The sequence below is a fragment of the Hirundo rustica genome, chromosome 3 (genome assembly GCF_015227805.2).
Source record: "Hirundo rustica isolate bHirRus1 chromosome 3, bHirRus1.pri.v3, whole genome shotgun sequence".
Taxonomy (NCBI): domain Eukaryota; kingdom Metazoa; phylum Chordata; class Aves; order Passeriformes; family Hirundinidae; genus Hirundo; species Hirundo rustica.
Window position 1 is genome coordinate 39,451,089 of NC_053452.1, and position 72,089 is coordinate 39,523,177.

At 41.3% G+C, this 72,089-nt stretch overlaps 1 long non-coding RNA gene across 1 annotated transcript; it reads left to right on the forward strand.

Moving 5' to 3' along the window:
- The first annotated feature begins 3,277 nt into the window (after window positions 1-3,277).
- On the forward strand, window positions 3,278-8,801 carry LOC120751094 (uncharacterized). The gene is made up of 3 exons (XR_005700263.2): window positions 3,278-3,357; window positions 6,933-7,072; window positions 8,484-8,801. It is a non-coding gene; the product is annotated as an uncharacterized LOC120751094 (long non-coding RNA).
- Window positions 8,802-72,089: the final 63,288 nt, after the last annotated feature.

Genomic DNA, 72,089 nt, shown 5'->3' on the forward strand with positions numbered 1-72,089 from the left:
TCCTGTTCTAACTGATGGGACCATCCTTATTCAGAAGAGATTAACCTCCTTTTGTGAAACGTCTAACATAAAGAAGACATTTTCCACAAAATGCTCCCAAACTAAATTTTACTAGTTGTAAGGCCTTGGACACCTGCACCTTGTGTTTGGTGGAGTCAGGCAAAAAATAAAGGACCTGGTTTTGCTGCCAGTGCACTTCCATGGAGGAACCTTCAGGATCTATATTCAGCTCCTACATTGCATTGTATGTAGGTCGCTCGTAATGATGAATATAATCTCAAAAAACAAAACAGCAGCTAAACAGCAATGGAAAAGACATGGCACAGTCGGGTTGGTAGTGGATGGAGGCAGTGGTACACCCCAGCTCTTCCCAGTATGTGCACCAGCAAGCTGCTTGGGATTCACAAAGGAGTTTGAAGCTCTTTGGGTTTCTGTATCTTGCCCCAGGGCAGGGCTTGCTGTGCTGGGTGGGCAGCAGGTGTTGGGAGTTTGCAGGTGCTGAGTAACTGTTATATAACGGAATGGGATGAGGCTGGAGGTGTTTTCCCATCGTGTGCTCCAGTGGCAGGTAGATCATGGTCACACCAGGTCTGGGCTGTAAGGACACCTTGGGGTTAGTGCTCCTGAGAAAATTGGCTCTGCCCTGCTGCTCCTGGCTTCTTCCTAAGCAGTGACAGGAAGGTCTGCTGCAGACTTCTTGAGTAACTCTGATGCCAACCTACAGACTACGTGCGTTCAGAGGGATATATAGGCAAGTGTAGAATTTGCCACAGGTAGTGTGCCCACAGGCTGCGATGCAGGAGGGTTGTCAGAGCTGTGAGTGCTGGCAGATGATTTCAGCTGCTTTCTGCAATGTGGGTGACCACAGCAGGGTGGTGGGCAGCAGAGAGATGAGACAGAAGCGGAAGAGGAGCACTGTTACTTTCTTGTATTCTCCCCATGAAAACACAGCTTGATTCAACTAATGACAGTAATTAGAGATAATACTTTGCTCGGAGTTCCCTATTTGCTTTTTAATTACCTGGGGAGCTTATATACTTTTTTTTTTTTTTTTGCCTACAACAGCCTGTCATATATGTGGTGAGAACTTGTTGAACTTTTCTTCATGTTATCTTTTTTGCCTTTCTGCTCTGCGTGCCCTACCTCCCTCTGTGCTCAAATTCCATGACAAAATTTGGCTTTCTCCATTCATAGATAAGTGGAGCATCAGTGATGGAAACTGCCACCTCTTATATCTGTGAGCTGATAAAGAGGAAGTGTGTTTTGGGCCCATGGCCAAGAGAGGCACCTATGAAGTCACTATTAATAGCTGCTGTTCCAAAGGTATAGGCCAAAGGTGGCACAGACAAGTGACTTGCTGATACCAGCTGCTAGAATTCGAAACCCTTCAGGATCTTGGTGTGGTCTGAGAAGAAAGTTTTTATAGTTCTTGTTTTCCTGGCAGGGAGATGAGCTAGAACAGCCAAAGCAGAATTCAGGTTTAGATTTGGGCATTTATGCCAATTAGTCATCTGCTCAGATTGCCAGTTCCTTACCTGAAAAAGCATTAATACACCCAGAGCTGAAACCAGGATCCAGCCAGGGCCCTGCTTTTCTTTTGCTATCTTTCTCTGACCCCAACTGGGTCACACCCCCTGTGTCCAGTGAGAAGGATGCGTACCTTGGTAGCAGATGTAGGTGGATGTCTGCTCAGTGGTTGTGTCCGTCCTTCCTCTAGGATATCCCTGAATAAGGATAAGCTTATAAATTTCCTGAACTTTAGGTTAGGTCCTTATATTTGTATTTAGGCTAAATTTCTGTCTCTTTCATATGAATTTTTATAATTAGCACCTGAATCTGTTTGTGCTTTTGGTCTTTGCACTACCCATTGGCAATGAATTCTACAATTTAACTTGGTCCTGTGTGAAAATGTACTTCTGCTCTTTTTTATCTTGCAGCCTGATGATTTCTATGACAACTCCCACCTTTTGCATTGCAAAGATTAGTGAGTAATATTCCCTGCTGAGTTTTTAGAAGCACTTCTGATAATCATTCTTGACATTCTGCATGATTTTCTTCAATCACAGATCTCCTTTTGCAAGCTAAGGACTCCTATGCTGTTTAAACTTTTCTTATACACCAGCTATATTGCTGATGGTAATTCCATAGTTAGTGAAAAATCCTGGTACTACCAAGAACTAAAAAATTGCCTGAACAGACAGAAAGAAAAATTTTGTTTTACAATCCCCAGAAGCCTCATTCAAGATAAGAGGGGGTGCAATGTAAAATGCAACTGAATATTCTTCTAAAAATGGCTGCCTTAGCATAGTATGATGTCTTGTGCTTTTTAGAAAACCACAGCTTTCACTACCAATTCAACAGCAGAGAAACCTAAGCAACTGCCCTAAAATTATATCCAAATTAATTATTTCTGAGCATTATTCTTTCCCTGTAAGATCTGAAATGAGAATTAGTATTTTTCAAATGCTTCATATGCTACATGCTCATGAGGACAAATTACACGTGTTGTACCTACAAATACCCATGGCCATGTATTTTTAATTTAACTGAGATACTGATGTCAGTAACCGTAGAGACCACACAGATGCTTTGGGTCTCAGACCCAGATGTTTTGGTCGCTGTGACAACACCTGTGCTGGCTCTGTTGTCAGCACAAGCAGCCCCAACACAACTGCTGTCACTGCACGGTCCTCAGAGGAGAAAGCAAGCCTGGTCTCCTCATGGCAGAGCCCTGGGTAGCAGCCTGAGCATGATGCAGAGGTTTATCTTCATTGCAAAGTTACCTCAGAAGCTGAGGGGAAAGCATCAGTGAAGCTGTTAATATTTTACCTCCTTTGTTCTCTGAAGAGCAGAGGGAAGAAAGACATAGTTTGTTGTTGCTTAGAACAAAGCAAGTGGGGATTTTTCTCTATTCACATGAGAATGTGCAACATAGGAAGGGACAGAGATAAGGACATCCCAGTCAGGCATCTGCACCAAAGTGGGGAGGAAATGGCAATAGGTCAGATGTTTTGGCAACTGGCAATATGGGAAATTTATTTAAACTGTGACAGGGAGTAGGCTGCCCTGTGTAACCAAATCTTTCACAGGGTCACTGGAGAGATTTAATGTTTCATTTCACACCTGTTAATAAGTTAGTCTTTCTTTCAGCGACTTTGAAAGTATACCTTAAGAAAGGCAGGATAGAAGTGGAGAAGTGCTTAAAATATTCTATGTATAAACCACTTCTTTTTATTTGTATGTTTGTAAACAGTTTCTTTCGGTCTTGATGCATTATATTTACATGAACACGGATGCCAGGCAGTGATGTTCATACATACCTTCCAAAGAGGAGCAGTGCTTGATGATTTGAGAGATGTAAGTGCTTTGTTAAAATTCTCCAGGTATAATTGGTGACTTTCCTGTAATCAAATGAGTAGGCAGAGGATACAGGCTTTTGCTTTCAGCTGTTTGGTTGTGGGTTTTTTGTTTGTTTGTTTTTTGTTTTGTTTTTGGTTTTTTGTGTTTGTTTTTTTTTTTTTCCCCCCACAGGAAGGTTGTTATTGTTGCTGAGAAGATGGGACATATAATGCAAATGGCAAAATCGAGATGATGGCTATATTACCAAGAAGCAGAAAACAATCAAATGGAAAAGAGAAGCACTAGGAGACGTCTTGAGGAGGTCATAGTGCATGCCAAAGAATCTGCATGACCAGGAAGATGTGTCATACCTAACCCAATTAACAAGGCTATTTAAATGCAAAAAAAATCTTGGTTCAGTCAGGGTTTGACTGAAAGCATTCGAAGAAAGGTAGCCATCAAAGATTAGCAACAGAGAGCAGGGAAGAATACGTATATATTTTCTCCTTGTCAGTAAAGTATTTTCCAGTCATAAGAGTGTCTTGTGCCGCATGCTGATCTCACAGATGGTTCCGTAAATCAAGGCTAACTCTGAAAGTGTCAGTGGGATTATCTGTGTGTAAATGGTATCTGAATTGGTCCCTAGCTGTGAAAGACAGGGACTGCCTTGGGGCAGAAGCACAGATAGGAGAACTAAAGGGTTTGTTTTCCCTTCCTTCCTCCCCCACCTTTTTTTTAATTTCTTTTTTCCCCTTGGAGTCTGACTCACTTTGTGATTTTGAGCATTTTGCATAATTCTTTTGCCTTGGTTTCCTCCCTGCAAAGTCAGCTGATAGTACCACAGGAGATTTTGAGTGGAAAAGTTTGATTATGGAAATTGCTATGGAAATGCTTTTTTTATTACTGTTAATGGAAGCAATATAATACATTAGAAAATTTTAGCTCAGTCAAGGGACTTTGAGGGCAAAGGGCTCACCAGTAGCTGGTTTTTGAAGTACCAGCTATCATGCTGTATGATGAAGAAAACTTTCAGCTTTGAGGAAAAAAATACCACCCAAGAGTAAAGCAAAGAGTACAATCCTGTGACTGCATGGGTCAGACTTCAAAACGCAGTATAAGTTCCTTGTGACTCACACGTGAATTCAATGTCAGGCAGTAATGACCACAAGCCATTCTTCTTTGATGTCTGTTCAGCTTATATTAAATCTGAGGATGTTCTGCAGTATTTCTGTAGATGAATAGGATTTTAGAGGTCTGTTACCTCAAGGAGAGACTGGGTTTATCCAGCCTCTTGGACTCTTTCCCTACCCTTCATTCCTCTTCTAAAGGACACACCTAACTTTTGGTTAAAGATTGTGAAGGGTGAGACCTGTGCTGGTTGTCTATTCAGTGTCAGGAATATGCATTAAAGCATCAGGGCATGTTACCACAATAATCTTATTTAAATTTGAGGCAATGGATGCTCACGTATCAAAAATCCTACCTGTGTACTACATGGGGGCTGATGCGCTGCCAGAAGGCAGCAAGCTGGCAATCTAGTAGCAGTGATGGGTCAGAGCCAGTGAGTGATGTTATCCTAATGTCTCAGATAAATTATCAAGTGCTAAGTAAAGGAAAAGAGAGCTTCTGAAATGGTCAATTTAGTTTCTGGAAAGAAAAATTCAGAAGCCTGCTCACTGTGAACACATCCTTCAGCTCTCTGATAGAGGAGGCTGGGATGTACCAGCAACAGAAGTTTTCTGGCCTTTACTATGACTCCGGACATGAAAATGGGATTAATTTTGTCTAAATGTGGCCGGGAGTCTGGCCTCCTTCCACCATCAGTGGAGAAAATGGGGGTGATTTATCCAAACTCTCTCTGTCCCTGAGCTGTGGAGGGAACCTAGTCAGACCGGACAGGAACTTATGGACAGATAAAATAAGCAAGATGAATTGCTCTTTTACTACTTCATAAGTTTAACAAATTGCACACTATCCCCACAATTGTGCATAAGGTCTCTGTTTTACACAGAGAGAGGAACACGAGGCTGACGTGAACTGACTTCCCCAAGAGACAGATAGCAACAGCTGAGGTTCAAAGACAGATGCATCTGAGTCCAGCCCCCACCCTTCTTCCTCCACCTCTACCCTACTGCCTGTTAAGCTTATATTGCCTCCCAAGGACAGCAAATAACTGCTCTCTGTGCAGGAAACCATTTCCACTTCATGGGCATAAAAAAGGGTCAAAAAATATGCCTGAGTGGACAAACACAGCCAGCTCCATCAGGCAGGTTTTGAGACTTAGGATTTCTTGTGGGACTTACAAACTTGGCCAATTTCACTTTCCTAAAGTAGGGTGAAATTTTCAGAAAATTGGTTTCGTGAAGAATTATGTAGTGATTTACCTGCCTTGCCTGGCAACAGCATTGCATCCTTGCTGTTGCTCTTTTTGCCAAGCATATGGAAGCTGAGTGCTCCTTGGCTAGTATCCAGACATCCAAAATTGATGTGAATTGCCATGAGGGTTCTAGCTAATGGGAGACATAAAAAATGAGGCCTGTTTTATTTTTGCTTGTTTCTTTTCTTATGAGGGTTTTCTTCACAGAACAAACCTAGATATGACTGCATGCAGCATATTTCTTCTGTGTTGTCCCCCTGGGGATGACTTACACCAAGCTGTGATCAGTTTTGCTGTTCCAGCCCATTGGGCTCATCACTTTAGTCAACTGACTTTTTAAATCACCCTATTTTTCCTGACTTTGGAAAAAGTGGCAGGAACTTAACTGCACTTCTGGGCATGGGATGTAATGCCAAGGTGGTGGGATGAAGGAAGAGGAGAACTCTGCATCTCAGAAGGAGAAGAAGTGGCTGGCCAAACCTGCTGAGGTGGCTTGGATGATTTGCAAGTCAGTCATCAGTACACAGGATACCCTTAAAACTCAGAGCTGGTGTCTGCACAACCCAGTGTAGGATGCTCACTGGTTTCTTAGCCACAGGGACAGATGTTACAGAGAAGCTTAGATATGCACCTGTAGCTAGATTAAATGTTTGAGGGCCTATCTTCTTCAAGCCATTAGAGCCTGGAGTCCCTCTTCACAGACTGCTGTGTTTGAACTCTCTGAACCAAACAGTAGATTAATAGCTCTGTAGAGGGAGAAATTTTTTTTTTCTAAATTGCAGTTCTGTTTCATTTTATGTTGCTTGCTAGATTAAGTTTTAGAGCTCTTTCAGATTTTGTTTGGGTTTGGTGGTTTTTTGGTGGGTGTGGTTTTTTTTTTTTTTTTGGTTTTTTTTTTTTTTTTTTTTCGGTATGCTAAGTGAGACCAGAAATTTTTACTGTTATACAGTTTTGAAAGGTTTTTTTCCCCTTTTTGCCGTAAGCAAAGCTCAGGAAATTGAAGGTGATTCATCTTTAAGCAGCAAGTGATTTAAACCAAATAATGCTTTTTGATTTATGATAATGAAAAAGATTGCAGGTCAGATGAAAACTCACACTGCACCAATTTTTATGATAAGTATCATTACATTCCTGCACTCAGCTAATGCTCCACTACCAGTTTTATGTGTGCATTTTATTTATGTTAAAAGTTTTTATTCTGAGAATTTATTGCCAGGGTGCGATTGACAGCGTTGGAAAAGGCAGTGTGCTATCCAGAGAATGGATATAAAACTTCCTCATGCAGCTTTGCCTGTGTGCTGCAGCTCATCAGGACCACAACAAAAAAGTGAAAGAACTTGAGACCATCTTTCTGTGGTGAGATTAAAAGTATAATCTGGTATTTTGTCTTCTACAGTCACTCATAAGAGCTGCCTGGGGACTGCCATGAAAGAAAGGGAAACTCAGGGTAATATTTTCTCCCCAAAATTTTTTGCAGTCACCAAGAATTTGTGGCTCAGAGATTTCCCATACTGGAGTCTGACATGCATAGGCATGCTCACAGCATTATCACACACACACACACACAAAGAATATGCAGTTATAGTTGTACTGTGGCAAGCTGTTCCACTTTCTTAGTGTTTTTTTTTTTTTTCCGTGTTTTTTTTTTGGTTGTTTTTTTTTTTTTTTTTTTTTTTTTTTTTTTGGGTGTTTTGTTTTTTGTGGTTTTTTTTTTTTTGTTTGGCTTAGTAGCCTGCAGATTTCTTGGGTACTTCCCAGTTTTGGACTGAAAAGGGGGTTCCTGTATCCCTAGGTCTATGTCACTCTCTGGAAAGGCCATTTGGTTTCCAAATCTTAACTTAAGCAACAGAAATTCCTTTTGTGCTAACTTTGTGCCTAGACTTGACTTCGAGGATGGTCATTAAAAACATTAAGTATTAATGAGTACTAATGATGGAGTCAATCCCAATCATATTTTGTTTTTTTAATCAACTGATTTTTGATTTTTAAAGCTAAATAATGTGTTTCACTTCTCTTGTAGATTTATAGCTGCTGGAAGTACTTCTCTGTCATGCTTTTTATTTGTTTGTTTGTTTTTTACTGCAACATAAATTTAGACAGCTTTTTGCTTATTTAAACTTAGCTTTCATGAATCTGCTTGACTCCAGGAGCCAGAGTTTTAAGAAATGGGTCAAGTACAGTAAAACTGAAGACAAAGCCATAAGAGCTTGCAGCATTAGAATATTTGCAATGTTGTAGTTGTTTTGTTTTCAGAAAACTATCCAGGAAACATCTAAACCACGCTGTACTTAGGCTACTCCAGAGAGTCACAGCTCGATTCTGTGTTTAGGAAAGAGAATCAGGGAAAAGTAGGTCTGGAAAGGGCCTGCCAATATAATTTGGCTCATCCCCCCTTTCTGAGATAGGATTTCTGTGTCATCGTTCGTCCAAGCTAGACTTAAATTTTCTTCTGGGACACAGAGATTGCAGCCTTGCACCTATCCTAGTGCTTTACTATCCTTATCACCAGAAAGTTTTCCTAATGTCTAAACTAAGTCTCTCTTTTGGCAGCCTAAGCTTATTATTTCTTATCCCAACCTCCACAGAGATGAAAATGTTTTATTTACTGCTTCTTAGCAGCAGCCTCTAGAAAAACATTATGGTGTCCTTCTAGATCACCTGCTCTCCGTGCTAAACAACCCCCATCCTCCTCTTCCTTCTCACGGGCCATCGTTTCTAGACCTCTGATTGCTCACCTTATCACATTTCAGTTCCCTTGTTTTGGCAGGTGTCTTTATTGAGGCATGAAAGTGGACCCAGCTGTTTCTTTGGGGAGGACATCAAGCCTGGGGCGGTGCTGCAGGGAGGAGACGGACCATTTCTCCCATCCTGCTAACACAGCCACTGCAGAGTCCCATCCTGTGCCTGAGCCGTGCCCGAGGGCTCTTCTCCTGTTTGCCCGTCCCTTTGTACATTACTGCTGCCCTCCCAGCCAGCCCCTCCCATTCTCCCACCTCAGGGCAGCATTTTGCACTCACCCCCCACACTGATGCCTTCGTGTGGATCAAAGCCTCACACCGGGGTACACAGCTGTCTCACACCTCGACTGAGAGACCTCTGGGCTTCGAGGTGACCCCTGGGGTGACACAATGCAGAAGACAGGTGTTGCAGGGACCTGTCTGGACACAATCACTTTATTATTAAAAGTGTTTGAAAAGTACTGGAGGGCTTGACATCTCCCTGTACCTTATATTGCTTGCACCTGGTCAGTGCTGCGGGATAAAATGTATTGCTTCTCTCCCATGAGACATGATTTCAAATAATGTCCAGTAACTTGTTTTTCTTACAACTACCCGTACCTGGGACTTGTGTCTCTTTGGCCATGTCTTCAATTGTGAAGTTTTAGCACACATTTCAGCCAACTTTGTTCCACCTCTGCACAGGAAGGTAGTTGAGAGCACTGTACTTGATGTCTTTGGACTGGTGTTACCACCTTTTAGGGATAATCCTCCAATGTGCCCTGGCATTTTTTCTGGTCCAGCCTGTCTGGAGTGCACTATAATCACAGTTCTTGCATGTTCTGGACATGGGTGCAATATGCCATTAGAGCTGGGGTTCACTGATGAGTACCAACATACTGCACCCTTCACGATAACTCAATATGTTTGTAAATTTTTTGCTTCATGCACAGTGGCCTTAAAAAATGTGTTGAAACAGCATTTTTATTATCTTAGTGATGGTGTTTGTTGGCACTATCATAAACCTATCATTCCTTCTTTCCTGTGCTGGTCAAGTCTGCCCAGCCCACTGATGTCTGCACATTTTGCAGCTTATAAAAACAAGGCACTATAAAGATTTACTCACCTCTCCCTTAAATGAGGTAAGCTGGTTTTGGCCGTCAGTGGTTTTCACCTCTGTCTGACGAGCTTTCATCAGCAAGTGCTCTGTGCTTGCCTCACACTGTGGAGCACACGCTGTACTTGGCACTCTTTGCTACCACTGTAGGATGCAGATCTCCCTGGGCAGTTGATGAGTCACTTTGGTACTACTTCTCTGTGCTCCTGCGGCTCCCAGATGTCAGCAGAGCCTCCCAGTAGAATGATATCTGGAGTTTCTGACAAATCTGAAGGAATTAAGTGGGGACCTGTTATTACTGTCCATTGCCAGGACATCCAACTGACACGATCTTATTCCTACACAAGCACAGAGCCTGCAACCTAATGCCAAGGATTAAAGGAAATCCTGGAAAATTCATGTGCTATTACTGTCTTGGCATTTTCTTCTTGTTACTCCCTACAGCCGTCTCTCCTCATCCTCCCACTCCTTCTTCAAAGAGGGCAGGGCAGACATGAGGAAGATCTGGCCAAGATATTGAAGTGTCTTTTTGAAAGGCACCTGACAAATTTTATTCAGTTAAGCAGAAAAACTTGTCACTCATGGAAGGAACATTAATGAGGTCTGTCTATGCACTGCTCTTTATGATTTATTATCTGTTTGGTTTGTTTATTTTGATTATTGCCAGGAAAAATCATAGATCTGGTGCATGGGTAACAGGGAGGGAGGATAGAGGAGGTATTTGCGTTTAGATAGGGCTGCCTGGAGCATACACATTACCAGTTTCATGATTTTGTGCAGATATTGAGACAGAACTGGCGGAGATAGCAGCTGGATTATCCTGAATTAAAACCATCTCATCAACAGTTGTATTCTGCAAGCCTGTCAATTGCTCAGGCTTGTCAAATTACACCATGTTATTTTTATTAGCTTGATGGCCGGAGAGCTATCTCAGCCATTAGAAAAGATGGTTAAAACTGCATCAAATGATTTGCATGTAACATAACATTGCTGTTAGGTTGCCAGCCACTAAAAACTCTCTGACATTGCCTCCAGTGTATCACTTCCCACTGAGTAGCAACTTTTAATATAAAATTGAAGCCATTAACAATGCTATATGGTAAAGTGCTCAGAAACTGGCCTTACTCATGTTTTGTTTGGCTGCCAATAGCTTTAATCAGAGTTACCTTTGCTGAGTCATTAGTGTGATTAATACCTTTGTGAGGCCACCTAGAACAGACCTTTTCTGAAACTGCTTGTCCTCTTCCCATAGAGCTACCTCTGATCCATAAAGGCAATTTTGGCAAATCCCTTTGGTCTTCCATTGTATCACAGTCTACATCACAGAATTAAATCAAATAAATAAAAACATTGGTACGTTTCCTTAGGGACATCATTAAGTGTTCTGCTGAAAGGAGAAGTGCTTGTCATTTCTGATGCAAAATAAAATTAGTTGACTTGCCCAAACTCACATTTTGAAGCAGTGTCAGAGCTAGGATTAGAATCAATCACCTGAATCCCAATAACAAGATTTATTCACTAAAAATAAAAAAATCTCAGCTTCTCTAAACCCATCACATTAGATTTTCATATTCAGTCTAATTGGGAATATTGACATATCATTTCAAACATTCCACTCCATTTATACCTCCCTCTGCCAATACACCTCAATTACCTACACATTTCTGCCTGTATGGACCATGGGTTAATTGTCAAAACCCTTTTAATTCAGCAGAATTGCAGCTTGTTTGTAGGTATAGCAAGAAGAGGTATATTGTATTACCAGACATGGACCTTTTCTTCAGAGTCAAGAATAAGATTGTTCAGTCAGTCATGTTCCTTTCTGTCCTTGGTGTAGAAGGTAGTAGAAGCCTTTCTCCACAAGCAGGTTATTTGAAGCTTAATGATATTTTAGGGAACGTTATTTCCTAGGGGGTTCAGTTTTTCTGGGAAGTGAGTTTTATATGTTAAACCCATGACAGCCCAGCAGATCTTGTTACAGATAGTCAAGGTATTTGTGTACTGTGAGTAGTTTGATAATTTCTGATGGCAACCTAGGGATTTTATTTTTAACTTTTAAAATTATTTATGGTGAATGGTATCAATGAGCACTGTGGCCTCACATGTCTAGTTGCCCTGACACAAAGTTTGCTCACATCTACGTGCAGCTGTAGGTTACTACAGCCTTTGAAGACCCATTCTTGTATGTGTAACAGCACTGTTTTACAAGCATTGGTCTTAATGGGAGTATTGTGTTAAATATCTTTTTCCACACTTTTGTGTGGGTGGCAGCCAGTGCAACCTTGGGATCACTAAGGCTAAAATCAGTTTACTTGTGTTCTGCTGTTAGTCTAGCAGAATGATGATGATGATGTGTGTTGCATTGCCTCATGGCCTCACAAAATCAAATGGGCAAGCAGCACTGAGTCAGGGCCACAGGAGTGTGAGGACCAGGAGGAAGTGGGAGAGGGAGACAGCCACAGGGGAAGGGATTTCCACACTCATAATAATGGTTAAAGATTCCCCATTCTGTCACTTTGTGGACACACATTAGAGCCATTACATCTTATTTGGTCTCAATATTCAAGCGTTGCAGGCACTGGATACCTTGGGTGGCATCAGTCATGGGTAGGCAGTATAGCCTGAGAGGTCTCTGTGGTACTTCTGCTTTCTAAGCTAACATAACATGGATCAGCATTCTTTAATTTGAATACTTATTAAAGGATTCCTCAATAGTGTCTGATATAAACACGCATGTTACTCTTAATACATACATATGTGTATACAGATGACACGTAAACTGTATGTCTTCAACAGTCCTTCACAATCCAACAGGAAACTGTAGACAGGTTTGTCTCTAATTAAATAGTTTCTGATCTAGGATTACATATTTTTAACTTCTATTTAATGAGATTTCTCTAGCAAAATCTGGGAAATAGCACTTCTTTCTTCCTTTCTTCCTTTCTTTTTTCCTTCCTTCCTTCCTTCCTTCCTTCCTTCCTTCCTTCCTTCCTTCCTTCCTTCCTTCCTTCCTTCCTTCCTTCCTTCCTTCCTTCCTTCCTTCCTTCCTTCCTTCCTTCCTTCCTTCCTTCCTTCCTTCCTTCCTTCCTTCCTTCCTGTTTTAAGAAATGTTTATGCTTCCATATGGATTACATGACTCAGCCTTTATCATTTACAGATTACAAAGTTACAAATAAAGACCTAGATAAGACTAACAACCTGGCGTGGCAGGCAAAAGCACAATTTTCTTTTCTCAAATGAAATTCTAACTAAATTTTAAATATGCAAAAAAGTCATAAATTCACAGTGAAATATTGATTACAAAGAGTTAATTTGTCTAATGAGTCAATTCTGAGAAATTCTGCAATGCCTAAAAAATGAAGATTGCCTGGCTCAATGTGTTCATGTCCTTCCGCACTGTTTGCTCCATTATGCCATGAAAACTGCATTATTCTTGTTAGAGATTGTAGGAGAAGGCCATACAGGTGACCTTGTCCCTGGTAAGTGACAGCTGTGTTAATTACCCAATACAGCCTTGCCCCTGATGAGTCACAGCAATATCCAATAAAGATAAGTGTGATGAAAGGGAGGGGGTTAGCTTCCAAGGGATCACGGAGGATTGTGAAGGAGGAGGAATCTTGAGGATCATGAACGTGAGGATCATAAAGGAGCAGAATCCTGGGGAGAGAGAATCACTGCTGTGAGGTCAGTCTGGGTCTGCAGTTAGAACTTGGTTTTGGAGCTTGCAGTCACAGTCTAGCTGGGTAAAAGCCTGCATTCAGAGTCTGCAAGCCAATACCTGCAGTCACAGTTCAGGGGGAAATAAGCAGCACTCAGAGGCTGCAATGGAAGCCTACAGTAGGAGCTTGCTGCAGCCAGAGTCAGTGAATAGCTGCAGTCAGGATGGCTGAGCTGTAAAGAGGAACAAACAAAGACCCTTCTCATGCTGTGATAAACAAGAAGTCTGTGTCTTGGCTCATTTCTACCCCTTAACAAGGGATGCTAAATGATTATTTTAAGGACTAATTTTTTAAAGCGGAACAATTTTTGACTGCAATTTACCCTAGATCCTTACACATTGTTTGTGTTGTCACTCATCAGTTTTGTATTTTCTGCTCATGGTCGGTAGCATTCACCCAGCTGTGTTTTAATATTATTTATAATTAAAATGTGCTGCTCTTCAGTAGAAGAATATACTTTCACAATAGTTGTCTAAGACATGCTTGTCACTTATATCTTAAACTTTCAGTACCGGAAGTACAGTAATTCTGACCAGGAGGTTACCCTTCAGTGCAGAATGAAAGGAGGAGAAAGGGCGTGCTGTGACTGCAGGGTGAGGTACACTTCTGATAACCTACTTGGCATTTGTGTGTCTGGTTGAACCAAGATACTTGGAGACTTTCAAATTTTTGTTCTCTTGCTTTTGTTAAATGCAGCCTTATCTCAGCATCTGCTCTCAGAATCCGCACCAAACCTTACCAAGTGACTGAACAGTCTTGCTTGTTTGCTTATTTATCTATTTATTTATTTTCCAGTAAGTACAGATTAGGCAGGGAGAAGGAAAACTCAGAGGAAAAACTGGTGGAAATTCCTGTAGTGGAGAAGGTTTTCTGGTGTACAGATCTTTGAATTTCTACATGCTCTGGCTTTGACTCCCCAGAACCATGAAAAGCTCTAACTTAATTTATGGGAAGGGGTACTACGGAAGAGAAAAAAACACCTTCAGGAAAATGTATGTGTATGACCCTCCATGCTGCCAATTAGAGGGCAGATTTCTGCTCTTCATGCAAGTGCAGGTCCCTCTCCTCAGGCTTCCTGAGTGCTGTGGACCATCCACGTGAGATGATAGTTTCAAGAACTGCTGAAGTTTGACGGTGAATTTCATGTTCTTTCTTCTTCAGATGAGCATTTATTTATTCAGTTTTTTTAAAATTACTTTCCATTGATCCAGATATTTCATACTCAGGCTGAAATGTAAAAAGGTCACATATAGTAATTAAAAATATAATCTTTTTACATATGTGGAAACTGAAGGAAAAATGTAAGTCTTAATTAAGTTAGGAAAAAAGTGAAAAGCATAATTTTCTTATTCAACAGCTATTCCTTGAATGTACTTTGCTTTAGGCACATGCACTCAAAGATACTGTATGCATTTCTTTGCTTTTAAAACAATTATTAAATATATTACAAGTTCTTTATCTCTGTGTGCAATCAGCAGAGCTTTTACCTTGTTCATATTTGCAAAGTCTCTTGCTGGTAATGACGTGAGCATGGAGGAATTGTGGTGAGAAATTTAAAAATTGCTGTGATCTAAAGCAAGTGACAGATGTTTCGTAAAATGCATGTACATGGGTCAGGATAGGTCAGTATAAAGATTTTAGTAGAGGGGTGACTATTTAAAAGGACATTCTCAGATATGTAGTGTGCTATGTAATTTTTTAATGTAACTATATACAACCTGTCTGCAGGAAATGGATCGCCTTAGATCAGGCAGGGCCTCAAATGAGCACTCTGGAGTATTTTAAACAAAAATATGCCAAATTTACAACTCTTTACTCTCTCCTAACCCCTGAGGCCATGTTTCATACCTTTGACAACCTCCAAACACACATCTCATTTCTGCAAAAGCCAGTCCCAGACCTTATCTAGCCATCTTCCTCATCTGCCCAGTTTCACATCTAATGCTTGTGCCCACACATTCTGTTTTAAGAGGTTCTGTCCATTTGCTTTGCTCTCAATTTCTGTTGGAAAATCTCACCTCACACATGAAGAAGATATTTGCTGAAATTCAGCCAAGGGGAATTTCTGAAAACATCACTTCTTCCTTGCCTATGACCCAGGGGCAGCCGTCTTTTTTTTTCCTTATCTAGGAGTTGACTGGAAAGAATCTGGTGCTTTTACAGCTGTCAAGTGCATCTGACAATATTTGTCCTTGTATTCATGTGCATGCTGCAGAAGGCTGCAGAAAGCAGATGCTTCATCCTTTTGTTTTCCTGATCTCAGGTTCCCAGGAGGTTAAAGAGAATTAAATAAAATGTTGAAAAATTTAAGCAATGGCGATTTCAATATTGTTAAGGAGTATAATATATCGTTCAAGCCTTTGATGTTTTCTTATGGGCCTGTTTCTCCCTCACGACGATAAGTTCATGGTGAAGTCTAGATAAATACGACATTTAATGCAAGCCTCATCTTGCTGCTACGGAGACTTGCCTTGTTGAGTGTGTCTACTGCACTTCGGTCTGGAGAGCATGATAAGTTCAACATGCTTGTGCCAGATCTTCCTAGCTCCTGTCTTTGTTGTTAATAGCTTAACATGCTTGTAAGTATAATAATTGCCAACTTAACACATTTATCTTCATTAAAGCCCTTCACCAGACCTCAGTTAATGAAGCCCTGTCATTGTGGGTTTGAGAGGGGAAGGCCTTTTACAATGCAGGAAAAGCAGTGAAATTGAGAGAGAGAGGCACTGTAAACTCACATCTTCTGAGGCGTCCAAGTACCTAAGATACGGGTTTTGTGTAAGGGTCTCTCCAGTGCCAAAGCCATTTAGAATATTTTTCTGCTCCTCCCCACAGTTGCACCTGAAGTTTTTCTTTCCCCTCAGCCAAAGTGGTTCTGTGTTTGTTGAGACTTCTGAAAGGCTGATCATAAGCAACATGTTGCAAAGAGGATATCCTGGCCCCATCTCCCTATCCAACCCTTAATGAGGATGGATGCCAATTTCATTAGAAAGGTGGGGAAAAAAGACAAAAACAAACTAGGTCTCAGGTTTTGCTCATGGTGGTAAGGTGGCAGTCCCTTTCAAAAGAAGCATCTGCTCCTTGCTGTGCATACACAGAGGGATAAATTTCTCACCCTAAGGTGAAGAAATGTCATGTAAAGAATGTTATCAGCCCTTTTCTAATTTCTCTGTATTTTGTTTGTTTCCTTTTTTTTTCTTTTTCCAATCTGCATTTTTAATGAGCTCCTTAATCCATGAATTATCAAATAGATGACAGGGAGGAGTAGGGATTAACTCCTGAGATCACAGGGAGAGCAAGAGCTTTGCCAATGAAGAATTCATATTTTGGAATAATTTCCATGGAGATTAATGGGATTTTACTATAGAAAAACTAGATGTATTTTGTGTGCATATCTGTCTATAGTAGGTTGACATGACTACTAAAACAACTGTGTTCTCCAGTTGGTCACTGCTCTAGGCTGAAATGGGGTCTTGCACTTGATTTGCTGTTTAGGAGTGGAAATCCCTGGGTCCACAGAAAAGCAAGGGCAAACTCCCATGGTGCCAACATGTCACCTACCTGCACCATGAGGCCCAGGGTGGTGTCAGCTTTATGCACTGTTTTGCATAATTTTTATTTCTGCCCTCTCTACATAGGTTTTAATAAAGGACACATTAATGAGCCCTAGGTGACATTTATTATCCAGACAGAATATCATGGCCAGTTAGCCTGATGGATTGGAAGGAACATATCTTGGCTCCATGTCATTATTCAGTCCTTAATTAGGAGTTTTTCCTTAGTAAGTGCTGAAAACCATGAAAGGCTTTCAGATTTACCTTGCACTATTTGTAAGGAGCAAATGCTTCTTCTGCACATTCTGGAGGACACAGACTTCCACCAATATCTGTGAAGGGCTTTGCTCTAATTTCTCATTTAGAAGAATTTAGTGCACAAGGGGCTGTGTCTGCATGCAGGAGAAGACCCAGGCAGATGTAGCAGTGCCAGTCCTTTAACTCCTTTAATTTCAAAATGTGTTAAAGGTGTTTTATTTCTCCAAGTATGGAAATCAGGACATGTCTGTAGTTTACACCTAGAATTTACCTCTAGATGGGTTCATCCTCTTTATAGCCTTAGTCCCTTTTGCTGGACCAGCACACCTGTAGCTGCATGGGCAGAGACTTACCAACCTGCTATAAGAACTGAGCTCCCTCCTCAAATGGGGTCTGAACAAGATGTTTGTCCTCCTGGAAAAAGACTGGGGACATCTCTGGCCAAAATAAAACTCTGCTGGCACAGACAATAACTGCATCAGGAAAAACTGCATCAGGAAAATATTCTTTCTACAAGTACTGGAAGCAAAAGGACTATAACTGCAAACTGTTAGCAACCACTCAGTGACTTGTATCAAGTGAAAGAAAATTGTACTTTGATCCTTTGGGAGATGCATTTGGATGTAGCTAGTTATGGAATATTTAAGGGAGCCCTGGGGGGAACTTCTGGTGAGAGAGTTTACTTTGCAGCCACTACCTGTGGTAGCTGCAAACTGTCATGTTTATTTTTCCTCTCCTGGGGAGATAAAAACCGTGCCTGTTTCCAGTGATGATGAGGGCTTGCCCTGTAAAACACCTTTCTCTATATATTACTGCAATGTAATATTTTTGGGGCGGCAAAACCGAGCAAATCAGATTTGTTTACAACAAACAGAACTTTCTCCTTGGAGGCTGCTGTGGTGCAGCTTCCCCAGTTCAAAATGATGCTAATTTGCTCTCACCTAGTTACCAAGGGGAGGCTCTGTGATTTCAGATATGTCACCTGCTGGAAATGACTAAAAGACTGAAAATATATTCAGTTCCTCAGGGAGGGTTTTTTTATCCTTTTAAATGAGTTTTTGTGTGAAGAAGTTTTTGATAGACTATCCCCAGTGTAAGACAAATAGTTTCCCTGAGTTCAGGACTAATTATCCTCAGGGACACAACAGATTGAAGAGCTAGATGAGCCAGAAATAAAATGGTATCTATTGGCTGTGGCGGGAAGTAGGCATTTACACTCCTACCATGCACAGTTGTGTTGAACTTGTACTGCTGGAGAGAAAGTGGACAGCTTTCTCCTACAGAGCCTCCCCAGGTAACAAAGAACACTTTGTTGCGCTGCAGCAACACCCTCTCTATTGTGCACAGGTAGATGTACATCACTGGCAACACTTGCTGCCTGTAGGTATTTCAAACTAAACAGGCTCTTAGCATAGTCAAAAGAGAGAACTTTTTGTGCATGTGGCATTGAACATGCTTTTCTTGTTGACATAACATACGCATTTGAAACACACATTTCTTACAGAAGAATGAGAGAGATGCTTTTGTTCTTCAAAAATCCAGGAATAAAATGAGGTTTTGTCATGTTTGCCCAGCGCTTGAGATATTTTTCTCTTTTCTCTGTCTCTTAGTTTTTCTCAGTTATTTTTCATTGACACTTAGCATTTGATGCACTAGGTTGTGACTGGAAAAAAAAAAAAAGGGTACATGCACATTGAAATTGTTCTTGTAGTTTGGACCAAACCAACCAGAAATCTCATGAGAATTTCAAAGAAAAATTAATTTTTACATCTTTGGGCTAAGGTGTTTGGTTTTTGTTGCCTCCTAAGCCAAAACTCCCCTTAAACCCAAATGCTGGAGGTGAATTTCCTGAGTAAGTACTGCAAGATCTAGCCAAATTTGGCAGAATAAAAAGTTCATTTGCTTCTTAAACTCTGGATGGGTATCTGAACTCTGTGCCACATTCCTAAATTAGATCATTCCCTGTGCAAGGCTCACTCCAGGAGGAACCCAGCCAGGCCATGCTGTGGGCTATGCTGGGGGAGGCTCCCACAGGTAGAGTTCCATTTGTGGGGGCACACAGCGTGTGTGGGGGGCACCAAGACCCTGCAATAGAGAGGGGCAGAGAGAAGGGGGAGGGCAAGAGGCAGAGCACTGGTTGAAGGTGTGAAGTTCACCCTTTTTTGTCAGCGTTGCCATGTGTCACCACGCCCACCAGTGGTGTGGTGTGCAGCCAGGAGGTGAGAAAAGCCCGGAGCATGGCAACCCGGTCCCAGCCAGGACAGACGAGTGCAATCTCCTGGCAGGCTGAGGGCACATCTCACTGCGGCTGCTATTTATAGCTGTGATAGCGCTCACAGCCCCTAGGTGCTTGAAGGGCAAATGCCTCCAGGGCAGAGAGCAGTTTCTCTGTGTGCTCTTTCAGGTGCTACTCAGAAACTTTTTTTACACCCCCACCCCCCCCATGCAAGCTCATTTCTATCAGTCTGCTAAAACTGGAGCTCGGGCCAGAGCACAGCAGTGCTGGAGCAAACACCAGCTCAGTGGTCCTCCACCCCACCTTCTGGGGCAAAGCAAGCACATCAGCTACAGGGGCCTTTAAAAGTCTGCTTGGAAGTGTTGATGAAGTTGCTAAATAGAGAGACATAAAAAGGGAGAAAAGTCTTAGCTTTAGCCCGTGGATTTGTGCTTAGCGTGGTATATTAACTAACTGTGCCTGAGAGCTCAGAGTACCTTTGAGAGCAAGGTGTGCCTGGGGAAGTGTGAAAATAGGGCTTGTCTAGCTGAAGGAGGTCTTTTGATATTATCTGTTCCTCTGTGCCCTCCAGATGCTGCTGCTGTCAGCACTGGGGAGCTGTTTGCCAGCATCCCAAGGATTCCTAAATTTTAAGTTAGCTTTGTGAAACGAAAGCAGCATTCATAAATTATGATTCCCTAAACGGAAAGTTTGTGGCTTGTGCATTCATGACTTGCAGTCACAAAGCTATGAATTTTCTGATTTTTGTCAGATTCTGATAAGATTAAAAACCCCCACAGTTATCTTTGATCCTGCTGTCTGGGTTGTTGAAATAATTTCTTGTTCAGTTGGAATCTAAAACTTTGGAGATTTCATGTCCATTGGGATATAAAGTAATTTATCAATTCCTATTAAATTCAACCACCAATCAGGGAAGGTTTTCTTTTAATTTTAACAAAAAGGATCATGTAGAGCACCCTCATTTTTTACAGTAACAGAAATTTCAGAAAGCAAGCAACTAAAGCTGAGCCCTCTGCCTGTTTTGAAAAAACCCACCCATTTTCTAAGAGAATCAGAACTTTGTATTTGGTCTGCAACTTTTATAAGGAATAGCAATTAAAAGTCAAGATCTATATGTTTTGAGCCTTGCCCACTTTGAGTAACTTTGATCAGCTTTGTGGGAGCTTTTGGTCTTTCAAGTCTCTTATTTTTGAATGTGCATATCTGCATTTATTTTGGGAGTTGCTCTTCTAAATTGCAAACATTTACTAATGGTCTTAAAATAGCTACAGATTACATTTTCTTCTGGCCTGCAGGCAGAAAAGAAGCACTTGTCAATCACTTACAGAAACAAGAAGAGTGACATGAACTGTGTTCGTTTCTTGTAGAGTTAAAGAAAGCACAAAGAAGAAACATTTTGAAGGTTAATTCTCTGAAATTCCTATGTTAGAACATTTGAAGAAGGAGAGACTTTCTATTAGTCAACTGTATTGATTTCTGCCACTAAGGGAAATGGGAGAAAAAATATTTACTGTGCTAAACTGCTGAAGCTTTCAACCAGTTCATATTGAACACTGCCATCTTGGTGCTCCCCCTGTGGAAGGGAAGACTGGAAGAGGCGCTACAGCAGAGCAGTGAGAGGGAGCTGCTCTGTGCCTGTTAGCCTCCTCGAGGGAAACAATCACCTCTTCTCACTGTTAGCAATGGGTCACGAAATAATCTTCATGATTGTGACAAATCAAGAGCTGCTGTAATTAAAAAGGGGGTCATTGCTGCTTTTTGGTCTGGTTCCTCTACATGGCCTTCTCAAGTGCTACGAGTATGTGCAAGCACAGTTGCTAACATGGTAAAAAATTGGCTCTAGCTGATTTGTTTCAGGCTACTTGATATTTAGGCTGAGTTGCATAAGAAATTTTGTTGTTCTGTGTTTGGGAAAACTGGTATAGGTGTCTTAGTTCTTAGGGTGTCTTTTGTGATTTTCTCCTCTTTTGTTTACAAGCATTAAAAGTTAAACATGAACTATTTGCTTCCTTAACAAAAGACAAAGAAAAACAAGCTCAGACTTTAAACTAAACTCTTAAACTTGAAGATTGATAGATGGATATATATCTTTTGTAGTGGGGCTCCACTCAGGAAAGTGGCTGGGTAATGGCAGTGTCTTCTTCCTCAGCATGACATCTATTTGTGTGCATTCAGTCAGATCTTTCACTTTATGGCTCAAATAAGTCTTGACTGCTTTTTACTCATTAGCCCTGCACAGGCTACATAGCTAAGCTACAAATATAGCTAAGAGCTAATGAGCTAGATTTTTCAGTGGTGAGCACTGAAGCCTCAGCAGCTGAGACTTGTGCAGACTATTGATTGCTCGTTACAACAAGGGGGTAGTAGGTACAACACCATATTTCTCAAAAGAAATTAATTCCAAATAAACCCAAACTGGCTGCCTGTGTACTTGACTTTTAAGTTTTAACACAATTCTAGGTCTGAAAAATCAAAATTAAATGGAAGGCTGAATTTGAAAGGCCAGTTTAAGTTTTATGCTTTTAAGACTGTACTTTAAGATACATTTATTTTCATCACTATTAATTTTTTTTGTAACCAGTAGTTCTTTTAATGCAAATTAGATTTCACATTGACACTAAATAGATGATATATTCTAAGACTTCCTAGATTTGATTATTAAAGCTTTTACTGTAGGAGTTCAATGCTGAATCATTAGTGTTTGAAACTGCAGTATGTGTTAAGTTGCTCTAATAGATTTTTCTGCAATGTTCCTGAAATTAGTCCATGAATTTGTAATCTTCTTTCAAATAGATAAAAATGACTGCTGTGACTGTAGGAATCTGAAGCAGAAACTGAAAAGAAGTTATGATAGTTTTATAATTTTTGAAAAATATTAAGAGTACTAATGGGAGAGCATGGGGAGCTGTAATGGGAACTGCACATGCTAAGTCCATTTTTATTAATAAAGTAGTGAAGCAAATGTTAAGGGATGAGAGCTAATGAACAATAACACCTTTATACATATATAAAATAATCTCTGACATACTGAATTGACAGATATTTTTTAACATTACCAAATTTGTTGCCAATGGTAGTGATGGCATGACTGAAATACAGCTCTTTCTCGGTGTTATTAAAGAATTTGACAAAATACCTGCAACCTGAACAATTATTTTGTAGCAACTTGGATAGACGCATTGTCTCACATGTGGAAAGAGTCTAAATAAATTGTGGTGATTTGCAGCAAAATATTGAATCCTGGAGGTGCCCAAGGGATGTGGTGCTGGACAGGGTAATGTAGACTTTTTTAGTGGTGTTTATTAATTTTTGCAAGCAAAGTGTAAACTGCACATTGATTATGTTCCACATGGACTAAATGGTGAGGTGTAGCAGAGGATGGACTAATCATTTTATCACTGAGCTGGTATAATTCAGTAGAGTCCAACTAAAAGTGGGAATAAATTCTCCCCGATAGGAAATTTATTTCCTGGGCTGTGGATCTGTGCTTTATTTCTTTCAGACACTATATATCTGTTCTTATATGTCAAGGCTACTGGCTTGTTTGTTATTCTGGGTGCTGGGAACACTGAATGGTTCTTAAACTGCTTGTAGATGAGAAGTGCAAATAAAACAATTTTATTAAGGATGAAAAGAGGAAGTGGATAAATATTGTGGATCACACAGCGATACAAAAAGGATCAGAAAAGGCTGACAGAGCAGGGACAGGCTGCTGCTGAGCCAGACTTTATTCTTTGGTTGTCATATATTTACAGGCTGTGCTCAGGGCCGTGCTGTGGAGAATGAGGGGGCTTGTAGCCAGCCACTGAAATGTCTTGTGCAAAGGATACAATCTGGTGTTTTGTAAGAAAATTTCACTAGTTATTTTAGTTCTGTTTCCACCCTGGCAAGGACCCTCTGAAACTGAGGAGACCTGCCTCTCTCATGGGGCAGAGGAGGAAGCTGGGGAAGACAGAAAATCCCCTGTACTGTGCAAGCCTCAACTGTTATGGTCTGGAGAATGGGTGTGTGTTTCTCAGCTGGAACCTTCTGGAAAGAAGGCGTTTTTTCTGTTAAATTGAGTTTTGAGGAATTTTAATGCTTACACAAGAACTCAGCAGACTTTGGGTGTGACTGGAGGATTGCAGAGTTGAGAGGTGACTTTGGAGAGAGCTGAGCTGAGCTGGCTTCCATTAGAGTGTTTCAGGTGTCAAAAGTACAGAAGTTGCAGGGTAAAAATCTTTAGCTTCTGCTCAAACTAGCGAAATTAAAATGAGGCAGCTTCCTGTGCTCTGACTGCATGTAGGGCAGGTGCAGGCAGCACAAGCTTCCTTCCCCTAGATCATATTTTCATATAAAGGAAAGAGTTTAGAAGGACAAGTTCAAAAGCGGACTGTACAGGCAAGGCCGGTGCATCTGATGCTGCCAAGAATGGTGCCTGTAATTGTAGCAGTGTTTATTGCATTGCAGTGGAAATGAAAACCCTGTGATATCTTCCATGGACCCTTAAGATGCTTGGAGGCAAGACAAAATTTTGATTTAAACCATTGGCTTAAGTTGCTTAAAGCAAGAAGAGTGCCTTGAAAATAACTTAGGTGCGGTAACACACTTTTTCCTCTTGCCCCTGGTGTCAGCATGAAAACTTTAGGGAGAGTAGGAAACACAGTGGTAGAAATGAGTATACAATAAACTTACAGAGGAAGTTCTTGCCTACCAACTCCTAAAAGACTCCATGGTTATCAGCGGTTTGAGCTAGTGAGATGTCTTACTTATTCCTTTAGAGTTTTCCATACTGATTGGGCCTAAATGTGCTCCTTTTACAAAAATGTCCGTGAAAGTGATTAAGTCTTGCGTGAAAAGTGCTGTAAATTTTTGCAGGCTCTAGGAGACTCTTTAGCAGTCACTTGGCACCAGCACTTCCTTGCCAAGACCCTGTAAATCAGGTACCATCTGGCAGTTTTAAGTTAGTTCCCCTATTTTGTCTATTCTCTGAGCAAGTGCTAGAGACAATTGCATTTGGCTACATGAAGAGTCATCTGCAAAGTCCTCTGTCAATGTGAGGCTGGAAAGTTTGAAAGGTAGAGGGCATTGGGATGGGGATTGAAAGCCTTCCTCCTGCTGCCTTCAGCCTCAGGCCCAAACCCACGGAGAGGCTGCTGCTGGAATAGTAAAAAACGAGGATGGATTCACATTTTGGCAGGTGCAGAGTGATGTTACCCTCGCAAAGCTTGACTGACATACACCTAGCAGCGCAGGGAATGTGCCTGGAGTTTCACTACATACAGGAGCTACATCATTCACATTATGCAGTTCATCCTGTATAATGCATTCTCTGTGGCATCTTCTGGGCTGCTTACTCTGATCTTGGGAGGTAGGTGTGGACCACTTGCTCTTGACTGCCATGTGGGAGGGACACTACCTGCTGAGGAAGGAGATGTTCATGATTGTCTTTCAATATGGAGATTGCAATAATATTTTTCTGGACCACCCAAGTTTGGAGTTACTTTGTTTCCTCTTTTCTCAGATCACAGGACTTTGCCTTTCAGTCCTGAGAGCAGCATTTAATGATGGGCCTTGTCTTTTTGTTGATGGAGAACCCTTTGTTGATGGAGAACCCATCAAACCAAGGTGCCTATGCTATTGGATTCACTTAGGTATGCCTATGTTACACTTGACAAGGAATTAGTGTGCTGCCAGAGCCCATCTGATTCTCTTCTGCTTCTCTGATGCTGCAGCATAAATTATATGGCTGATAATATTTTATGGCTCTTGGACTTAGATATATTCTGCATGTGTCAAATATGATCTGATTATTAGATATTGCCCCATGGTCTGATTTGCTATGTGTTTGTTACACAAACCTCTGGGTGACATTGAATGACTTCTTCAGTGAAGAAAAGTGGATTTTAGGGGGTAAATTGTGTGAAACATTTATTGGGATGCTAATTTGAAAATAATGTATGGAAGAATTTAAATTCCTGACTAAAGTGTATGCACATTTCATTTAGATTTTTTATGTATCTTTTAAAAAATGTGTCTTGTATAGATATCCCCCCACCCCTTGAATACAAGATGTGGGAATTTCAAGCTTTGAAACAGTTCTTTCTGTCAAGGGCACAAGCCCATAAGTTGTGATTTTTTGGATCAGTACACCGCTGAGCTAGTCGGGAAGGTGGCAAAATTTTAAGCTAGCAGGGTTATGCCTGAGGCAAGCTTCAGGCATACTGGCATCATAGATGCCTCTGTGTTTTGCCAGCAGAAAGTGGTACCAGATAGACTGATTAGAGGAACATGGACAAAGGGAAGAGTAGATTATTTCAGATAAAATAAACAAAACCTTCATGAAGAAGCAAGTTTTTTGAGCTTTATTTTTTTTTCCCCGAAAAGATTTTTTAGTGCTCTAATTTGAGAGTTTGCTATTAACAGCTGTGCCATTTTCACCTGAAATCATGTGACTTGGCAAGTTTTAAATAGGACTATTCCTAGTTTACTCCCATGTGAATGATACACTTTGCCTATGATATCAGACATTTCTTGTGGAAACCATAGATTTATATCAGGTTCCTAATTTCCCACAAGAGAAATGAAAGTGCATTTTGTACCCTGTTCTTGATCACACGTTGCAGCACAATACATTTGTGAAACTCATATCCAGATTATGATTTCTAAAGCTTGATGATCTTTTAGACCTCATACTCGTTGATCTGGATCTACCCTAATGTTAAACATCGACACATAATGCTTTGTATATGTAAACATACCCTTTACCTTTCATTTTCTAGTAACCACAGGGAGGTTAACAACGAGATGGAGCCAAGTTCCTCACAGTATTTCATACTGGGTGAATAAGGCATAATAGACATTAGTTGAAATGAGATGTTCAAGCTGGCACACAGACAATGGAGAAGGTTGTCCAAAGAGGCTGTGCAGTCTCCATCCTTGAAGGTTTTTGAGCTGCAGATTGAGAATGCTCTGGTCTCAGTCTTGTGTCTGACCCTACTTTGAGCAGATGGTTGGACCAGAGACTTTCTGGGGTACCTTGCCAGCTGAATCCTTACGATTTTTAATTGCTGGTTTGTCCAGTCTAGTTCCAAAAGATATTTTGGGCAGTGTTAGATGAAGATGAAAGCCCTTTCCCAAACTGAAAATAATTTATAAATATAGAAGGGCAACTAGGATGTTGCCATTGCTTGATGAAGATTGTTGTTTAGGAAGACATGATTATAAATCATAAGGATGGGAGTCAAACTCCCTCCGGCACACTGGATTTATACATATTTTTAATGTAGTTCTTTGGTCAGATTGGCCAGGGACCAGGCTTCATTCCTTTTCATTTCATGGTCTCTCCAGAGCAGCACTGCAGTGATTATTCAGTTGTGAGTAATTTAGTGGGGTTTAAGTGGTAGCAAAAGCAAGCACAAACCAGGTAAGCTGAGGTTTACACTGACAATTCTCTACTGTGTTACAGTCATTGCCCTAGGACTTCTTTCTTTAAAATCTCGCAACTTTTTAAAGAAATTTTGCTTTTGGCTCTTTGCTGATGGTGAAAAAGACATTCAGATCCCATTCTTGAGGTTTTTCCCCCCCTCTCATTTCACTTCTGCCACGTGAGCTATGATTTCCACTTCTCTTAGCAATCCCCACAGAACTCCTCGTCCTCCTTCCTCTGACCCTGTAGGCAATGCAAAATGAACCATTTGTTGCAAAGAGTTTTTGCATTGCCCGGCTGATACATTCAGGGATCCATTCAGGGAGCCCACAGCTTTTCCAGGTTTTCTTGCTTAGTTGAAAATCCCTGTCTTGAAGTCCTGTCCACTCCCAACTTTCACATTAACATTTTTCTCCAAATGTCGAGTTAAATCTAGCACTTACCCCACTGACTTTACTAGATTGACTGCTGGAACCTGAGTATCTCATTGTCTGTCACTTCTGAGTAGTACTTGTACTAAGATAACTGCAGCTTTATGAGCTTTTTATTTTGAGACTGCCATTAAAAAATCAGCACTTTAGTGCCCTCTGATATTTGAGCTTTACTGTGGTATTTGTAGTATCTCCTACAGTGAGAACAAGAAGAATTGCAGTATAGACAAAATTTGAGGTACCGTAAATGTTACATTTAAGTGACCCATTGCAACCCCACAAGAAGGTTATGCTGAATACTTTAGTCTGTAAATATAAAAATTGATCCAAGACTATGTCCCAGGAAAGTGAAAAAGAAGCAACATTTCTTTCTCTCTGAGAAGTTGCTTCTTGTGTGAATGAGTTGTATCTAGGCCTTACAATTTTTAGGTTTTTCCATGATTAGAGACCTTAGGTGGCTTGTTCCTACTGCCTCAGCCTGCTGTTAGGGGAAGACCATGTTTGTGAGGACCTGACCTTGACACATGGAGGGGAATGCACATCTCTAAACTGGCTCCAAGAAAAAGTGAATTGTCTGAGACTGGGTATTTCAGCCCAAAGGTCTGAGCAATGGTAATTTCTGCTTATTTAGTTCTGAGTATAAGTAGGGAAGCTTCAATTGTTAAATCTGCCTACCAGCTGAGAGGGACTAATTTTTAAAATTGCTGACATAGGTGGAAACTTGGAGAAAATTCCCAAGGCTTTTGAAAATTGCAAGGAAGTTTGTAAATGCTCTCCATGTGAGGATTTTTTTATATACCTCTGTTTTGAATGAACATAAAACAGTTGAGTTAATAATGAAAAAAAAGTCCTGTGTAGGAAGAAATTGCTGTCATACAGTTCAACTCCTCCATTTTTTGATCCAAGAATATGGCTGCCGTGGTCAAAAACCCTAGAAGAGTTACAGTATTTTTCTACCTGTACTGAATATGTGAGGAAGAGAGAAGACAGAGAAGAGTCCTCTAGCCCTCCCTTTGCTGCTCATGCCCTTGAGAGTCACAAACACCACTCTACTCTGCCAGGCAGCTCTAAGTGCTTCTGTGGATATCCTTGTTTAGATCTTTGCCTTCTGCCTCAGCCTTGTGTCACATTGATACTGCATGGACATATTGGCCTCCAAGGATCAATGTGCTGCCAGGTACCCACCTCCTCAGCCACAGCCCAAGCCAAGGTCAGCATCCAGGCAGCCGTAACAGCATGTGCTAGCAGCTGGACAAGTTTAGTAGTGCATGGAGAACCCTGTTATCCATGTTTGTTCTTCTCCTGTGGCATAGGATTTTGCCACCTCTGTTTTTACTCAGTGCTAAAATGCTATGAGACGGGGTAGGCACAGAGATGTGAAAAAGCTATTGCAGTGTGTCCCTGCTTCATGGTTTGAGTCATGTTGTTAAGTCCCCTGGTACCAAGAGGTTCTGTGAAAAGCAAATTAAAATAAGTACAATTTGGCTGTAGAGGACATTTTATAACTGTAGTACTGATTTCTACTTAGTTGTATTTGCAGTGTCAGGAGTAGGACTAAATTAAAGAATCTTTCCTGATTTGATCTAGCAACGTGGTTTCTTTTATGGTGCCTTTGAGCCAAGGTAGTGAAAAGTAACTAGAAAATTTTAGTGCTCAAATGAAAAAAAAAAAAAAATTGGAGAGGTTTAATCTTCAGAACAAAGGTACAGATCTGTTTTGGAAACTGAACACTTAGGGGCATCTCAGTAAATGCTGCCATCCTTTCAAGAAAACCTAGACTATAAGTTTTTGAGGAGAGGTGTCTGTGTTGTCTTTGTTTGTATGTGCAAGTTGGCGGGTTAAATTAGCTACACGATTTCTCTAGCATTCTATTGTAAGGATTGGAGACACTGTTTATTCCAAAACTGGTGCAGGGAAAAGACAAAGAGTGTACTTGGAGGCCAGAGAGATTAGCCAGCTACTGCAAATGGCTGTTAGGTGAGTGGGCAATGCAAACTCATCTGAGAAGGTACATGGGTATCCTGGATATCAACATTGTTGCTTTTTGTAATTAATTACACAGTAAAATAGTTTAAATGGTAAAACTATTTAAATACAGTTATGTGTCCTTAAATTAGGACATGCAGTAAATGTAAATGGTATTTGAATGCTACAGTGTGCTTAATAGTACTCACTCATTAAGGAAATTCTCTGTGTGAGTGTTTCTGTGGGCATGCATAGACATTTTAGTCAATCCATCTGGTTGACTATGTTGCATCCTCAAAGAGTATAGTGTATCTTTAAATCTGTTATGCCCCGTTTATTGTATTTGCTTTTTTAGAAGGGAAACATTCTTCTTTTAAACTTAAAATCCAACTTTTTCAAGTCCCTTTCCGCAAAGTTCAAAGGTGGTTTGACATGCTTTAAAAGTTCAAACCAACTGCAACAACAAAAGCAAACACAGATATTTTTTTTTTTTTTTTTTCCCCTAAACTGGAATATAGAGAAAAATCTTTCCATTGCAGTCACAAAGCTCAGGTGGATCGTGTTCTCAGTCCTATTTTTTTTCCCTCCTCTTGGACACCTGAGGAAATAAAGGTGATTGTAACATGAAGGAGAGAAAGTGTTGTTCAAGCTTATATTAGCCAAACATGGGAAGAGAAGCAGGGAGCGATTTCTGAAGTCTGAAATGGTTTTTTGGAAAGGACTATGACAACTTCTTTGTCACCAGCAAATAGAACACATTTTAACTTGATGGTTCTGACCAAATGCTCCTGTAGCAAGGCAATACCTTGAATAACAATTTTGCTCTTCTGTCAAAGGTTCTTGGGTTCATTTATTTAGAGTCCAGAAGGGCCTGAGATGACTTCCTAAATAAAGCAAGTAACAGAATTCAATTTACTGATGTCTGCATAAAGGCCCTAGCTCCTACTCATGTATAGGTTTTAGTAGACATCTGATTTTGTTTTAAAAACATCCTATAATGAGAAGTCTACTGGATCCCACAGGAAATTATTCACAGTTATTTCTTTCTCAAAAGTGAGCATTTCATGTTGCATTTGAAATATTTCTAAGTTCAGCACCCTGGTGTTTCATTACTCATTATCCGAAGATGTTAACGTGTTCAGCATCAGGCTCAGATGAGATCACTGGAGCGATGGCTGCCCCTTCTGCTCACCCACCCCTTCCCAGAGGCTGCTGCCCACCAGAGCAGGGATGGCTAAATGTATCCTGAAATGACACACTTTACAGTGAAAAACTGATCCTGGGCAGCAATTTACAAGGAATGAAGACCTAACTGGTTCTTGCTGCAGCCACAGAGTTTGATCTTTGGCTGCATGCATATCAATATTTTAATGTACTACTCTGAGGTTCCTCTTATCTCCGTGGATGTACTTACAATCAAATATCTTCCCAACCTCCTCTTTGAACAGACTGACCTTTGAATCTTTCCCTGTAAAATGTGCCTTTGAGACCCTCAATTTTGTAACTCTTTTCTGAGACATATATTCAACATGTGAACATAAGAGACTGATAACCACTTCTGAACAATTGTCCAGCAGTATGTGCTAATCTACATAGTCATCTCCTCACTGAGAAAAGGTAAGCCTGTCACACACAGGCTTCTTTGCAAATAAATTTCTCAATCCTGCAAGTGTGACGTAGTGCCAGACTACTACAGAGAAATGTAGGTAATGAAGCTTTGATATTTAAATACCACTGAGTAAAAGAAAGCAAATTATAAAATTAAGGACATTTGAATTACATTTTGTTTCTTTGTTTTTCACTGCTGTAGTGGAAAAAGTTAACAGAATACAAAACTTTTGCATTGAAAAGACTTTTCTTTATAAGAGAAGTACTTTCTTCCAACATGGAGTTAATAGTTTAAAGCAGGATATTAGGACTGTCCATTTCCATTTGGAAGTTCACTGGAGTAGATGTAATACATTGGATGACCAAATTAATATGCTTGAGAATGCCCAATATATACATGCAAAACCTAATTTTTTTTAATGGTAGCTCATTACACAGCAATTCAGTGAAGTCAGCAGTGTAGGCTGAATTCAACTTTGCTGTGAATTGGAAATCGGGAGAAGTATGAGCTGCCTTGCATTGCTGAAGTAGGTGAAGTTCATTAATGTTCATTTTGGGAATGATTTAATGATGAGCAGTTGATACATTGCCAGCTCACAGTCAGGTCAATATCAACTCATTAGCAGGAAGCTGGACTCTGAGTTGTTCTGAGACTTGTGCCTCAAACACACGCATGGGAGAGTAATGATTTTATTAGAAGAAAATAGTTTTCAGTGTAAGAAACAATACTTTAAAAATAAGGTGAGAGTTTATAGAAATAATGTTGGAACTGCTTGGAAATTGCTTTCCAGGAAAGCTCTCACCCTTTAAAAATACAACATGAATAACAAGGTATGTCAATGTCTTTCTCATGCTAACACAAAATCACAATTCTTTGTAACTGCTAGAAGCTGTTTATGTAGAAGATTTGCTATCTTATACTTTAGATCTAGGAAATCAACACTGAATTTAATTTGGACTCAGTAGAGAAAAACAAATCAGTAGCACCATATCAAAAGCACAAACTATATCTGGTCTCAATCAGTTTATGTACGACATTTAAACACTTGAAAGCACACCACCCACAGCAACATCTCCCAGCGTGCTAAAAGCTTCCAATGCTACCTTCTCTGCTTTCTCCTCATTTAAAGTGTGTTCTTTAAAACAGAAAAATAAACAAACTATGTTTTCATGATTCATGTTCTCCATAATCTTGGGTCTGAAGTCCTACCTCTACATGCTTTTTAGATATTCCTGCATTCCTTCATTTGTTGTCTCAAGCATTAAACAAGGTGATCCATAAACTCCATTTATTTGGCATGTACTTTGCAGCTCCTGAGACATTTGGACCTCACAGGCACATATCTCTTTCCAGATATGTTATTTGGGGATCCCAAATACCTGAGATTATCTTGTAATTGTTTGTATAACCAAATCACTGATATATTGACTTTTGTCTGTTTTCATTTATCAGCTTAAACAAGCAAAAAATACTGGAAGATAACAACATTGTTGATTGATTTGACTGTGTGACACTTGATGCAATCCTCATGGGCCACAGAGCCAGCATTAGGTTTGTAACCACAAGAAGTCATCCCCAAAAACTCAAGGAGGAGGAGAGCTGTTGGTGCTGGGAAGAAATTCAGTTCCTGTAGTAAAGAATCATTTGTTTTGATTTATTCACCCCAGTGACATATATGAAGGCAATGACAGTAAATCAGCTGTCAGCTGATAGCAAAGACTTTACTCAAAAAAAAAAAAAAAAAAGTGCAAACTAGCATCTGCCAGTTTCACACCTGGCAGTTTAAAAATGCTAATAAAAACAGGAAAATGTGTGTCAGGAGACTGATTTATACAAAACCCAGCAAACCTCTGTTATTTTTAATGTAAAGTTTTCTGCCTCTTACAAATGCTCCCCAAGAAATTTCATAACCTGAAAATCTCATTACCCTATGGGTATTTTGAGATGACCTTGCTCAGGTCTGGACTTTGGGGGCAGATCCTGCTTTTCCTAGCCAAGTCAAAGCAGTGGATTCTTGTGTGGTTTTTTGCCTCTTAGGTGCCTAGCCAGCTCCTGTAGCTTAAGAGGAGAGAGCAGAGGTTGATCATGTTTTTGATGCAGAGGTGTTGCTGTTTTCCTTTGCAGGCAAGTCAGTAGCTGTGAAAGAACTGTAAAGAGAGAAGTGGAGTTAGAAAGTCTCAAAGATGGTCAAGAAGGAAACTCGTCCTGAATTTTTGGATGATTGTATCAATCTTGTGTTCCTAGGAAAAAACTATTTTCTCCTGGTATATTGCATCTGTTCCAGAGCCATTAAAAACATGGGAATAATAATTTGTAAGGTAGCTTGTGATTCATGCTGCTCCTTCCTCTCTTCTTCAACCTAGCTCAACTTGAAAAACTTCCTACATTATTGTCAAATTCTTCTCGCAGCTAAGAAGATAAATGCAGCAAATCATTTCCTGTTAACAGGTAAATTATAGATTCTCCCTACTGGAAGACTGAACAAGCGTTTTCTGTACAGGGTAACAGTTTGTTTTCATTGAGTTTGCACTGAAAAATGCAGATAATCTCTGTGAAACAGTTCACAGAATGGAAAACTGGGAAAATTAGGAACTTAATGTTTCACTTTTTACCAAGAATACTATGCCAGGCACTTTAATGAAGAAATTAACAATAAGGACTGCATCTTCAAGACAATTTTAACCACCTTAGGTGTACAAAATCTTTGCACTGGAGGAAATAAAAGTTAAGTTAATGAACAAAAGGCGTGGTATTACATTCAAAGTAAATTGTGCAGCTAAGGAGAGGCTATGCATTCCTATACTACAAGCCATCACTGTTTTGTAACTTGTAATTTTTTCTTCTTTTGAATAGTGTCATGTAAGCACCCGGGTCTCTTTTAGGTGATGGCAACTCCCTAATGCTCAGGAACATATTTTAGAATAAGGAGATTTATGCTTACATCTCTTTTCCATCTCTTAATTGTGCAATATTTCTAGAAATAACACAGGGTTTTGATGACGGATGTCAATGTTTTCTTGAGGGTGTTTGATGTTGGTGTTAAACACTCTGCATACAGGGCTGCTGGCTCAGCTATAAATGGTACCTGGCCATGTGAGTTAGGGCCCCAGAAAGCCAGAGGCCATGGTACCTCCTTGTCTGCCCTGCTGTTGCCTCGTTGTCATCAGCTGTTGTGCAATGCAGCCAGGCTTGGCCACACCTTTGACCTCAGCTTCAGCACAGTGCTGTTTTCTTGTCTACTGTAGGAGGCTCTCATAGTGAAGCTAAATACTGCTTTTCTTAGTTTCATGAGTGGCTCTTGTTAATCAGGGCAAAGAAAGCAGAATCTCCTCCAATTTATCTGCTGTTTTGACTTCTTCCTTTATAATTCTTAATTTTTTCACTATTCCCTACCAGCTTGAGCTGGGTGGAAAATCAGCACTTCCTGCATGCTAATGCCAGGCTGTGATGAGTGCTTTGCACTACATTGCAGCCTTTCTGCTGGATTTGGTTCTGACATAAACAGGTAGGACAAGCTGTCACTTGTCGCTCTCATGGTGTTTTCCTTGTGAATGGGTTCTTCAACATCCCTTTGCCCAAAGCACAGTCAGACACTCTTCTCTTGCCTGCTCTGTTTGTTATCTTCCAGTGCTTATTGCTCTGCTTGTGCCAGATGCAGAGAGGCAGTTACTTCCCTTCAGGAATTTGCTTAACCGAGGACACGGACACAGGTATCTTTGTGGTCCAAGGAAGACATTAAACAGCTGAGGTAGGAGGGAGCTGATGGCACCTATGAACGAAGCTGGTGCCCTGTGGAAACCTTCGCTAATTACCTCTGGATGCAGAAACTGTCATGGTCTACTGGCTGAACTATTGGAGGCTGCTACCTGAGCAGTTCATGGGCTCCAGGCAACGAGCCAGTGCAGCTTCCAGCCTTTGCCAGACCATTAGCTGCAAGCTGCTAATATGACACATCCCTCACGACTTGTGTTCTCTAAAGACGCTGCTGGATTCAGTCCCAGATCCAAGCTTCTACATCATGTGCTATTTCCAGATTTTAATTTTTTTTTTATTAGAAACTAGCAGAAACAAAAGCCTAACTATTCCTTGCTGCTTAGAAAGCACAGACAGTCGACACCATGGTGACTGCTTCAGTGTAGAGCACCACTGGTGGGAGATATCAGCACACTGGAAACCTCACTGTGGTGCTGATGCCACACCCCAAAGACCATTCCCAAATCACCTAGAGAGAAGCCTGCCAGAGAAAGATGTGGCAGCCCCAGGCCTGCACTTTCAGGGAAATACCTCTAACAGCCTGAACAAGAATTGATGTAAGCGGAGAGGAAGAACTTGCCTAGACCTTGGTTGCATGGAATGTGAGGGTGACTTACTTGGGGGCAGCAGAAGGCAGCAGGCCCTGCACAGTATCCCTGGGCTGTGCTGGCAGCAGGAGGGGGAGCTTAAGGACTGGTGTGTGCTTCGTGCTGGTATGAGTAACACTAACACAATTGCCTCCTAAAAGGAGAACGCCTCTCCACCTGTATGAGACAGCTCAAAGCTATTTTTAGCAGGCACCAGCCTTGTCCAGCCAAGCCCAGACAATGCTGACATCTCCAATCGTGGGAGGAAAAACATCTGAGTGAACACAACAGTGAAGGTTTGCTATCCTAGTCAACCAAAAGCACAGCATCCATCCCAGAATGGCTATTAGCTTCACAGAGAAATGAGAGCCTGGGGAAACTCCTTTTCTCTGCTGGAAAGAGATAGCTGGGCAGAAACACAGCACTGGTCAGGCTGTGGGTGACAGATGCTTGCTGGACAAGCAGAGGTTTCCTGGAGAAAAGCTGACCTGTGCCAGGGTTCAGGGCTGTGCTGGAGGACCATGGCATCGGCTGGCAGCACTGCTAGGGCTGTTGCTTTTCTTTGAAAAGGAGAGGAGGCATTCACCAGTCTGCATGACAGGTGAAACAGCCAGAAACAGCCCTGCAGCCATCTGAACCACTGCCATGTCAAAACATCAGTCGCCTGTGGCTTTTGTAGTTTTGCCCTCTATGGACTTGTTTCATATTGAAGGACAAATTCCTGCTATAGTCTATAGCATTTAAGCAACTTTCCCTCCTGGAAAACTACTTCATAGGAAACCTCAGAGTAGTGACGAGAGAAAGATGGAGCCATGTCAGCATGCTGGCTTCAAACACAGAGCTGTCACACACATACCAGCAGTTTTGGCCAAAAGTGATTTTTTCATCGGTCTTCAGAGCCCAGCAAAACTCATTCTACAGATTTCATACCGATACAAAGCTGCTGTACAGAGGCACCGTGTGCCCCTGCTTCACTGTGGAGGGGCAGCTCCAGCTGGGTGTGCTGTGGCCCTGCCACTGTAGTAGAGATTGGCTTCTGTATGGGCAGCAGGGACCACAGGTGGCCAGAGGTCTCTCACCTGAAGCCATTCTATTGTAGATGGTGGAAGCAGCTGGATCCACTTCTGTAGGGTATTTGTTGTTCTTCCCCAGCAGCTGGGTTGTCAGCCTACAGTTAAACTAATGAAGGAACCTAGGAAGGCCTCTCAGTGATGCTGTGTTGGGTTCCTGAGGCTCTTGGGTTGTTTTTTCGCAGTGAGTAAAGCTAACCCGCTGGGGTATGATGAGAATTGCTGTTTTAGTCTCTTTTGCAGCTCTGTTATGTTGGAATTTTAGCTTGTGTATAATTGATTATAATTGTGCAAATAATGTTTTTAGCCTTGTACAGGTTTTTTTGCAGTAAGTGACTACGAGCTAAGAAAGGAAGGAGTTTGATCTACATGTTATTTTTTCTTTTCCTGAATGCATCCATGTTGTTATTTAACCTTGCTCTTGATTTTCTAGTACCTAGAGTCTTTTAATATTTGGATGTGTTGGCTTATACTCAGAAACAGATTTGGTGCATGGTTTTTCCTGCACCATTACAATTTTCAGCCAAGGGTAAGGGTGTTATACACCCTTCAGTTTCTCTTGACTGTAGTAGATTAGACTATAAGCACAGAGAGCTTGTAAAGGTTATGTACTGTGCTCACCCATTGCTCTTGTGTTGTTGGTACCCTCTGAGGAGGAAACAGACTGGCAGCTACTGCTGCTATCAGGGTTACTTTCTGCCACACAGGTCTGTTATGCACCCAAAGTTGGCAGCTGGGTTACCAGTGTAGCACAGAGAGTGCTGTAAGAAATTCCCACTTATAAACCTATTTCAGCCAGCAGAAGCTAACAATGCTCCCAGCTGCCCATCAACTGGAATAACATTCCTCCTTTTTGCTTGGTGGAGGCTCCCTACTTAACTCCAGCTAAATCAGGTTCTTGAGTCCCCTGCTCATGCTGTTTGAGGAGATGGATAACCTCTGATGCAGGAACTTGTGAAGCTTCTTGGTGAGCACCAGGGCTGAAGGGCAACAGGGTTTGCTATCCTGAGGTCTGCTCCCTCAGCTGTATGATACATAATTGTAGCCCTGCAGGCAAGAAGCTGAGCCTCAAGAACTGAGTAACTATTTTTGCCCTTCTTGAAATGATGTTTCAGAAAAAAATAACCCATGAAAACTTAGCTAGTCAGGTTATGACTACACTCTAGCAGGTGCTTTGATATGCAGATAGACAGGAGAAGAAAGCTTACAATATTTTCTGCATGCATATTTCTGAATGAGAGACATTTTTCTGACTGTGTGTACAATTACAATTAACTTCTCGTAATGTTGTACAGTTTTTGTCGAAGCCCACTCTTCTATTTTGTGGTAGCTTTCCCAATTCTTATACTTGCTGCTTTGTTTGGATCAAGCTGTAATCTTTCTGAAGGGACTCAATGTCTCAGGAAAGTTATGAGTCTATCAAAAAGCGGCAGTTTAATTTTATAGGCACACCTGTGAATTTAATTTTCCTCTTAAGTCCTTAAAGGGTCAATCCAAACTCAAGGTGGGATATTTTGATTGTATGGTCTCAGTAAACTTCATGATATATAGACAAAGGGAACGAGACAAGTGAGTGGTCACTAATCCTGAAACCTGGCCAAGTCACTTGTAATTCAAAAAGTTGCCAAATTTAAAATGAAAAGTTCCTCTTATGATAAAAGTCCATTTATTATTTATTTTATTTCTTACTGCTGTCATCTATCGATAACTTCTAGCAGCTGCTTGTAAGGTCATTGGTAGTTAAAGACTTTCCCCACCTGGGAAAATGTCTGTGAACTATAAATTCTAGTACATGGTTATTCTTGCCCTGCTCCTTTCTTAAAATGAAGCAAAATATTTTTATATACTACATCATATCAGCTCATACAGAGTACTCTTTACCTTCAAGAGAGTAATGCTAAAGGGGGGAGCAGGACTTCTAAGCTGGAGAAAACCTCCCTACTAGTGCAGCTTGCTTTCAGAGAAAATGCATTTGGTGCTATTATTATTAAGCATTACACATAACAATGGTATTTCTTCCTAGAGTTTCACAAAAAATTCCAAACCCTTTCCTATTTCATCCAGCAGGTGAAATGCTAGGTCTTTGTCTTGAAAAAATTGAGGTAGCTGTAGAACAGCGTGTGTTAAATATCGCTTTAATGTGATCTTGTTTGTAAGTTTTTGAGTTTTCTTAATAGTGGCCTTAGCCAAGCTACACTTCATATTTATCCAAAAGTTTTCTAGAAGGGAAAAAAAGAAGAAAGCAGATGAAGAAAATATCAGCCCAGACAGCTTTTAAAATATGGAGAGGATGACAATCACCAGACAGACAAAGTTACTTCAGCACTGTTTAAATTCAGGCTTAAATATATTTGCTTTACTATTAATGCCTGTATGTCTCTTATTGTGTGCTCCTTTTAACCTAAATCGAAGCTGTGGCCAAGCTTCTTTATGAAGTACTGATATCATGACAAAACAAAAGTACCTGAAATCTCTGGATTGTCTATTCTTTGGGATATTCATGCCAATTTTGTAAATTTTGGCAATTTAAGGAAGGTAAAATTGCTACTCTGAAGTCCTTGTGAGCTCTGACATTTATTTCAGTAGGGCCAGTACTTGAGAGAGTCCATTACCTGAGGCATTCCCTCTTTATGGATGGTGGGTAGCTCACATGCTTACCTGAACATGTTACATGCTTATCTAACCCCGCTGAGGTTTTTGTGTCATTAAATATGAAGCATAACTACCCTGATTATTCATGGACTTTTTTTTTTTTTTTAATTGCTGAAAAGGCAAAGGAAGGGAGTAGCTATGACTAAACAGGCACCTTGGTGAAACCTGAGTTCCAGTCTACCTAAGTATGCTGGCTCAGACTGGGAGTGTGCCTGAGACCCTCTGCAGGGCAATCCACATGCCCTGTGCTTACAGAGCTGCATTAGAAAGAGTCTCATTAAAGTTATTACTAGGCAGAACAATTTAACTTGCCTTTAGTGACAAAAAAGCAGTTTTTAATGTCACACAATGAAAGGGCAGTAGATGCACCAAGGCATTTTAGGTTTTACTGACAGGTGAATTAGCTGAAGTTGAATCATCAGCCTCTGTATTAGTGCTGACCTCATCCAGCTGTTAGTAAAACCTGCAAACACTTGTGGCCTCCTGCAATTTAGAGCAAGATAACAATCCCAAGTTTAAATAAATAAATAGATAAGGCAGATGTCCTCTCCCTGCCCAACATCTTTGTATTAGAGAAGACAGTAGCCTCAGTCCTGAGAGACCTCTTAGTCATCTGGCCACAAGGAAATATTATCTTTATATTGTCTGTAATTGAATCTTGTCTCTGGGACAGAAGAAGTGAGGAAAGAAAGATATTGAGAAAAGAGAGAGAAAGTGCAAAGGGATGGTAGATAGGAGAGACGCAAGAAACTTGATTAATATAAAAACTACCCTGGAAAGCCTTGAAGTATTTTGATTTCTATTTTGTCTTATTTATACATCTTCACGCTGTTTTCTGTTTGTTCCTTAACTCTAGAAAATTATTGCTCCATACTTTGCAATTACTAATGATTTTAATAGATTAAATCTGTGGTAATGTCTCTGCAACCTAATAAAGCTGAGTAGTTCGTAATGCAGAGCATTAGGATTTCTGGTTTTACTGTATTGGCAAGAGGGAACATGACAACAAGGGAAACAATTCTAAGAGTGTGCAAACAAAACCCAGGAAAGACTTGTAAGTCTTCTGATTCAGAATAAAATGAATTTATAATAAAACAGTCTTCACAAAGAGAAGCCCTTATTGTTTCACTGAATGTTACTTTCTAGAGCTATTTGACAGTGTTGCTCATATCCTGGAATCTAGAGAACAAAGAGAAATTATTTTCATTTCTTTTCCACTAAAACATTCCCTTGATGTTTGGGTTCAGTTCTGATGATACTCTAATAGATTGTTGCATTTCTATATACTACTTTCTATTTTAAAATCTAAAGAGTCGTAAGTATCCTGAACCCTCACATACCTGCGTGGTGTTGGGCAGTAGTGATACCCTTGAGTAACAGGAGTGGAAACTGAGACATCGAATGTGATTTCCCTAGTATGCTCCAATACATCTGTGGCAGAGTTGAGAGCACAGCCCAACAGCTTTGATTCTGTTTTTTTTCCCCTCCATGTCTACTGTGAAGTTGGACATCCCTTTGAATTACTGGGATCCCCTCTGCTTTTCTTCCCAGAGGAAAAGTCTAGGTTTTCAGAAACATCTCAATGATGTGATGAAAATACTGATAAATATGTCCATGGGCAGGCACTGTGTTTGAGTGGAGACAGAACATGTGGGGATCAGGATTTTCAGATAAGTGTGAGTGGGTCCTCCTAAAGAAGTTTAGGAAAGTACTTGAGCTGGTCATTTGGTCTGAACCAGCAAAAATCTCTTTTGACCATGGAAACTGCTGTCCTTTCTGTGCTTCCTGTGCCTGTGAAGGGGAGGATTTACCCTAGCCTCAGCTGTTCCTGTGCAAATCATGTGGAACAGAACAAAAGGCCAGTTTGCTAGCAGGTGTGGCTGAGCAGGCCATAGGGCCTTGACAATATGCTTCTACAAAGAGGGCAACTTCTGGCAGAAAGCGTGGTTAGCTGGAAATAATAGTTTTTCATCATGCCTTTTGTGTATATGTGGAGCATGAAAAGTTGAAAAAGAACATGGATTTTCCCCCCCCCAGAAAATCCTGTGTGTTATGTCTGAATGTATTGCTTCATCTTATGCAGGTCTCCTGGGCTCTTTAAAGTTGTTTTTTGACTTTTTCTTTGTGCAGTTCTGAGGAAGAGCCACTAATCAGCTTCTAGGTATATTTGCTCCCTGCTATGTGTTTGCATACTGTAAGCTGCTTTCACTTCTAATTAAAATCATTATGATTGTTTTATGAAGCTGCTTTTTAAAACCTCTGGCAGTGAGCTGTGGAGGGAAAAAAGATGAAAACTTCAATAATAAGTTATACAGTGCATTTGAAGAAGATTTCTGAATGGTTTCCTCCTTGCCTGTAAATCTTCCCATCAAATCCCCTCTAAATGCCCATTGCTAGGCACCAAATAAGTTACTATTATGCTTCTTGCTTTCTCTGCTGCATACCTATAAATGGCTACTGCCTGTCTTTCTGAAAAGACAAGAGATCGCTTTGTATAAGTTCCAACGCAGGCGGTAAAGAATAGGTAAAACCATGTGGTCTCTCACGCAGTTTCCTTTTGTCTCATTTAACATACTTACCTTAGCAGGAAGAATAATTTTGGTCTTTTGTGCGTGGATAAACGTGACAGGATTGAAATATGAGTCTATATCCACAATAGCTTCAATGCGTTGTCCTAGAATACCGCAACGGATTTAACATATAGGACTGGATGGACAAAGATCTATTTGATCTTCTTGCATTGGCTTTACCCTCAATGGGGCCCAAAGCAGGAGGTTTCCTCTCCTCAGATTTTAAGGGGCTGTATTACTGTTTTTGCACACTGGTCCACTGCTGCAGCTCAAGTGGATGCCAACACTTGATCATACCTCTGAGCCAAGGGATCAATGAGATAAGTTAGCAAGAAGTTGTTCGGCTGTGTTAGACTTCATTATGAGTTTGCCCCATATCCTGGAAATCATAGTCTTTTATGGAACAGATCAGTTTCAGCAAGAAAAAATTACACGAGCGAAGCTAGAACACATTTGCCTGCTGGTAGTGTGGGTGCCTGAGTTTCATCTACTGCCTACTGTCTCCAGTTTCCTCATTTGGAATAATGTTGGTGAAAAAAGGAAGATTTAGCCCCTCATAGGAAACACAGAAGTGCTGATTTCAATGGTTGCCCTTTGTCTGTCTATTAGGTAGTCTCTTCTGTTTCCATTTTCGTGGTGCTTACTACGAACAACGGTGTGGATGTTTCCTAACTGAAGCAGGGGCTGTGGAGCTGGGGCTATGTAGTGATGTCAGCACAGCTGTAAAAGAGTGGCGTTCATTCAATGAAAATCGTTTCTTTAAATACACAATCTCTGTGCTTCAGCTGACCTCTGGAAGTATTCTAATGGTTTTCCAGTTGTAAGAATCTAAGCATAGCAAGTTTTGAATTCTAAAAAATTCCATTCAGCAGATTCCACTGTCTCTTTGCTACATCTTGTGCCGTTTGATTCTCCTATTAATGAGAAAGAAGTAACTTAGCATTGTTAATTCCTTCGTCTTATGACTCTTTAAATCATTGAATAATAAGAACTCATTGTGTTCCTTATGGTTATTCTGGGTAATAATAGTCCTAATCGTTATTTGTATAATATCTTTTTTATAAATTCCTCACCTCCACCCACAGTTTTTGATGCTTGGATGACTTGGGAAGAAGTGACTCACCGTTGTCAGGCTAACACATTTTATAATAACTTAATAACTTATGAACTTCTTAAACTTTAAATACCTTGTGGCAGGACATACATATGTATCTTGTAATTATATTTAAAAGTTTACTGCTTATTCTCTTCTGCTTTAAACGCTTAATGAAATCTCTCAGATGGCCCAGCTGTTTGTGGGCCTAATACAAAACTGGAAAGTGCACATGACTAGATACACTTTTTAAAAATCACAGATGTGATATAAACGGATATTCATGAAGTGATTTTAGTCTGGTTGCATCATCTCAGATGATGAGTATAGGAGCGCCAAAGCCTGAGAGAGGGAAATGTACAACTACAGACCTGGAACAGGGTAATTTAAATGCCACAGGAGCAGGGTCAACTACAGAAATGTGGGTGGCAATAGGGCTGCAGCCTCTTTCCTTCTCTCATTCAGTTCACACTTTAGTGTTAAGGAGAATTCAAAGTTAGGTTTTTTTAGTATATTTTGTTGTTGTTTTTCATTTTCTTAGAGGGAATTCTAAGACTAGAATTTCCTTTAAGAAAATAAAAAATAACTAAAATATCATGAAGTTTAGTCATAGAAAATAACTAAAATATAGTAAAGTTTGGTGCTGGATGGGAAAAATAATGAAACACCAAGTCTGCTACATAGGTCTGACTAAAACCTTCAAATTTCTTAGCTTTCAGATTCACCAGAAACTCTGATCTGACATTGTATACTAACTGGCTTGGGCCCTTGGAAAGTGTGTGATCAGTTTGATAATAAAACTCTAAAATAGCTATATGTTTCTCTCGCTTTAGGACTTTGCTTTGAAAATTTCATGTTGTGGCCCTGTCTCTTATTTTCATTTTTGACCTGCCAAGAAAGCCTAAAATGTAAAGATGAATAGCTTTTGGGGCCCTTCATGTAACTTTGTTTGATCTCTCCATTGCAGTGAGCAAGCTAGAAAAGTCTTGGCATAATTTCTCTTCCTTTTTCCTTCTTTTGGCAGCACTACCAGCAGTGGAAACATCAGGTTTGCTTTCCCTTCCCAATCATGCTCTCTAACTCAAGGCCTAGATGTTGTGATTCAGTTCGTTCCACCTCTGCCTTTCTTCTCTTTACACTGTCCCCTCAGGGAAAACTACCAAACGGGTGTCTTCATTGTGCTGGACCTCTGAAGGGTGGGATACCAGTACTCAGGCAAACCACAGGTCACTCATAGGCAAGGAGATACTGCCTTTATATTATAGCCCTTTGCTGTTAGATGTCTATTGTTCAGCTCTACTATGAAAATCTTAGGAGTACTAATAGTATGATACAGGGCTCTGCTCTGACAACAGTAATCTAGAGCAAGCTCCTCAAGGATGACTTACGTAATGGTGCAAAATTAGTAAAGCAAAAGACTGCATCATGTTTAGTGATGAAATGAAACCTGCACCTTCCCATCCTTTGGGATATTTGGGAAAGGAAATAAAAAACCCAAGGTTATCCTGGATTGAAATATTTGTAGAAAGAAAAATCTGGAAAAAACAGGTCTGAAAATTTGGGAATGGGTTTCTTGCACACCATTCAAAGGTTGGGGTTTGGTTCAGCTGAGGTCTCTGGGCTGCCAGGTTTATGATGGATGGGCAGGACAGACATCCAAAACTCCTGAGACTACTTGCTCCTGTCTAGGACCTTGGGGTGCCTGGAAAACGTTTTGCCTTTCTTCAGAAGCACTTGTCTACTTTTTCTAATGGTCTCATTGTTTTCTGCTCTGATTTCTTTTTATCACTGTAGCAAATACAACCTACTCAAATATCTTTTGCAGTCCTTTCTGAAAGGAGACATAATTACTGAAAGCTGGTTCTCTGCTATTTGCAAAACTTTAACACTGTACTGATCTATAAGACCTCAACATCTCTCTTGTCTCAGGTGAAAAACAAATCCTGTTTGATGACTGACCTTCCTAGGAACAGAGGTTTTTCCAGAAAGGCATCAGATCTATTGGTTTCCAGCTGCTGCTAGGTAAAAATCATTATCAGAGCACACAAGGGAAACCTAGTTGCACTGGCTGCTTAGCTCAATGAACGTATTTCTTAGAATATTCCCTAAATTACATGGACATAATGTGATTGCATCTCTGGCCCTTTGAAGGGAAAGGGCTGTAGTTCATTATTGACAGGATTTACTGAGTAGAAGTCAGGCAGTTATATATTAAAAAACCCCCGACACAACACTTCACAGTTTAGACTTATTTTGTTGTCTACCTGCTCTTGGAAGGGGAGTAGATGGTACAGGGTCAGAAAGCCTTTCCCTTGGTAGGCATGTGGCTCACTTTCTCACTGTGTACAAATGGACTCAGTGTGTGCCCAGTCTGCATAATGAATTAATTCCATTAGTCAGTTTAATTCCCCATTAATAAAGTAGGTGACGATTGGCTGGCAACACCTCATACTTGCAGTCAGATTTTTGAGGCTGAACAGAAGTGGCATGTGACAGGAGAATATCCTTGCATATATCTGGCTGAAATCTAATCCTTTTGACACTTAATTTAAATGATATAAATTTCTTGACATCAGTGAACTGGGCTGTGACTTTACAATGTCTCCCAGCAGTAGACTGAGATGAGACTTCTCAGCCTTGGCATTGTGCCTCTTGCTCTGATAGTGCCCTGCTGCAAAAAAAGTACACTGAGAAGATGAGTTTTTGCTATGCTGGCGCAGTTGAGTTGGTTTCTGGCAAAAAGCAGGAAGAGACAGCAATGAATCAAGACCCTCTCCACCTGTAAAAGGGGAGAAGATTAGTTTCTCCTTCACTTGGAAATGCAGATTTTTTCCTATGGGCAGCCTTTGGAATAAGGAGACTTCTTGTCCCACCTTTCTCCCAAAAGAGGTCCTAATAGGTGTGCCTGAGTCTGTCTCAGCAGCTTCAAAACAATGTGGAAATCTGAAGATAATAGTTAATTATATTCTATTCTCACACCTTATGTTTTTTTCCCATCCAAAACATCTAAAAGGAAAAAGAAAAATTTCTCTATGCTTTTAAAAGAAAACTATTACAGCTACTGGTATATCTGAGACTAAAATGAGAAATAGCCATTTGAGACACATTTGTAATTAATGCCCACTTCTTCTTGCCTTCTTAACAGTTCCCACCCCCAACATCCACACACCTACACATGTAGCCATCCTTCCCTAGCTCGTATTAAATTCTGTCTTCTGGTGAAATGCAGTATATAGTAGGATATAGAGCATCAGTCTAGTAGGGCTGTACTTGGTAATCCAATCCTGTGTTGTTTGTTTCTTATCCTTTATTGTTCTATTTTGCCCTTATAGAAACGCCAATATGTTGCCTGCATTATTTTATATTCCCCAAGTTTGATCTTTAATAGCTGAGTATGCCCAGCTGTTACTGACTCTCAGTTCTGTTCCTTTCCTTCAGAGCAGAAAGTTTGGGATTTCTATAGGCTTCAGTGCACCAATTACAGTCCTCCAACTTTTTGATTTCAGTAATCACCTGGCTTTGTAATATCAGGACTTGCATGAAAGCATCCCATGAGGACCACATAGAGTGGGTTTCTCTAGATTCAAGTTGAATAAAATCCTCACTCTTAGCTCTTACCTGAGAATAAATGTGGTTGGTCTTCAACTGGTTTGTGAGTCCTTAGATGAATTCTCTGTCATTTCGTGTAAGTTACGATTTTTACTTTTTTGTTTCTGAAAAGCAACTGAAGTGGTGATCTAGGATATAGAATATTATTCAGGTTCAAAAGTACAGCAGATGATGTTAGCAATTCAGATATTAAACGGCTGGCATGCTGACAATAAGGTTGTGTAGAAAAATTTAAGGAACAAACCTAATTTTAGTTAAAATAAATTATAAAGGAACTGGAGTTTTTTATCACTAATTGTCCAAAAAAATGACTAGACATTCTGAAACTTTGGGTTTTGTACAACTGCTCTGTCCACTGATATGCAACAGGCACATTCCCATCAATTACTTTGAGCTAAGGTATTTGTTTCAGTCTCTGAATTTACACTGAGTGAGATCAGTAAATGTTGTTGAAAAGAAGCAGAAGATGAATGCTGAAAGTGTGCCACTGTTGCAAAGCTGAGGTAGTATATCTTTACAATAAGTCAATACAGCTCAAGAGATTGAGGTTACACTGACATTACTTACACTCAGGTGGCTGCATCCAGGTCAGAGCTGTGCTCACTCTTTTACTAATGAAACTGAGATTTCTGGGGCTCTTGCTACTGCTGTTGTTAATGATCTGAGCTCTTTTATGGTGGCTTCTCTCTCTGGTCCCACTGGAGGATTAGGGGAGGAACTGGAGCTGGTGGCTTTGCAGTCATGTTTGTTTCCTTCCCCTCAGCAACGTGATTATGAAAATGGCTCATTTGTACTTTTTGAGCTGGCCTGTTTAAGTTAAAAGTTCTTAACAATACAAAAAACCAGAGGGTTTTAAATTTCATTTTTTAATTGACAGCTGAATCCTTATGAGAGGCTTACTCAAGAGAACTTGCTTGGAGAGACAGAGGCTGATTTTGATGCTTTGGATTGGCTACCTAAAACAGAGGCTAGACAAAATTAAGAGAATAAAAGTGGGTATTTATTGAAGGCCTTCAATATATACACCTTGGGCAGTCAAAAGCCTCCAAGGGACTACAATCCTAAGATCGACAATGGTCACAAGATTTTCACGCAGTTCTAAGCTTGGTCCATCTACATATCAGGGTTAATACTCCAATTACAGCTTAAGGTAATGAAGTCATTTACTCCAAGTTTGCCCCCCCAGTTCACTGTTATTTACATCTCTCAGGGCCTGAGACAATAAGGTGTCCTTGAGTTTCAGTCCTAGAGGAATTGTTTTGTCTGAATAAAATGGGAGAACAGTAGCTGACAGGCTGTGGAGTTTTAGAGTTATACACTAAAACAGTACAGGATCTGAAAAACAGAAAAGCTAAATCCTAGGGCATCACCTTTTTGCTAGGCAGGAGCATTAGCAGAGATACCTGAAACTCATCTTCAAGAATAAGGGTCAGGATTGTGTTTGGATGAGCAAATATATGCTCTATCATCATGGCTGGGTGTTTGGGTTTTTTTGTGTTTCCCCCCCCCCAAACTTTATTCAGATCTGTGAGTTTTGATGTTGCTCTCTTGGAAGTAACAGAAGCATCACAGAAGCTTTGTTGTCACTGCCTGTGACTAATTGCAGTTCCCCTGCAGTCACTGGCACACACAAATTTTTCGTTAAATTTGTGCATGGTTCTCACATCACATCGTCAAAGGCCTCTTAGACTGCCAACCTCAGCTGTGCCCTTAGCATACCTGCTGAGCTGAGAAGTCATGACTTTTTTTAGTTTTTTTTCCTCTGTGCTTCATATTTTGATGTGCATTCATTTCATGTTTTCAGCTCTTCTCTTCAACTTGGAAAATTTTTAAGCTTACCTCTTTCCTAAGTGTAATAAATTGACAAGCCAAATTCAGTAAATCAAAATTTAGAATTTTATTTTGAGACTTAAATTCAGTCTCCAACAGCCACAATTAAAAGGAACAGTGTCAAACCCCGGGGTTTCGGCCCTGGGTGAATGCGGTAACGGACTCAGTCGCTCCGTAACCCCCTCTGTTCACAAAATGCGCCCAGCACCGCCGGTTTTTATACAGCCTTTCGCTGAGAGTGGACAGTGACTGTAGAGGTCTTGCTTCATGGTAGCTTCATTAGGTATTCATGTTCAGGTCCTGGGTCGGTTGAGTAAGTTCTTGGAGTGGAACAATGCTATGATTGCCGGGTCCGGAGAAGGTTTGGAAATGTTAAATCGGGTCAGAACAGATAAGATACTGATCTCCAACTCGTTTGATTGTTAGCACACCCATCTCCGGGGAAGGCACGGCTACTCTCCCCATTTTCCATTCTTTTATGGTTTTGTTGGTGGTCCCGAGACTGTTCCCGGCAGAAATCCTTTCCTTCCCCAACCCCTGTGTCCCCTTCTTGTGGTTTTAGTCTTAGTTAACCCTAAACACACTTTAGGTTTACAGATCTTAAATCAGACCAAACGCAGATCAATTTTATATTGCATATCACTACATTTCAATGTGAATTAATTACATATTACATTACCTAACACGAATCAACTTTAGGTCACATATCACACTAAGTAAGCCTGAAAACTTACTAGGAGAGAAACAAGGAACATGAAAGATGCTTATGCAAGTTCTCAGCTGCAGTTGTGATTAGAGCACTAGATTAATAAAATAATAATAATATAATGAGGTGGCAGTGATACAGAAGTATGCCCACATCCATTCAGCAGACCTAGTGAGGGAAGCAGAAGAAAGTGTGGGGATGGCTCCAGCAAGAATGTTGCTCATTATTGTCACTGCAGAAGCTGCCTCTGTGCATCAACAGCTTGTGATATAAAGAGATAGCTTGAGATTTGAAGGTGTCTGTCCAGATTTGAAGACCTCCATGATATCTGTGTGCTCATCTTCTGCAAAATGCAGCCCATCCTGGAAATGACCTCAATTTGAACAGCTGTAGCTCATCTCCCAAGCCTGCCTCATTGTCTTCCTCTCCCTGAAGGCAGTGCCCACTACGGCCTCTCTTCCTGTGTGGAGTTTTCCTCCTAAACCAGGAGGTTTAGGTTCCTCCTAAACCAGCCTTTATCTTCCTCCCTGCTCCCCACTGGTGCAGCTGCCGGGCTGGAGAAAGGCTGGGGTCCACGGCTGAGTCCTGCCGTGCTGTGGTGAGGAGGAACAAAACTGGGATACGGGCATCAAGCAGAGAGCTCAGTGGCACTGCTGCTGCAGCACATGACAACCCCATGCTTGTGACAACCCTTCTCTTGGCAGTAGGAGTTCTGTAGGCATGTGGTAGTTTTACAGGCTGTGGTGAGTGTTTGTTATCCCTTCAGATACAAAATAGGCCAGATTACTGCTCACGGCAGGGTGCTGACGTGTGCAGCTCACTGTTGTGCTGGTGTCCTGCTCCAGGTTTATGGGGGTGTTTTTTGTTGTTGTTGTTATTTGTTTGTTTGTTTTGTTGTTGTCACTGTATTAATGTTATTTATTAAGAAAAGAAAAAGCAACAGAAATCATTTGGGTCACCAAGTCTATCCTCTCTTGACTGCAGGCAGACAGAGAGAGAGGAGATTTTGGTCTGGAGAACATCTGCCTCTCTGGCTTCACAAACACCCTGTCACATGCAGGGTGACTTTTGGTAATGAGGGTCAGGATTCGCTTCTGTCTAGAGCACAACAGTTCATAAGGATTTCACCACCCAGATAGTCTGTTCATTTAAATGCTAATAAGATTCCTGTTTTGTTTTGAAATGTAGAGAGCATCTTTCTTCTTCACCCTTTAATCCCCTTTCTCCTGTTGTTTACAACCTTGCTTTAGCGGTTCAGTCTGGTATTGCAGATAAGAAACACTTGATTTAGCCGGGGTGAAAGTGTCTTCTAGGTGTAATGTGTGTTGGATGTGAGTGGTTCAAGCATGATCAGGAGAATTCTTTCTACCTCTTTGGACTTGAGGACGCAGGCTTTTGTTTTGCTTTCAGAGCTTTAGTACTGAGAACAAAGGCCTGTTCTACCCAGACAGGCTCTGAGGTTTTACCCAGGCAGTTTCCTGCAAAGATGGCAAATGCACATTTAAGGGCTCCACAAGCGGCCACTGGGGACTTATTGCTCAGAGAGGGCAAATGCAAGATAACAGCAGCATAGTTTCCGTGGGAGCCTGACTCCACTTAGGAAACGATGGTGCTTTGCCCACAGTGTTGAGCTGGACCAGAAATAGAAGCAGGCTGTCTCTGTGTACCACGTGGCTTTAATGACTTCATAACAATGACATGAGTAACCCTGTGAGCATGCTGGAAGATGGCAAGAAGCTGGAGATAGTGCTGTACATGGTCTTCTCATTAGGTATTCTAGATGCAGAAGGTAACAGGACAAAGGCATTTAATTTAAATAAGGCCCAACTCTTTTACATTACTCTGATGTGTGTCTTGGGAATACACATTAGAATTGATAGAAATGAAATTAGAAAGGTCCTGCTAATATTATTCCTTATAGTTTTATTCATTACAGTCATCCAGAGGCTCCACTTTATCTTGGCCCAATCTCTGATCATACACATGTGTGCACTAAAAAAGGTTCCTGATATCACAGCCTCAGATTATAGCATGATGCAATGATAGCCCTATTTTGAGGTTAAGGGCACCTGCTGTCCTCCTTTTCACATGGCAGAAGTGGTTAAACCCTTTGGGGCATAGTGATGCTCTTCAGATGATTTTCTATATGCATATTAGTGCCCAGGTCAGAGGACCCTGGACCCTTCAGGTATCCGTGATACAGAAGAACCACTGAGCACGCCTCAGAAAAGATGGGGGAAAAGACATAAAGGAAAGCCTTGAGTACAGCTATCTTGAGTAACCCTGAACAGACTAGAAGAGCCTTTTTAGATGGTGTGCTGATAGAAAGATGCCAGTAAAGATGAAATCTCCTGTCTTGTGACACCCTCAAACCTGGCAAATGGGACTCGGTGTTCCTTGTCAGAGAGCAGAGTTTCTATAATAGATATACCAGGCTGTACTGCCAAATGCTGCTTCCTAATAGAACAATTTGCAAGATCCCGAATTTTGGGGAACTGTTGAGTTCAGAGAGAGTAGCAACACAGCTGAAAGTGTTATGTAAACAACATATGTTAGATGTCTGATGTGTGGAGCTGGTTTGTTCCACGCAAAGTGCTAGAAAACTGCATAGAACATAGGAGCCCCATTTACCACTGCAAAAAATAACTAAAATGTAGAAAAGTGAATCTCTATTGAACTTGAAGTAAGACTATCTTTTTTTCTTATAATTGTCTTTCTAAAGTTTTGGGGGATGGGGTTCTCCCTTTTTTTAAAATTTTATTTTTTTTTTTTTTTAATTCTTTTCTGTTGGATGTTTGCATAAAGAAAAGCAGTATGTGAGTTGTAGTTGAATGAGAAGGTCCAGTCAGAACATAAGCTCAATAATTAGGCTTGGAATAGTCTAAAATAGCTTTTGCAATCAAAAACATAGCCATCAGGCCTAAGCCAGTTGTCTAGGTACCCTCCATAGCTAGAAGAGGGGCATCCTATGAGGGTAACTGGGTCCTTTTTAGAAGGACTTTTAAAATGAAAAAGATGGTTTTTCATCCAAAAGTGATTTTCTTTGTTACAGAGAAAGCTTTGGGTGACTTGTTTATTCCTACCCTCGATATGACTGATACCCTATGTATACACCTTATGCTTAGCCTTTATATAGTCAGAATCAGCTGAGAGAAGACTTGTCCTAAAGTGTCTAAGAAGCCTGTTAAGTTTGAGAGGCTGTCTGGGCAGAGCTAATCACAGAGCAGTGCTGGCCATGCTGCTGCTGACTGAGCTGCTGTTTTGCAGTCCAGCCTCGCCAGGCCTTCTGCAGCCTGGGCAGAGCCCTTTGCTTTCATGGCACCCAACAGTGAATTACTGCCCCAGCACTGAAAAGTCCTCTGGAAACTGTTATTTTTCTCAGTCTTGACTAGAGGGTTCTCAATTGATTGCAGTTTCTGCTTTGTCTTCAGATTCATATTCAAGCAATGTCGAGTTTGCTGGTTTTCTTATGAATTGTGCTGCTGGTGCTCTGACAACAGAGTGCTGACTTGGTGGTGGCGTTACTGCAGGGCATTTGTGCTGTGCCTGCGATGACAGGGCCTGACATTCAAAGCTTGGCTTCATCCAGTTGCTTGAGGGGGGACGAGAGTGAAATCTTGCCTTCAAGCTGCAGCCTTGATGCCAAATCTTTTAAGGAAGCCTGCATCTCGGATGTGAGAGCTCCCCTTCTTCCTGCTCCTTAGGTGGTAGGATCTGCTACTGTGGTTTGACTTTTACAATGCCACAGGCAAGAGCTGCTGCTGCTTTTTACATTTTTACCTGGATCATTGGCATTCTGCCTCTCTGCTTTTTGAGACTCAGATTAAGTATTGGATTCAGGAGGAGGTTGTAAGACACAGAAGCATGCAGACTGCTTTCCAAATCAGCCCTGATTAGAGATGAAAAATTAATTTCTCTTACACATAATATATATTTATGAAAGCATTGTCTCTCTGCAAACATTACCAATTTTACCAACTTATTTTAAGCCAGTCAAAATGGATAATTCCTTGTGTGTGTAGTTAAACATCCCTGCAATTTTAAATTTCTGAATGTTTATTTTCTGTGGGTGGGCTTTTTGCTGTTGTTGTTGTTCTTTTTCTTTTTTTATTCCTGACTTAATACAATTGATTTTAGTGCCTTGTTTCCGATACCTAGCACTTGTCCTGCAGAGGAGAGAGACAGAAATAGAATGTCAGATCCCTGCTTGGCTGGGAAAGCATTTGTTCCCTTGCAGTGATGAGGAGGGTGACAGCTACTCAAATGGTGCTGCAAGCAGACGTGTGAGGGAAAACCCAAGCCAGCTGTCATTGCAAAGACACTGTAGCAACCTTATGCACCAGAGCAGTATAAAGAACTAGAAAATGGTTCAAAAATTTGTGCGTTCCCTCCACCCAAGTAAAAATCCCATGCTAGTATGTGGATATAATGAAAGCCTAGCCTGATCCTGCGCTCTTTGTGGTTACAGGCCTCCCCAGTGAGCTAGCTTGCTGCCTCGCTTCCTCCCTTTGCTACTTCATCCTGCTCCTAGGGGAGGGAAAAGGGTTTTCTTCCTTTCAAGTTTCCCACACTCTACTTTGACCAGTTAAGTCTTGAATAATTCCCCATTTCTTCTTATTCAATTGATGCTCTTAATAACACAGAGAGATATGGATTTTCTTTTTTTTTTCTTTTTTTCTGCCAAGACCCAACATAATTGTAGACCATAAATTATGCTTTTAACGAATTTTCAGAACTCTGGATTACTTTGCTACCTCTTTTCTCATGGTCATTTTCTTTAGCCCCACATGGCATGTGCTCAAAGACAGATTTGTATTAGCCTTTTGAACATGTCGGTGTATTTTGAATCTACAAGTGGCCTCACAGCTTATGTATTTTGAGTATTTACAGAGGGAAGGAACTTCTAGAACTCATCTCTTTGAGCTGCAGGAATTATGGTGAATGAGTCGTGGATTTGTTTTGTGTAAGGTCTGTGATGGGATCTGTGTGAGACCCCTTTTGCAGGGCTTCCAGTAAACCATGCACAACTCCACACTCTGTCCTCTGTGCTAATCTTGTCCAGCCCTAGACACAAGGCCAAAAGTGACGTTCTCTGAGATTAAGAAACCTAGAATGGTTTTACTGGAGCAGCGAGAAGAGGTGGTCAGGCATTCCCTTGTTTTGGGGAACTCAGGGGAGATTCCCTACAGTGGGAATGAGTGGCAAATGAATTGAGATAAGTAACACTCCACCATCCCTGGACCTCTGAGACTAGCACTGGCTGTGGCAGTACCTGTCACTGGTGCTATTTGCAGGGTTTGGCAATAGGACTCCACAGAGACTCAAGAAAGTGTTGTGAGCTCCTCTAGCTGCCGCCATGTCTTATCAATGGGGCCTTTGTGACTGGTGTCTTTCAGAACTTTCTACCCCGCTCCAGTAGTTCAGGAGCCTGAAGCCCTTACTGCATTGTGTTGTCAGGACTGTCCTCTTCAACAAACCTTTTTCCATGCTATGGTACAATGCCTGAAAACACTTAAAGAGGGCACAGGTAAAAATGCAACCAAGTAGTTAATGCAAAGGGAACTTTGAGATAACTGCAAAAGGCGTCAGAGAGCAATGAGCCAAAATTCTCAATCAGATGAGCACCTTTGGGTGCTCAGTGACAGGTTGCTGGGGTTAGAGAAGAGTTTACTTGTGTTATAATGCTTGGAGGTCCCAGTTGGGAACCAGTGCACAACTGTGCAAGCCAGCATCAGCACTCCCAGATTGATGTCCCTGTCCCACACACAAAGGAATGGACTCTGCCCTGGTTTAATTCAGATGAAAATTTGTCAGTTTCCCCTACAGTAGTTACATAAATCTAAGTAAAGTATCTCTTTGAGCTTCTCACAAGCCAGGTCCTGCAGAGGCACTGTCAATTTTCATGCCTATTGAACATCATCAGACAATTTTTCTGATGGCACAAAATAGCTGCTCTCAAAGCACTGCCCTACCTAAATTTGTTCAACTTGTGTCATGAAAGGAACTGGTGCACTGTTTCAGCTTTTGTCAGTGAGGGAAAGTTGAATTGTGGATAAAGCACATGAACAAGGAGTTGCACAAAATCAAGATAATCCAATATTTGTTGAGTGGTGCTTGCGTGGCTTTTATTGGGTGGTGTGCGTGCAAAAGGCTTGCAGCCCCAGTGAGATTTTGGAGTACTTTCGTACTGTCAGGAGAGCCGCTGGGATCTTGCCTGAGAAGTAGAATTTCTGTGTTGTGTTTATCTTCTCTTTGTTTGATAAGTAAACATAGATATTTTAAACTCTGCTGTATCCATGTGGTTTTCTCATGGCTGTGGTCTTTCATACAGAGCAAAAGGTTCAACAGGCTATTTGTTCATGCTGTCAGATAACGAGCAGGGGCTGGCTGTACGCAGCGAGATGGGACTGGGGTCAGCTTGAACTGAAATTTTGCACTTGTCAGGTCCTTGAGTTAAGACAAACCAAAATCACTTCTAGTTTTTTGCTTATAAGATGGGGAGAAGATGAATCTGTCCTTATAAGACTTAGCGCTAAGTACTGCTAGAAACCATCCTGTCTTGGGAGCATTTTTTTCACCCTTGGCACTAAATGATTTTATTTTCAGTTCAATTTCTTAAAGCAATTTCATGCTTTGATAAAATATAGTAATTTTTCTACGTTATACGTAGTAGAGTAGCCACTCTTGAGTAGACCAAATACATTTTGTTGCCTCTCTGTCCTTGCTGCAATACAAAATACCAAAAGTAATTAGTCTGAAGTGTGGGGCTGATTAGCTTTTCGGTTTGGGGACCAGATACATTTTAGAATGAGAGCCTCTGGAGCCATATCTCCCTCCCTACTAAGAAGTTGACTAATACTCACAAGAGCACCGTGTTCCTATATTTTTATCTCTCTCTCTCTCTCTCTTTTTTTTTTTTTTTTGGGGGTGTGTGTGTGTGTTTGTGTATGTGTGTCTTTAATTTACTGTGCAATTTAACAGAGCCATTTAAATTTGCTGGCTTTGATTTATCATGTGCTCTGTTCCACCTGGGCAAAAAAGAACTGTGCAGAGCAGGGCTTCATCATGCAGCGAATAGGTAGCAACCCTTCCTGATGGAGGGGGTGGTGTGGCTTGGGGCAGGCAGGAGAGCAATTTGTCATCATCACCCCCCCCGCCCCAGGGTTGATTCTACACTCCCTGCTCTCTGTCTGCAGCGGCTGCTGAAACAGTTGGATATTGCAGAGCAGCACGAAGAGGCATGAGCAGCCTGTTTGAGGGAGACCCAGGCCAGCTCCTTGCTGGTCCTGCTCTGGATGGAGTGCAAGGGGGAATGAATTTCCCCACTGTGCTGTGCAGCTTATGTGATGCCTCAGGACTTAAAGATCCTCAGAAAAAAGGTACAATTAAGTCCTGGCATTATTCCGTAACTTAAAAATGGTTGAAACTCTGCTTAAACCCAAATTTAATTAACTTTGTTTTAAACAAAGATTATTGTAAAATCTTTATCCAGCTGAAGCTTTATTTGCCAAGTTTCACTGCAGACTGTGCATTTACATAGCAGAGTTTTACACACTCCTGAAATTTGTGGTTTGCAATGGAAAACCTGGCAGACTTGGTTATATCAGCATTAACAGACATTCAGTATAATTGGAAGTACCGTCCCTTGCCAAAAATTTTATCCTAAGAGCCTAATAGATATTTTAAGGGTTTTGTTCTACTTTTTTTTTTTTTTTTTTTTTTTTTTTTTTCTCTTAATTCCTTGTACTTAGTGGAGGTTGCACCTGAATCTATACCTGGGCCGTGTATGGCTATGAATTCCACTTCCTGCATCTTCTACCCATGAGCTTGGAGTAAGAATGCAGCCCTCAAACTTAGGAGTAATGCCCAACTTCTGCCCAGTTTCCCAGCGTGGCCTTGTGTATGTGAGCAATGGCCAAGGACATTTTAGAACACCCTGTTTCTCATGTCAAGCGGTATGATGCCCTTTGAAAATCCCTATGTCAGGGAAGAAAGGCAGAGAGGTGGGAGGGATACTCATGTTTCACAAAGTCCACAAACTGCAGCCAGACTCAAAAGTGCTTAAGTACAAGCTGACTGCAAAAGGAATTCAATATTCCATTCTCCAGAGTGAATGACGCTGATCAAAGAAGCTGTGTCTGAAAAGACAAACTCTCTCCTGTCCTCTTCACTTCCAGACTTGAAGGAAAAAGTATAAGAGATCACTATGCTGCAGGAGCTGCCAACCCTCATTTCTGTGGGGAAAATACTTCTTTTTTTTCCTGCCAACCTTATTTTCTTATATCAAAATAGTGTTTATTTTTACAAAGGGAAATGCTTAACTTGCACTGTAAAACTGGCTTCAAAAAGGGTAAGAAAGACAAACACAGAGTAGGAAAAAAACCACTAAGAGCTGCTAAAAAACTCTAAACAGAGCTGGGAGTGCAATTTCTGGATAGAGATGGGAGAATAGAGTACAGAAGTGCAAGTCTCTTCCTGCCTCTGTGCTTCCAACCATACCATGATACCTGTGCTTGTCCCCAGGCAGCTGCTGCTGCTGTTGTCAGAGTCTGGCGAGGCAGACCTCTGGTTTGACAGAGGACAGACATCATGTTGCCTCACCCTGGTAAACGAGAAACAAGATGTTGCTCCTTGTTGCAAGGGAAGTCCAGGTGCACCGTGTCACGGTCCTGCCCATGTCATCACTCCCCCGGAGGACTCATCCTGCACACTTGGCTTTCAGCTGGTGAAGCTCTTAGTGGTGAGCACCTTCCCAGGGAGCATCCTGCTTTCCCTGCAGAGCTGCTGCTGCCTGGGAATGCTCTTTGTGGCTGTGGTCACCTCTGGGTTGCTTGAGGTAGACATTTTCCAGCTCCTCATCCCTGCAAGAGACAGGAGAGTACAGAAATTCTTCTGTCTGGGGAGAGAGATCCAATCCTCCAGGCCTTCAGGAGGATCCTCAGAGAGGTTTACATTTGAAACACCAAAGCTGAAAATATAAAAGCGTAAAACTGCATCAGATCAAATAGTTGTAATTATAGCAAGCATATGAGACAAAACCCATTGTCATTTTATCTCTCTAGGGACTCCACACTTTTTGTTTGAGCCCTATTATTGGTGAAGTATGAAGTCTAAAATTATAATAATTAAAATGATTATAAAATCTTGGGGGTTGTAATTTTTCTTTTTTAAATAGCTGGGAACAGCCTGTTCATTACTGAACCAAAGATTTAGCTTTAAATTCACATCAGTTTAAAAGATAGCAGGAGGGGGGACTGTGTTGATGTGAATGCAATGAGCGTGCCTGAGGGCTGTCCCCTTGTACCTCTCTCAGGCATTGAGAGGAAGGGAACTGTGGTGAAGGACAGTCCTGAGCAATGGGCTGGAAATGTGTCACTGCTTGACCTTCTGGGAACCTGCTGGTGGCTTCTTTGTAAACGCTAAGTGGATGGCTTCTGCAGCCCAAGGCTGACACGTGGGAGCAGGCAATACATTATTTTCATTTTCTGGAAAGAGAGGCTGAGGGTGAAAAATTGAAGAGAACCACTAGAGGCATCAGCAATTGGAGCACAGGAGCCCTTAACGTCAAATGCACCTTCACTGTGTTACTTTGCATTGTGTGTTTTATGCTGGTGCTGCTTCTTGCTGCTAAGTCCCACTTCATTCTCACGGCAGAACGTGGGGTGTCTCTTGCTGGGCCAGCAGCCTCTGCCAAATGTGGTTGCAAATCTCAGCGAGTTGACTCTGAACTTCGTAGGTTGCCAGGGCTCAACTGGGTAGCTCGAAGAGAGAACATATTGAATGCCTGATTATCAAAATACTTTCCGTTTTCAGATTAGCGCAACTTCTGGGGTGAAATGGCCCCAAAATGTCAACCATGTCAGTTCTGTGTCAGAAACAAATGAAAGCCGAGATGAGTGCTAGCTTTGGGCACCCATCCAAAGCTGTGGGAGAGAGGAAGAAATCTATACCGTAGGTTTCAAAGAGCCCGTACTTCTCCTCTAGGATTCTATGTCTGTCATTTGCCAGATCAAGCCCACCTCTGTGAAGAAGTCACTAGGCAGTGACAAGGGGATGGAGGGGAAGGGCAGGAGAAAGGAAAGGGACTTGGAGAAACATCGGTAAATTCTATTTAGCAAATAACACAATACAATACGTGTAGCAGCACAATGGCCTTTTCTGCCGGCAGATTATCCCAGCCAGAGTCTTTGCTATATTAAAAAAGGAGGGGGGGGAAATAGAGCACCAAAGAAAAGGAAAGGCAGGCTGTACAGCAGCAATCAATGCTGCCCTTTGTGCTGCCTGACATTTGAGGGACTTGTTATCAACGATTGCTGGCTGCTTTATCTAAATGTATCTCCCCAGCTGCCAGGCACAGCGCTGATAGGCAGCGGGACGTGCCGATGGCCCCGGCCGATACCGTGGCCGCCCAATTCACCCGGCAGCCCCGCTGCCAGGGGCAGGATGGCTTCTGTCACACCGCTGACATGCTGCATCCACTCCCTGATGGGGAGAAGGGCCATTTCTCCCTTTGCACCCTCCTTCCTGTGCTTACCAGCCGCTTCTCCGTCTTTTCAAAGGAGAAGGAAGGAAAAAGAAACAGGATGAAAATTTAAAAAGAAAAAAAAAAAAAATAGTAGAGAAACTTGGGATGAAAATTGATGTTTTGGGGGAAGGAAAATTTACTTATTTTTTTATTTGTCCTGTAACACCTCTGTCATCTGCTGCTCTGGCAGAAATTCCCATATATGTTCTTGCCTTCTCTTTCCTGCTTTACTGCAAAAGAGCGATAAGAATAATCTAGTGCTTGGCTGCTAGGTTGTCTCTTAGCGTGAAAAATGCCTGTCTAATATTTTTCGTTTGCACAACTTATATACTTGTGTTTGTGTAATGCAGGGAGATGTATGTACAAGTTTGCCTGCAATTACTATTAATTTTTAGGACTAGAAGATGATGAATAGGCATAAAATAAATGTTAGCTTGTGGCATCCCCTAAATCCTGGAGGATGTATGTATTTAAAAAGAAATAAGTGTTGCAGTCCACTTCCACTGAGAAACTATCTGATCTAAGGTTTAGATGCTGCTTAAAGCCAGTTTAATTATTCCTAAAGTGTAGCCAGTTATTGACACGTTCTAAAGTATGAAAGCTCTGAATTTGTGTGGCCTCTTATTCCAAGAGACAGCTTAAATTATTGCCTTTACAGCTAAAAAGGTTTTAAGGTCTGTGTGGAAATGTCAGCTCACAGGTTTGCAAGTATATTTGCTCTTGCTGGGTGCTAATGAAGCCATTAAAAATGCAATATGGCAAAGCTGAAGAATTTCTTAAAAAATGACCATTTTCTGATGTCTGTGACTCCTTCTGGTGGAGAGTTTAGAAAACAAAGCAACCTAGAAGCACCATAATAGAATATACTGTATTAACGGATTTACTTTTAATTATTCTTGCCCAAATCTGAAAGTAATTAGAGCTCTCCAAAAGCAGATGATTCCAAGAGAATAGAATAAATTCTTATCTCTCTCATGTTCAGCTGTCCTATTTTAATGTGTGCACATTGCTACCTTGACCATAGTTGGAATATATTTCACGTGCACGTAGTGAAAACTATAGTTGGCAGTGCATTTTGAGGAAACTCAGGCCTATTTGAAGCATAATTTTCTTCTGCAATCACTTACAGCTATTTGCATCAAAAAAAACCAAAAAAAAAAGGGGGAGAAAAGTGAACATGCATGAGAGGGTGTTGCAGACCATAAAAATCCCTCAGGAGAGCCAGAGCCAAAGCCCAGTTACCAATATATACAGCTCAGGTACCTGTTCAATGGAAGAATAGCAAGATATTAAAAAAATACAAGATTTGCCTTTGAAAAATGGCACATTTGGAATGTTAGCACTTCAAATGTCTAAGCTGAATCTGGAAAATGGTGAGGGGTCTTTGATAAAGCTCTGGCTGAGAAAGTATCATGATAAGAATCTAGTTCACAGGTCAGAGCAGGACACCACTCACCTCTGCAGATCCCAGTTTTGGCTGGGTCATGGAATTCTTTTTGGAGCTAATGCTACTGTTCTGTATAAGAAATAGGAACAATTTCACTGTGCAGTGTGGAGTCAAATGGAAGCTGTTCTGCCTAGCTTCCTTCATAAGTTATACAAAATAGAGCAAAAGTGCCTTTAATAAATAAGTACTGTCCAGTAAATAAGTACCGGATGCCTTTCCCTTTCTGCCCGACAGCTCTGAGCAAGGGAAGTGCATTCCACATCCCCTGTTACCCCTCAGCCTTTTTGCAGAGCAGGCAGCAAAGCACATAGAGCACAAGCTCAATGTGCACATCATATAACCTTCCTGAACATTGCTCTTTCTGTGGCATTAGGAAGCCAATTCCTCCCAAGAGCATGTTTATATCAATCTAAAATTCATTTCAGCTGAAATATTTATGGTTTTGTGGGGGGGAGGCAGGAGGTCTGGGTGTTGAGTGTGGTCAGATCAAGTTAGCTTCAGCTGGCAAGGCTAACACAAGTAGTAATCTCTCTGCCCCTCCTCCCGTACCTAAATGAGCATTTATTCCAAGCCCTTTCTTAATGCTGTAACATAATTCATTAGGACAGCCTTAATGAGCTGGTAATTAGTCTGGTGGGAGGGGGGCGAGGAGGGGAAATAGAAATGCTAGACAGAGAGAAAGTCGAGCAGGCTGGGACACCGTAAAGAGCCCTGAGAGAGCCTTTTGTCAACAAAATGGATCTGGTTTGCAGGCAGTAAAACTTTCAAATGACCTTCGTGTCAAAATATTAGGCAGCTATTTTTTGGTAGATGGTGGTTTCATAAACATAAAAAGCGCACATATCATTCAGAGCGTCGTAAAATTTGTCTCAAAGATGCGGTGTTTCCTTCCCTCCTTTTTATTCTTTTTTGTTGTTGTTGCAAGACAAATATCACCTCTGTGTGGCATGAGTGGGGGATGGGGTGAGGGGAATGGCATCTAATATCACAAACTTCTGCTTGGTCTGAGCATAATGTTAATAGCAGCTCATCTTTGTTCCAGTGTTTTTAAGTGCTTGATCTTCCTTTTTTTTTGCGGAGGGGAGAGTAAAATATATACCATAGTATGCATGCTAAAGACAGATATTGAGATGGTGACATTTTTGCTTGTAAAATTCAGGAAAATTACTTATATGTTTATAATTTATGGCACAACCTAGATGTTAATATTGCTCTGTGATTTAGAGGACAGATGTGGTGTAATAACTACATCAAAGACAACAGCTCATTTCTGCAGAAGTGAAGCATCAAAACAGTTGGCTATTTAAGTGCTTTTTCTTCTGTGAAGTCTTCATTTCCAAGGTTAAATTTTGACATGAAGTTGGAGGGTAAAGGGATGACTGTTTACCACAAGGCAAGGAAATGATTACATGAAGCATCTACTTATTTTGCATTGAGCTTGTCTTTAAGCTCCTTTCCTTTCTGTCCCCCATGTAGCAAGCCCCAGAGCAGCGGAAATTCTGTAACTTGGATAAGTAGTAGGAGGCTGATAAGGCATCACTTGAGCTGAACCATAGGAATGTGCAAGCAGAAATAACTGGGGTAAATAGCTAACTTAATAGAGGCAAATGATAAGGAGATAGCAGAAGGATTGAAAATTTGCCTTACTGATCTGTCGTGGGGTTAACTATTTCTTTCTCTGCCATCACATCCTACAATGCAGAAATGACAAGCTGTTCCTTCTCTGCCTCCTGTCTTTCAGCTGTATTTCCCCTTTGACCACCTGAACCATTTAGCACTTGTAAACAGCCATTGCAGGCGATGTACTGACAGCCAGGCCACTGCTCAGAGCCCAGATCTTCCCCCAAGAAGTGGCCACAACAGGTGATCACAGCTTGAATAAGGGAAAGCCAGGGCTGGGCTTAACAGAGATCTAACCTAGCCAGCCACCAGCTTGTGATTGGGTGTAATTTCTGGGAGTTTAAACTGCTATCACATGAAGTATTTCTTATATGGCTGGAATTAATCAGGACTGATCCTCAGACTTCCAGGTCCTAGTAATTTCCCATCTCTTTGGTGGGCCAAGAAGACTTGCCTGTGGCCAGCTAGTGGCGGAAGCTGGAGACTGGCTGGGTCTGTGCCCATGTGCAAAGGCCACGTGGGACTGGCTGCCTAGGGGACTACAGTTTAGTGGGCTTTCCCTTCGGGGTCTGAAGGCAATCTTGCCCACATAAAATGTAAAATGCAAAGACAAATTTAAACAAGGATGAGACGATGCTTGGCTTCTCCTCACAGACCAGAGCAGAACAGGAAATTTTATATGGACATGTTTTACTCTGTGTGGTTTCACACTACTCCTTTATCCACTGTGTGAAAAAGAAAACACTTTGGACTTTCTTTTCCTCCCCTCTACTTTAATTAATCTTAAGTACTTTGCTAGTTATCATAGTGCTCTGTCAGAACCCAATATGGATCAAAATCATCTCTGGAGGACAAGTTATTGAGTTAATAAATAAGGTCCATTTTAAAATTTATTTTTTAAGCCAACAGAAAATATAGCGATGCTGTAAAATACAATGTAATAATATACAGGCATATATTCAGGATGATTCCAGGTGTGCTCAGTTTATCATGGGGCAAAACATTGGTATTGCTCTCCACTGAATCCTGCTGCCTGGCTACATTAAACCTACCAATGAAACTTTCTAATTCCATGCCTCCTTGTATTTTTTGTTCTTGTTGGTCTGTTTTGTTGTTGTTCTGTTTTGTTTTCCTTACTTATTTTCTTCTTTATCTCAGCTACTTGCGGAAGAGACAATTTCTTTCACCCTTTAACATATTCAGGATGATCCAGACCCACCAATAAAATGCCAAAACTTAGTAATGAAACTGGATCTGTTCATGGGGTGCAGTGCAATGTTTCTGACACACAACACACCTATGACATGACCCCTGGAATAGTGTCTTAAAAAAACTGCTTTCTACAGCACAGTATTCTATCAAATGGATAGCTGGTGAGGCTGTAATCTCTGCTTAGTTCTCCTTATTAGAAGGCCTAGGCTTTTAAAAAATTATTAGTTTTTATTATTATTTTTAAATGGAATATATTTACTTTTATTCCTCAAACTTTGATTTGGGGAAATTGGGTGAAATTTTCTCTGCTGGGTGTCTGCTGCAGAATGAAATTCATCATTCTCAGGAAAGACAAGTTTTAGCAGGGTGGAGGGAAAATTACATGCTACATTCTGGCGTCTTTTCTTTGCAAAGACCACCCAGAACTGAAAGACAGTATTTTAAGATGGGTCTTACATTGTTTTTAGAGGGATAGCTTCTGCATCTTTCTCTCTGCTTCAACAACTTTAGCCAAATTCTTGTGTTTTTGAAAAAGCATGTATACATTCAATAAACATTTCTCATGTGGCAGTAAGAGGTCTTAAGGAGAGGAAAAAATAAAGTTAGAGGGGAGAGGAAGGCTGAGAGACGAGCTCTTAGGAGCTGAAATGCTGCTGGGAAGAAGGCTGGGGTAGCACATGTGGGATCAGGCAGGTTTTGAACAATATACAGGGGATGGAGCTTTGAACCCGGCTTGCCAGACAGGGATTAATTGCCTGTGTTTAAGTGCCTGAGGAATGAAGGAAGGAAGGACCTTGGTGAACAGAGAGGGATTGTGAGGGAGGGGTTGGATAGATTAGAGCAGATGGCCCTATGGTGTGTCAGTAAATACAGTTACCTCTGTCAATCACAACAAATGTCTCCCTCCCTGCTCCAGAGTACCTGGAAAAGCACCTCAGGTCCTTGAATTTCAGGATTTGTCTGCTACAAGCAAACAGCCATTGCATCGATTGACAAAGCCTTCCACCCCCTCTGAAAAATCAGATTGAGTCCCAAATTAGTGGTTCCTTTTGGCTTAATATCCCCGTGACTTGCCTCTATGTACCGTGGAAGTAAATTAACTGTGAATTAGTGCCAGAGCCACAAGGAACTCACACAGAAGTTAATAGTTCTGTCTTCAAAGCAGGGAATAATGTGCAGCAAAGTAAGAGCAAGGAGAGTACATAGAAGGCTACCAACAAAATATCGTAGATATGTGGTCTGTGCTGAGGCAAGAGTTCCCAAGGCAAAAGATACAGTTATGTAATTTAGAGTGGTAACCTTAAAGAAGTGTCAGTGAGGAAGGGCTCTGCAGGCACCCTTCATTCCACTGTGTCCTAACTCTTCTTTGCCCCTGAATAATGACCATTAACTTACCTGTTTTGTGAGGTTTATTTATCATTCCACCTACCTCCTGCACAGTGTTGAGTGTCACAATTCACTGTACACCATCCCTCAGTAGCAATGTTATTTTTCTTGCTCTGGAAATGCCAAAGCTAAAGTTGCCCACATAACCACAAGTCTGGTCTCCTGTGTAAACACATTATGAGACAGTCTTTAATTACATGAGTTTGCATTTATTTATTTTTTCCCCGCTTCATGATGCTCAGAGGCATCTGGCCATATCATTCCTAGTGTGGCCCAGGCCTTATTTACCTCGTATCATCCAAAAAGTGTGCTGAATACAAAATTATTGATTTGCTCTTGGGTGTTTCAGCTGTGCTTTCAGCAGAACATTTTGAGTACTTAATAGACGCACGCGGATTCAAATTCACAGCGCCCCTGTGAGACAAGGAGGTGACAGTATTCCCATTTTACAGATGGGGAGCTGAGTCACAGGGAGATTAAGGTCAAAGGACCCACTGATTTTGGGGCCCCAGTTTGATGTTTTGGAGTACTTAGTGTTTTTATGGCTCGATATATGTTCAAAGCACAACTCCCAGAGACTTCAATTACAGCTTCCAGCACTCAGCACTTTGCAAATCAGCCCCCAGGGTTTCAAGTCAGGCATCCAGAAAATGAGGAACACAGAGTTAGTGACCACCTGTGGTTTATAACTTGGCCAAATGTGTGTGGATTTTCATGGTAATTGCAAAAGGCACCTCTCTTATTCCTGGGTGATGCTTTTCTCTCTCAGCCAAGCCAACTGATCCCTGCAGTAAAATACAGAGCGCTGCTAAGGTCTCTCAGTGGAGCAGTCCTGCACCCTGTGGAGGAGAAATGCAAGGGGACCACTGTCATTACTAGCAAAGCAGTACTGCTCTCTTTCATTTAATTTGTGGCAACAGCTGAAATCTCCTTTGTTAGAGTTTTAACGTGGCTTTGTGGAAAGCTATGAGAGGCCAAAACGTGACCTTAGACTGGGAAAGTGAAGGGCTGATACATTGGGGCTAGTGCACTGTTTCTGGACAGTGGGAAGGAGTACTTTTAGCTGTGCTTAGTCTGGAGCAAATTTTTATGCTAGTCTGATGAAACCCCTGGAAGTGATCATTTTAATGGAGACCTCCCTGGCAGACCACAATTATAGCTATGCAAGTGGTTTTCATTAAAAAAAAAAACAACAACAAAACATTTAAAATTTGAGTAACATGGAGCTGAAATGCTCAGGCATGGGTCGCTACCCTTCTACTATTAACAGTAGAAAGATAACAGTGAGCATGGTAAGGAGGATGCATTTTATGAATGAAATAATAAATATGATTTATCTTCTTAAAGTACAGAGAGGTGAAATTTAATTAGTCTCAGGATTTTATCTACATTGCACACCTTGTTCTCTGTGCTAGCAGATGCTTTTTACTAAATAAGAAGAAACAGATGATGAAATGAGTTGCAGGTTGCTTCAATTTTACAAGGAAATATTTGAAATATCAGCATATAGAATTGTTTAAATTGGGGTGAACTCTTGTGTGGGGAAAACAGAGAACGTGGTGCAATGAAGGGTACAGGTGGTTTGGACTGAGAGATGAAAATTCCTATGAAAATTGGTCTTCAGGAAATCGTGAGATCCTGGGAAAACTCAGAAATTATTTCAAAAGAAGTCAGTAGAGCTGGAAGAAAGACACAAGACACTAGGAACGGGCCACTAAGAAATTACAAGATCCAGTTTCCTTAGAGGAGCAGTATGTGTGAAGTAATGGCTGCTCTTAATTTGCAGGGTTTCTTGTTTACTGTGAGTTCACAGTGCTGATGATGAGCCTGTTCCTTAGCAGCAGCATATTTTGCTTGTTAGGTTTTCCACTGATCCACTAAAACAGTGAAAGGGATTGCTGGTGGACAGAGTCAGATCTCAAGGCAGTGCCTCATCCTGCATGGGCAATACTTAAAATCCAGCTTGTATGTTCACACTTGTCATTACCATCACAGGTCTTTCAAGGCACAATGGATTCTCCAGCACCATATTTATTATCATAAAAGCTTGGTTATGAGGAGGAAAGCTTAGCCCTCAGAAAAGGCAGTAGACACATTTCTATTACTATTTCTAAATAATTGCCCTTTTTGTCTCTAAGTTGGATGGAATGTTCTGAAGAACAATATGTGAGACCATCCCTTAAAATTATGGGAAAAGAGAAAATATATCCACAAGTAATGGAACAAGGAAGAAAACATCTTCCTTGCTGAGCTCGGCTAAATCCTGCTGACCTTTTGTGAGCAGCCACCTGAAATTATATGCCCTGGGTAGACAAGCAGAATTTATTCTCTGGTAGTGTTCAGAGGGCTTGGAAGAGAGGCAGCCAATACCTGAAGGAAATAAACTCAAGCAAAATAAACTTTTTAGCCTCTCTTAACAGCAGTCCTTTACAGATTGCCTTTAATAGGCTTGCATTTATGACATTAACATTCGAGCTTCCTTTCTGTGTAATCTGTGCATGTAGGCTGAAGCAAGACTATGAGTGCCTGAAAAAATACAGAGGCTAATTACAGCAGTGTGAAAGTAAAATAATGAGAGCTTGAGAATGTGACTGATAAGCACTTAGATAATAGACTAACAAGCAGGATGTCTGTAGTCCATCAAAGGGATAATGAAGGTCTCTATGTCCTCTGCTGTTGCCTGAGGAGAATGTGCAGATGGAAAATATCCATACCCAGAAATGGTTTTTAAGGATACCCTCCATGTACTAACTGCATGGTGCTATAACAAATGGATTCAGTGAGTGTTTAACCTATGGATAAATTAATTACTCAATTGTAAAGTTCATACTAGATGCTGATAACCAAGTGGGACATGCTTGAAACAAATGTTTACGAAGGAGGTGGTGCTAGGTTTCACCTGCCCCACTGAGCTGGGATTGCAGTCTGCAGTGCTGTGTTGGTTTCAGCGCCCCAGGAAGGTGGCACAGCAACACTGAGGTGGACTGGTGCCTGGGGGTGGCTGTCTTGGGAACAGGAAATGGAGCTGCTGCTCTTAGAGTTAATGGGGGCATCTGGCTCGCATGCTCAAGTGCACCCCTCATGTATCCCAGTAAAGCCAGAGGACCTTTACTGATAACAGCTCTGTGAGCATTGATGTCTTTGTTGTATTTTCAACCTCTCTTGGACTGATTGACTTTTCTTAGTAAGCATGCAAATTCTGACCCTTTGGGGTCACCTGTTTCAGACGGAGAAATTGGGGAGCTAAGCATTCTGGCAGGCTCAGAAAATGTCAAGAAAACAAAAGGAAAAAAAAAAAAAAAAACCACCAAGCAAACCCATGACCAGAAAAGTTTATTAGAGAAAGACATTTTGGCTGTTTGGTCATAAATAGTACTGTTCAATAGCACAAGAAATCATGCAGGCTGTGCAGGGAGACATAAAACCACTGAATTATGTATTAATATGTCATATAAAAGGAAAAAGTACTAAAGAAATACTGTTGGAAAAATAAATAAAACCACCATTAAAAGGGAACCTGTCCCATTTGGTCAGTTGTGCCAAACATAAAACAACAGCAAGTGCCATTTAGAAGTTAACAACACTTTTAATTTTACTACCGACTTTTCTGTTATAAACCATACAAAGGTGTGGTTAGACCATAGGCTGAGGAATTGATTTTATGTCAGTGCTCATCTAAATCAGTAGGCTTTCAAAAGATGTATCTAGACCAGTATCTCTCTGTATATATGCATGAAGGAAGAGAGGAGGAAAGAGTGGGAGTGCTAAGGTTGTGTGAGTTTGCCAGTGCTAAAATGGAGCTGTTACCCTCTCAAAGGGACTGCTTGGATAAAAGGAGCTGGAGCTGAAATCTGCTGGTAGTGGCCGCAAGGCCAGTCCCTTCCAGCCATTTGTTCTGCAGAGCCGGGATGCGTGAACACGTGGAAAAGCCACGTCCTGCTTGCCGCAGCCCAGGCTGTCCAGCACAGTGGAGACACTGTTCAAAAGCACCAGGGGGATGGTGTGGCCCTGCTCAGGTTTCAGCTTGAATTTCGCTCTGCCCCTCGAATGTCTCTGGTTTTAACGTGAGTTGACAGGTGCCGTGCAGGCCAACCTTGCGGAGCCAGCTACGCAAGAGTGGCAGGGCCTGGGAAAGGGGCTGCCCACACCTACACAGCTGGGCCTGCTCTGGCAGGGCAGGACTGCCCACTGTCCGTGCCCGTGGGCAGCTGGGGGTGGCTGTGAAGCGCATCCATGGGGTCCAGGCAGCTCAGGTGTGCAGAGTGCTTTGCGCCCATCAGCCCCTGGGAGCCTCTCCCTGCTGGGAAGGGCAGGGCCGTGGCCAGCTGAGGAGCCTCCCTGCCAGGGTCGCTTGTCTTGCACACACACCTCAGGAGGTATCACAAAGAAAACAGAAATAGGGATGGAGAAAACGTTTTGCTGGCAGAAAGTGCAAATGACGTGGAAACTGCTGGGCTGCTGCTTCATTAAATACATTGGCCAGCCAGAACTGCATTGCAGATATCCTTCCTCCTAATGTGTTTTGAACAGCAAAACTCCCTTTGGTCACCTCCACTGCTATTTGGTTGCTCTTCTCAGCCCACCTGCCATGGTACCAGTAACATCTCTGCTGGGAAAAGAGAGGTTGGGAGCAGCAGCAGGAACAGCTGGGGCTGGGCACAGTGCTCCAACACCTGCCTATTTCTTTTCTCCTAATGCCTTCTGCACTGGTGGAAGGCTCCAAAAAAACATTTGACAAGTGGCAGCAAAACCTGCCAAAGCTCATCCTTCCTCGTGGGGATGCCTGCACAATGTCCCACAGCTCCCCAGTGTCACCTCTGCAGAGGGAGAAGGGCCTGGCTGGGCTGTGACTTCAGCCTGTGGGTTCTCAAAGATGATGCTGCAGGGTCACTTTCAGCAGAGGCCATCTCCAACACCGAGAAAACACAGAGCTTTGGTTTTGTTTTGCTTTAATTTACAGGCCTGGGACAGTGTTACAGAGCATGAGGGGAGAGAAAGAAAAAATAGGAGGGAAGTATGTAAATAATCAAAATTAATCTGAAGGTCTAATGGCCTGCCTGCCTTCCTGTTGTAATTTACCATATGCTCTAGTACTTGTCTGAGGTTCCCTGGCTCATGTGTTGTTAGTCTATGTAAGTGTGCACAGACCTTTGGCAAATTTGTGTTTTTATTATGTAGAAGCTAGCATTTAGCTTTCTTGTTGTGGGTATGTTGTAGCATATGTTAGTGTTTATGTTGTAGGGAAAATGAATCTCTTGACTAGAAAATATCTTCTTCTGCTATGCTAGTGATTTGTTATTTTGACCTTTTTTGTAATGATGTTTTGTCAATAGCAAAGCTGAGTGGGATGGACCAGGTAAAGGCTAGTCATTTGTGTGTGACACACATGGTATATCATTTCTCTTCAGTTCTGGAGGGGATAATCACATCCAGATATGATTCAGAAGGTCAAACTGAATTGGAGGGAAATGATTTCTCAGAACTAGGTATGAAATAGGAAGTAGTTTGTTTTTCCTTTTTTCCCCCCAGTTTAAGTTGGAAAAACCTATGTATGACAGGGATGCTTTGGCTTTTTTTCTTAGTTTTCTGTTATGTTCTGTTATATATGTTACTCTCAGCAATTTTTTTTCAAGACAATTTTATTTTTATCTTTTTTTTAAATTGAAGAATCTTAAATATTTTCAGTGGGAAATATGTTTGCATCATTGATATCTGTTTTCCCCAGGGCCAGTAAATAGGATCACACAATATGTTATTAATGGACCAAGGCCAGTATGACATGCTGTGATTTTCCACAAGTAGTGAGAAAAAGAAGTCTTAATGCTAGTAGAAGTTTGAAGTGCTACAGAGTTTGGGGCGGGGTCTATTTTCTTCCCAAAAGCCTGTGTGAGAAATGGAAAAACTTCTCTGAGCTCCATGGTACCTGGATTTGGCAAAAACTTTAAGCCAACCCTAATGGCTGGCATGCAGCCAAAGAAAGAAGGAAGTCCCAGCACAGGGCTCCTCTTGTGTCCTGAGACTGAAGCGTGTCCTCTGTAGTCCCACGACTGGAGCGAGTGGGCACAGCTCAGAGTAACTCTCTGACACTGCTCCCATGTCTGGAAAAGACATCTGCATGCTTAAGGGGAGAGTGGGAGAGGTCTGCCTTTTCCCTTGGTTCTCACTGATTTCATTTTACATCATTCCCATGTGCTCTGACCCTTGGTTTGTTTTTGGAAATATTTCTCCCGTATTTACAGGGAAGTCTGATTTCATTATCTGCAATCTGCAACTTTGAATGCTGTGTTCAGGTCAGATTCAGAAATTATTGTCTCTAAGTTAATAGCTGTGGGGTTTTATGACTTCAGTGATGTCTCAGGCAATGCATTTGAATTCATCGTGAGCAGTGATTAAAGGTGCTTTTGCCTGAGTGACTATTTGCCTCTGCACTTGAAGCACCAGGAGTGTTGTTGCTTGTGAGCACCATGAAAACCTGATCAGGGAGAAGTTGGGAAACCTTTTCAGTTCAGACATGAAATTTCCCTGGATTCAATGTCTGTATGGGAAAATTTCCCTTTATTTTGTGCAACCTAGCTTTGACTGCAACACAGGTGCACACATCTAAAGCTACGCTCTCTGTCTCGAAAACAGTGGGTCGTATTGTGATGAACATCCAAAATAATTACTACTACAAGGATCAGAAAATAAATTGTTGAAATATGCTTCTAAGCTTGATGTGAAAGTACTTACAGAAAAAAATGTTTCCTGAATCTCTACAAGTCATGTGTTCAAGAACTGCTGAACATAGTATGAAAAGACCTTGACACTTAATGATTTATAGCACTACAATGTTTCTTTACAAGCCACAGCCCAATATCTACCAAGTACAGAACATGACCTGGGCAACAGGGAACCAAAACCTCATTTAGTTATACAGAAGCCTAAATTGAACAGTGATTGAAAAATCAACAGGATCTTAAAATGAGTCTTGTAGCCCTCTCAGCAGCAAGTGAAGGATTTTGGATGTGAAGAGTGTGTTTCTGACCAGGTTTAGGTTGTGCTGAAGCTGGGACAGCTGGATTATGTCAGCTCCCACTCCAGGGAAACCTGTGAGAAAAGGCATGTCCATATACTGGTAACTGTCCCTTTTTCCATTTTTAGCTGTTTTGTGTCTTGGGATGCATCAGAACATCAGGAATAAATTTTTGTTCTTTTCCAGAGGGTTTAATTGTAGCCACCCCTTCAGTGCTTTCTCCTGCGATACCAACAAGCAGAAATATTGCTTCCGAATTATTTGCCAAAAATGGCAAGAAAACAGAA